The sequence below is a fragment of the Gracilinanus agilis genome, chromosome 3, assembly GCF_016433145.1.
Source record: "Gracilinanus agilis isolate LMUSP501 chromosome 3, AgileGrace, whole genome shotgun sequence".
Classification (NCBI taxonomy): domain Eukaryota; kingdom Metazoa; phylum Chordata; class Mammalia; order Didelphimorphia; family Didelphidae; genus Gracilinanus; species Gracilinanus agilis.
The window spans coordinates 226,364,309-226,436,397 of record NC_058132.1 but is presented as its reverse complement, the minus strand read 5'-3'; the positions used below and the strand labels follow the sequence as shown (position 1 = coordinate 226,436,397).

The following is a 72,089-nucleotide window of genomic DNA, read 5'->3' as shown; positions in this document are numbered from 1 at the left end:
TTTTTCTAACTTTCAACCTTTGACAGTAGTATAGTTATATATATAAAAGCAGAAGTATGTTTAATATGTATTTGATTCAAAAGAAAAAATTAGAGCTGTGACTAAACCTATAAGCTCGATCAGCCAAGAGATATTAGGTTTGTACAGTCTGACCAACAGAGGACAATTGCTTTGCACTTATACCGTAAATCCATTTTTGAGGGATAGCAAAAGCTGCTGCTCATTTTTTCTTAAAATTGTATCAATATCTTTTTATTTTTAAGTCACGTATATTTCCCATATATGGCTCCTCCTTGCAGAGGGCCATCAATATTTGGAAAAGTGCTAGAAGTTTTAGGTTGCCAGTGATACATAGGCAGGTATACATATAATTGGTTGGACTTGAAAAGGAGTGAAACAGTTTCTTCATACGGAGTAATCAAGCAAGCTTCTTAGTTTATTGAAGACTTTAAAATTCTCAACATATGAAGATGCTGAGTCAGAATGGTTTCATTTTTACTTTGCTATCTCTAGTTCCTACTTCAATGCCTTGCACATTGTATACTATTTATATATATAGAGAGACATTTAATTCTATTGATTGGATACCCAGGAGTCCTAGTCTGACAACACTTCATTTTCTTTTCTTACTCCAGGTGTGACCCATGCAGCTATTTGGGCTGCTTGCATTTCCTATCTAAGTGCAGCTGTACCTCCAGAATTAAGAACTTCAGCCCAGGGGATCCTCCAGGGACTTCATCTGGGTTTGGGAAGAGGTTGTGGAGCTATGATTGGTGGAGTTTTAGTCAATTACTTTGGTAAGTAGTGACCTTCTCTCCTTGGTTTTTTCCACTAGCTTACTTCTTTTTAGAGACATTTCAAGAGGACTTCATGAATTATTAGAGGGTTTTTTTCCCATTTATATTCCAGGCAATAAACTTTGTCTTCATACCCTTTTGATATGTTTTGTGCTGGCATAATTTTAAAATTATATTTTTCCCAGTCACATGTAAAAAAATTTTTTAACATTCATTTTCTAAAATTTTGAGTTCCAAATTCTCTCCCACTTTTTTTTCTCCCCTCCCTGAGATAGTAATTAATTTGATCAAGATTGTACATGAACTGTTGTACAAAACATATTTCCATACTTGTCATGTAGTGGAAGAAGATTCATATAAAAAACAAAGAAAATAAAATGAAAAATTATTTGTTTTGATCTGCATTCAGACTCAATTGTTTTTCTAGGGATAGATAACATTTTTCATCACAAGTCCTTAGGAATTTTCTTGGATCATTGAATTGCTGAGAATAGCTAAGTCCTTTACAGTTGATCATTGCACAATGTTTTCCTGGTTCTGTTCACTTCACTTCGCATCAGTTTGTGTAAATCATCCCAGGTTTTTCTGAAACCCTCTTGGTCATCATTTCTTATAGCACAATTATATTCCATTACAGTCATATATCATAACTTGTTCACATGCTAGCATAATTTCAAAGAATTTTGCTAATGTTGTATATGTGGAAAGTGTTTATCTTTTACTAGTGTGATGAATGAAATTCTCTGAAGGCTTTATGTATTAAAATTTTAAATTAGATTATTAAAAAAGCCACTTGAGATTTCTAACTAGCTAGTGGGCTTCTTCCACAGCCTGAACAGATGCCACAGAATTCAAGTGGGGTAGAAGGTGGAGGCATGCCCAAGAAAGAGGCATAAGCACAAGCAACCAAGCAGCTAGTCTGGGTGAGAAAAGAGAGCCACTTCCTTTCTTGCAAGCAAATATATATTCCTTCTGACATCATCATCCAGTCCCTCCCCTGGACATCTATGATGGGAAAATAGGCATGCAGGAAGTGGAATCAGAAATCTGAACTCCCTCATAGAAGTATCCTAAAGATGCCAAGAAACCTACTACTCTCCTGTCCAAAATGGTGGCTCTGAGCTAGCTGATTTCATCACCCTGGAGAGTTCGTGTTTATGGTTGAACAGGGAGCTGGTATCCCTACTGCTTACTACAAAAGCCAGCCCAGTGATTTGCCCTTCACCCTGTTATCCTTAACAAAGACAAAAGACATAGACATAAGAAGAGAGGACCCAACCCAGTTTCATAGCCTGGGGAGAGAGATTGTTTTGCAGCTTTAAAATAAAGCTTCTTGAATGAGAAATCATTTCTCAAAAAAAAAAAATCTCAAAAAATAATTCAAAATGAATTTTCCAGCCTAGTTGCTGCCCACTCTCTAACCATGTTGAGAATGAGTCATATAATATTAAGCTGCTTGCCAAGTTGTATATCTTCCTGATAGGAGGATGTCCCTGCAGATGAGAGAACAGAGAAATATGTTTTTTTGGTTTAAGTTAAGGTGGCCTGACATTCTGCTCAGAGCATGTAAAGAAAGAAAAAAAAAGATACTACAATTCAATTAGAGTTTAAGTCAAAGAGGCCTAGATAACCCTAATTCTTGCTGGTACTATAATTTTATTGTCATGACAGTTCAGTCTGTCAGGCAGAACTTTGTGTGGCCAGGCACTGTTAGATCTACATCATTAGGCAGCTTCAGAGGGGCAGCTAGATGGGAAGATGGATAGAGAACTAGGGCTGGTGTCAGTAAGACCTGAATTCAAATCTAGCCTCAGACACTAGATGGGTCATATAATCTCTGTCTGCCTCAATTTCTTCGTATGTAAGATGAGAATAATTTAATAATTTATTCATTGAGTTGTTGTGAGAATAAAATAATTGAATATTTGTAAAGCACTTTACAAACCTTAAAGTACCATATTATTTTGTTCAGACTTATGAATGAGTATATCAATCAGGACAGGGAAAAATTGCTGTTTCAGGAATCTTGATTGTTAGTTTATTTAATGGAAGTTTCTCCTTCCATTGACCTTCCATTTCACCTCTGTTTATGGAACCGAGAGTATCTCAGAACCATCATCCGTGAGCCTATTCCTTGCCATCTCAACTAGATGATAAAGAGGGACCCCTTGAGGATCTGTCAGAGGAGCTCCCTTTATAGATAAAGAAAGTCACAGAAATCATCTAACATGACTCATTTTTTACAAATAAGGAAACTCATTCCAGTAGAGGAGAAGTGACATGCCCCAAATCATGCAGCTCTATGTTACACCCAGAATTTAGGACCCTGATTCCTTGAATCCTTTTTCCACATTCTCTGTATGATTGGTAGATACAAGATATTAGAAAATGCATCCTTGCTGGCTGATTTTTACAGGTGCTGCTGCAACTTTCAGAGGGATTGGGATGGCCTGCCTAGTGATCCTCTTGCTCTTTGCCCTCATACAGTGGCTTGCAGTCCCCGATGAGGAAGAAGGTAGGTATTCTATCCTTGTTGTCCCTCCTCAGTGCTTGGACCTTGGGAGTGACCAGCTCCTAGAAACCCAGACAGGCTAATACAGCACCTAGAAGATCTATGTCTTTGATTCCTCCCAGATCCAGTGACATGTCTTTAATGATGTGTTGACATTTTCTTGGGTTATTGGAGAGCCACTAGACCATGCTATTTGTGCCAAAGCATCTTGGAGCTAGAAAGGACTTTGGGAATCAACTAATCAACTGGTCTCGGACTCAGAGTTTTGTTTTAAGTTTAAAGTGACTGTTGAAAAGAATGTTTTTGTTTTGGATTTGGATAGGACTGGGCAGCGAAGTAGCACCATGGAGAGTGTGGGGCCTGGAGTCAGGAAGAATCATCTTCCTAGGTTCAAATCTGACCTCCGATACTTACTAGCTGGTTGACTCTGGGCAAGTCACATAACCCTGTTTGCCTCAGTTTCCTCTTCTATAAAAAGAGCTATAGAAGATAAATGGCAAACCGCTCCAGTGCCTTTGCCAAGAAAACCCCAAATGGGGTCACAAAGTGAAATATACAGCTGAAATGACTAACAACAACAATGACAAAGAATGCTACCCACCTCCTGACAGAAAGGGTTTGGACTCAGGGCACAGAATGAGACATTTACTTTTTGAGCATTGCCAGTTGGGGAATTTTAGTTTGACTATGCATATTTTGTTATTAGAGGCTTCCTCCCCCCTACTAATGAAGGTGGTGGGAGGGAGAGAAAATGGGTTTTTATTCATTGAAAAAAATAAAATATAACTTTAAGAATCATTCATTTGACACTTTGTAATTTACAAGGTATTTTTATGATGATGTCATCTTATTTTTATTGTTGCAGTAATCCTGTGAGGTTGATAGGGAAGGAATTTATCAGCATCATAGAATATTAGAACTGGTAGGGGGACTCTTGGAAATAATTTCATTTTATAGTTGAGAAAACCAAGGCATAGAAGTTAAATGACTTCATCAAGATCATCCTAAGAGTTAGTAGCAGAAATGAAACTTGAACTCTGGTCTCCTCTTATACTCATTTTACATATAGGGGGAAATGAGGGCTCAAATGGGGTCAAATGACTTTTCCAGAGTTACACAGCTAATAAATGATTGAACCAGATTTCTAAAGCCAGGTCTTCTGACTTCTAGTTGTTGTTATTCAGTTGTTTTGATCATGTCTGACTCTTTGGGACCCTATTAGGGGTTTTCTTGGCAAAGATAGTGGAATGGTTTGCCATTTCCTTATCCAGTTCATTTTACAGAGGAGAAAACTGAGGCAAACAGGATTAAGTGACCCACCCAGACTTTTCCTACTAGTGTCTGAATCATTTGAACTCAGATATTCTATCCACTGTGCCATCTAGCTGCCCCTCTGTCTAGATCTTTTCCCACTACAGTCTATACTGACTTTCAACCTTGTTTTTAAAAGTTACAGACCTTTAAAAATATATAAATAAATACGTTTTAAATAAAAAAATAAATAAAAGTTATGAACTTTTAGTTCTGAGTTGCAACTCTGTCCTGGGACCTGGTTTGCAATAAAAGTGTTAAACAGAATGGAGGTGCTATAAAGCAATATGGAGGCCTGAATAAAGTGTATCATGCTTTTTATTGATTTTATTAGCATCTTATAAAATGTGAGTCAGGCCCTGGTGTAAAACTGCTTATTTCCTAGATCCTAGGACTGAGCCCACTTCTTTTTGGCCATGTTTTCTCAGCCTTCCTTATCAGATGTACTGAAGTGTTTCTGTTCAGAGAATCCAAAGTGTTACTGAAACCCTAGGAGCCGAGTTTAACAGAGTTTAATTCAGCAAGAGAGACAAAACGCTATTTTTTTTCACTGGCCTGACTTGGGTCACCTGGTCCCCTTGGTTCAGGTTAATGAAGATTTTTCCTTGACTTACCTTCCCATGTATCAAGTTAACTAATTCAGAGCATCAGTCTAACAAAAGTAACTTGGGAGCACAATAGCACTCCCTGAAGCTGCCTTTCAGAGGTCTTCTTGAAGTTAAGTTAAATGGAGATCAGGCTTCTCTATATTCATAGTTTCTATAGGAAAAAAAGCCCCAATTTGCAACCTCAACAATGCATGCTCCATAAATGGGTTCCATTAACCTGGGAGTTGGAGGATAATGTACTTGTATAAATTACACTAATTCTTTCCTTCCTCATTCTTCCCCTTCTGGCTTCCTTCAGGTCCCAGAGAAAGTCTCACCTTCTACAAGAAACCTTTCCCAATCTCATTCAAGGGATGTGTTGCTTTTCCTCTCTTGATTATCTCAAGTTCATTTTTTTATGTCTTGTTCATATATACTTTTGGTATTGTGTCTCCTCCATTAGTTTATGAGCCCTTTGAGAACAGGGACTTTCCCCCCCTTTCTTTGTATCTGCAGTGTTTACTACAATGCCTGGCACATAGTAGGTGCTTCCTTAAGGCTTGTTGACCTGACTGGCGCTATAAAGAAAACTCTTCAGAGTTGATTTCATATCACTTTTGTTTCAGATAAGACAATGTTGGCAGAAAGGATTCCTGTCCCTTCCAGTCCTGTCCCCATAGCAACCATTGACTTGGTTCAGCAGCAGACAGAAGATATCATGCCTCGTCTTGAACCCAGACTTCCTCCCAAGAAAACCAAACACCAGGAAGAACAGGAAGATGTGAACAAGCCTGCATGGGGGGTCAGCTCTTCTCCTTGGGTTACTTTTGTGTATGCGCTTTATCAAATTAAAGAGATGATGCAACTGACCAGAAGTAGCCGGGCTTCTGAGATTCAGCCCTTACAGGTAAAGTATTTCCTACACTAGAAATGCGATCATTCTGTTTTTAACATTAACTTTGATACTTAGTTCTATGCCATCTTCTTCCATTTTGGCGAGAGTGGATAGGTAGGCATGGCACAGGATGAAATGGGATGGATCTAGGATTTCATCTCTACAGGGAATTCCTATTATGGGAATTCCATCCACCAATGCAGACTGGCAGCTCGTCTGTAACTTATGGTCTTCGGGAGTTTCCTAGAATACTGAGAAGGTTACTTGGCTTGCCCATGGTCATACAGCTAATAAATGTTAAAAGCAGGACTTGAACTCTAATCATCCTGATTCTAAGGCTGCCCTTTCATCCCCTAGACTAAATCTTCTCATTTGAAAAAATAACTTGAATAAATATCAAATAGCTCTGTGTTCTTTCCAGTGCTAGAATATGCCATTGCAAGAATGGTATAGATTTTTATGGCCCCCTCTCATTCACAATACAGTGAACCTATGTATGGGTCTTGCTCAAGGAACCTGATCTGTTTTGGTTGGTGTAAGGGTTGCTTTGCTGGCAACTTCAAAAGACAGGAAATGATGAGTTTTCCTTGACACTGGAACTGTGTTTCTTCCCAAGTAAAGATAAGTCATACTGGCAGAGCACTTTTGATAATTGTATAGCTGTCTCTGAATCTTGATTTGTAGATAAATGAAAAGAAAACGTTATAGTCCGGCAATTGCTGAAAGAGTTCCCAGTCTCTCTGTTCTATGCCAATAACTCCCCTTTAACTTTCTTCCTTGTAAGTGCCCTAATCCTCGACCAACTTCCAGAGGATATTTGAAGAAGGCAAAGGGAAGACTTTGGAGAAGAAAGGGAAAGAGAAATGAAGAGGGAAAAGGGCCATTTCATCTTGCAGGAGATTTGTTAAATCCTCTTAACACATTGTTATGATTTTTAATTTTCACTTATATCTTTCCCATTTCTTCATAATATTCTTTTCATACCCCCCCCAAAACTTTGATACTTACTGCACAAAGAAGGTAAAGCACAAGGATATTATTTCTTCCTTTAAAAAAAAGTCAATCTTTTCATTAAGTTGGAAGCATATTTTCATCTCTCTATATGAGCCTGGGAAAATTAACTGACATTGCTTCAAGCTATTAGCTCTTTAGATTAACCAGGGTTTTCAGCCACACAACCCTAATTCATTTTAATAGACCATTATACCATATTGCTAAAATCACAGCCCCACTGAATTGTGAGAGTTGGATCATTTTCCTTTCTTGATCTTGAATCTGCCCTTTGGAAATCAGAGACAGTGAATTAGAAGGCAGTTTGTCTCATGGCTCATAAGAACAAATTTAGCCTTTTGTGGGAAATTTCTGCCGATAGGTGCACCCATTTTCTCAAGTTCCAATTTGAACTTCTCTTATAAAATGTGTACTCTGGTGGGAAGCAAAGAGCAAAATGGATGGAGTGCCAGGCTTGCAGTCAGGAGGACCTAGGTTCAAATCTAACCTCAGATACTTCCTACCCTGTGAGAAACCCCATCCAAGTCACTTAAACCCATTTGTTTAGCTCTTCCTTGCTCTTCTGTTACTAAGACAGAAAGTAAGTAAAATTTTTTTAAAAATATATATGATCAAATTAAAAAATAAAATAAAATGTGTACTCTGAAATACAGAGAACAAGTTTTGAAATATCAGAGACATATTTCTGTCCCTGATCTCAGAGATGAGAAATGACTAGCTGTGTGATCTTGGGCAAGTCACTTCATTTCTTTTGACCTCAGTTCCTTATCTATAAAATGGGGGTAGCAGTTGGGGGTGGGGGTGGTTGGAGTAGATAACATCCTAGGTTCCCTCCAGCTCTAATATTCCATGTTTATATAATATATTCCAATATATCAGGCATTTCATTAATAATGAACAGCCTGGTCTGTATACAAGAATAAGTCTACTTATAGTGTTTATGTTTTTCATGCGGCTTCTCGGCAGATAGGAAAAGAATTGAAAGGTAAGACATTTTACCCTTGTTTCTTCAGTTCTTACAACCACCCACCATCTTAGGGCTGCTACCCATTTTCATGTACCCCATTAAAAAGGCTCCTACAAACATGGTTCCCGGGGAACACCTGAATATGCTTGCCATCAGTTCGCAAGATGTCGGGTAGCCACCCACTCTACGTGCACCATTTTCTTTTTCTCCAATGTGCTGTCTTCTCTCCTCCAGGGGACCAGTGAGCATCAGGAAACTTCACCACCCTGCACCTCAAGGCATTCCCCAAGTGTGACTAACTCTGAGCTGTCAGGAGATGGACCAACCCCTGAAGTGACATCTGAATCCCAGACCAATGCTGCTTTCCCTGTTCCTGACCACTCTCCCAAGGATAGTCCTACTCATCCAGCTGCTCCCTCTATTGTAGATCACCTTCCTCAGGAGAGTCACCCTCAACCCACTCCTAGCACACACTAAGACAAAGCCCACTCATTTTACACATCACATGGAAGAAACTCTGGGGTCCAGAACCCAGAACTCTATTCATCTTAAAGATTATAATACACTGCAACACATACTTTTAAATGTTTAAAATCATTAACATGAAAATGCATATTAGCTACAGTACATATTTGCAAGGAAATTTAATCTCTTTTGGAGATTATGGTGGAAAACAAAACAAATTACAGAGAGAACTCTCAGCTCCTTTGCTCAAGTATGGTTATATCACAAGATTTCTTGGCCAAGTCGAGAAGAGTTGAAACCAGCAGCGATGTTAAGAGGAGAGAAAGTGTTTCAAGGTGTCGGCTGTTATAATTTACCCACTTCTTTGATCAATTATTTCAATTTTGTTTCATCGTTTCTGAAAAAAAATTGGAATAGGACAGAATGCAATTATTTTTCTCTTGAGGAGAAACATCATGATGGGAAATGATGTTAAAAACTAAACAAGGAACCAGATAAAAATTAGAAACGTATATACTCTTTTGTAAAAAAGAAAATAAAAAAGTCTCACCAGACACTGAATATCTTGAGCTAATATATTTTTCTAGGTGGATGGTGGATAAAGTAATAATTGAATTTTTGAGAAGTAAAGCTGCCTTTGGCTGCTACAAGCTAAACTAAGCTTTAAAAAGCATTCTTTTTTTTTTTTTTTTGAAATGGCCTTTAAGAAAGACCAAAAATGAGGGATTATTTAAAATAAACCAATTCAGTATACTGTAGCTTATTAGTCAAGGATAGGTTTTTAACTTAAACTAGCCTTTCTCACTGTTTACAAAGGCCCTAACTAATTGATGCGATTTCAAAAAAATTCATCCAATTTTCTGAGGGTTTCTTTAATTAAGCAGACTTGTGGAGGCTATTTATAAAAGACAGTAGAAAATTAAGTGCCTGGGATGAGGTAGAATTAATAAGAAAATATTATATGATGGTTTTGGGGGTGCTTATGGGTTCCTTCCCTGCTCCTTTTGGTGGGGGGGAGAGAATAGGGAATGAGGAGCAAAAAAGGAAGGAAATGAAAATGACATATTCCCCAAACTAGGGAAACAAAGTCACAGTACATTTTTACAACCTAGACCTAGTCAGATACTGGAAGTTTCAGGTATGGGGATTTGCATCTTCAGATGTTACCACTTCTGCTGCCAGAACTCTAGCTGGATGAATATGTGAATCCCCCCCCACCAAGACTGCTGCAGAGGGGCGACCAAAAGGGCAGGGGGCTGGGAAAGAGGAGGTGGAAGACCAAGACACTGCTGTAACTAAAAGTCAGCGACATTTATGTTGGGGCTTTCTCACAGACAAATCAGCTCTGTGTTCAGCAAAGGAGTGTAGACAGAGAGGATGAATAGACTTAAAAATTCCACCCTCTGGTCGTCTGGTGTAACTGTTGAGTCTGGGGTCCCCCATAACCTCCTGCCCAGGCCTGCATGGGAGGAGGAGGAGTCTGCCCTTGAATGTCTGGCTTCACAGTGAAACACAGCATTAAAAATAAAATAACTGCGAGAAATAGAACTAGCCACTAGTTATTTTTGCACTTGAAAAACGTACTGTACTGTAAATGATCATGACTCATTTTAAGTGACCTTTAAAATCAGATCTATTTATTATGTTTATATAATTATGGAAATGAAGAAATAGGTGATGGGCTGAACCTCACCTCTGAATGTACAGTATGTGGATTGTCACACTGTAGGAAGTCTATAGCTTATACTGTATTCTGTGTTTACACTTCTGATTTATTCCTTTGAAACGCCTGCTGTTCTCGGAAATGCACCATTGACATGTTGGAAAAATAAAAATAAATGCACATTTTTAAAATACTTGTTAAGTGGTTAAGATGTGGCCAAATACACAGAAAGCTCTCCATTGACTAGACAAACAGATTCACTCCAAATGCATTTTGTAATGAGGTTGTGGATGCCAGCGATTGCTCAGCACTGAGTTAATACCTAAGCTTTTTATTTCATTTTCTGACACTGTTTTTCTCATCCCCTCATCCCTTGGCGTCATACTTTTATATTCAAGTGAATGTAAATGAAAAATTTTTTTTAATTTTAATTTTGAATATTTTCTCCTACTTACATATTTCGTGTTCTTTCCCTCCCCCCAAACTCCTCTAACCCCCCTTAGCCGACACACAATTCCACTGGGTTTTACGTGTAAAATGAAAAAAATTTAAACTCTTGTTTTCTGTCTTTGAATTGATCAGTTCTAAGTCAGAATCACAGTAACAGGGACTAAAGCAATTGGGGTAAAGTGACTTGTACTAGGAAGTAGTACTTCTAGGAAGAGTCTGAAGTCACCTTTGAACCTAAGTCCTCTTGACTCCAGACCCAGCGCTCTCTCTACAGTGCTACCTAGTTGCCCCATTTTCAAATGAATTTTGTGACTTGGTACTTTAAATCACTGAGGACATTCATAAATATATCACAAAATCAAGGTTTCAAAATGACTGTGTTAGTGATTTATTTCATACTAATTCACATAATATTAGAGAATTACTTCAAGTTAATGGCCTTTTGTGGATAGATCTAATCAATAATAAATAATGATAAATAATAAATAAAGCTGATCAGTAAACAGAATAGCTAACTTCTTCATTTAAAAGAAATGTATTTTTTTAACTTATCTTCCATCTTAGAATCAATACTCTGTATTAGTTCCAAGACAGGGGAGCAGTAAGGGCTAGGTAATGGGGGGTAAGTGACTTGTTCAGGGTCACACAGGAAGTATTTGAGGCCAGATTTAAATCCAAGTCTTCCTAATTGCAGGTCTGGCTCTCAATCCACCAAGCCACTTGGCCATCCCTAACAGCTGTCTTCTTGAATCGATCTATAGTAAGCTAGTACTAGATGACTAATAAACCTGATAAACGATGAAGAATTCCCAGGAGAAGCAGTTTGCCCCTAAAGCAGACAGAGGGTAGCACGGATTGCATTGGCATGCTTTTGTCTCTGGGTTGGTTGCCATCTCTGGGAACCTTCCCTGGTCTGGAGATGCCCGCCTCTGGTTTCGGGAGAAAATCGACAGAATCACCTTGGAGTGCATCATCGTTGGGAAGCTAGAGACCTTGGTAAATCCTAGACATTCTGCTTTTTCCTTCAAGAGTCTCTGACATTTGTGAAAAATGCCTCTTAGCTCTTCTCTAAGAGGCAAGTGGAGATGATTTTCAAATGCCTAAAAGCTATTAGCCTTCAGGATTTCTTGATCACCTTTGGGATGGGGGAAGGACCAGGTTAACAACTGTTGTCAAGGATCATTGTTCTAGGCTCCCCAGGTCTGCCTCTTCAGAGATGATGATGCCCTGGAATAAAACCAAATCCCCCACTATCAGCTCAGAGTTATGGGAGGTGGGATTGCCTAGGCAGGAAGAGAGAGAGGAAGATAGACTGATTGGGGGTGGAAGGGGAATTTGCTTCCTTAATTTAATTCTATTCGCTTTCCTTTTCTTTTTTCTTTTTCTTTTTTCAATGGCCATGAGGTGGCACAATGGATAGAATCAGGAAGGGCTCCTCTTCATGTGTTCAAATCCAGCCTCAGATACTTATTACTCTGTGAGCCTGAGCCAGTCACTTAATCCTGTTTGCCTCCATTTCTTCGTCTTGTAAAAAGAGCTGGAGAAGAAAATGGCCAACCTCTCCAGTATCTCTGCCAAGAAAACCCCAAAATGGAGACACAAAGAATTGAACATGATTAAACAGCATCAAAATGTTTGCTTTGGCAAGGACAAATTGTACTCCATTTTTACAAAGCCTTTGCTATTTGCAATCCTTAATTATTCTAAAGCAGACAGGGAATCATTTTTATGAAAATAAATATGTTGGGGCTCCTAGTAGCTCAGTGGATCAAGTGCCAGGCCTGGAGCAGGAAAGACCTGGGTTTAAATCTGGCCTCAGACACTTTCTAGCTGTGTGGCCCTGGGCAAGTCACTTAACCCTATTTGCCTAGCCCTTGCCCTTGCCCTTCTGTATTAAATGTGTTACTAAGACAGAAAATAGTTTTAAATAACAAACAAACAAACAAACAAATAAGTGTGGGGAGGGGGGAGGAGATAAGACAGGAATAAGTCAACAGTGTATCTACAATTGGTAGTTAAGTGACAGACTGGCATGTAATATGCCACATAGTATTAGATGGCTCTGCCATGGCATCTCAGGACCTGGCGATTGATCCATGAACATATTCTTTGATTTTTCTCCTATCCTGAGAGGAAATCATTGTAATAACTAGCAGTTAGATAGAGCTTTAAGGACTGCAAATCACTCTGTGTGTTATTTCATTCTTCATCTTCACAACCCTGAGAGGTAGGTGCAATTATTATCCTCATTTTACAGATGAAGAAATTGAGGCTGAGAAGTGAGGGGACTCACCCAGGGTGGGTATTCAAGGTAGTATTTGAATATGAGATCTGGTCTTCCTGTCTCTAAGTCCAGTGCTCTGACCTACTATGCCACCTATATTAAACTTCAAGACATTCTAACTCTAGGGGCAGCTAGGAAGCCCAGAAGGTAGAGCACCCTGCAGTCAGGAGTGCCTGGGTTCAAATCTGGCTTCAGACACTTCCTACCTGTGAGTGACCCTAGGAAAGTCACTTAACCCCCATTTCCCAAGCCCTTGTCTCTCTTCTGTCTTAGAATGGACACTAAGAAGATAAGGGAGAAGGAAGGAAGAGAAAAGAAAACAAAGGATATTAGTAAATCCCAATGTGTTCTATAGTCACTAAATGGTGAAAGCAAAGAAATGAATCAGGTAGAAAATAAGCACCCAGGAGAGGAAAGGTCTTGAGGAAGGATAATGGGTATTTACAAAGCAAATTTGTCAAGAGAAAAAAAAATAAAAGATCTGATTGCAGAGTGTCCATGGTTGGTTTGGGATAGAGAAAAGTTTCAATTTTGCAACTTTGATTTACTTTTACCTCCAAGTTAAACACTTGGAATCAATTTTACAATTATTTGATTTTTTTAAATGCATTTTATTTTGTTAGAGGGAACGGGGTGGTACAGTGACTAGAGTACTAGCCCTGGAGTCGGGAAAACCTGAAATTCAACTTCAATTTTAGACACTTACAAGTTGCGTGACCCTGCCTACTCCAGTTCCCTTACTGTAAAATGGAGACAAAAACAGCACCTGCCTTACAGGGTTGTTGTGGGGATCAAATGAGATTTTTTTTAATTTTAATTTTTTTCCATGGTTATGTGATTCATATTCTCTTCCTCCCCTCTTCCCTTCCCCCTCCTGGAGCTGACAAGCAATTTCACTGGGTTATACATAAATATATTATCACTCAAACCCATTTCTATATTATTCATTTTTGTAATACAGTAATCTCTTCAAATCAAAACCCCAAATCCTATAGCCTTGTAAACAAGTGATAAATCATATGTTTTCTTCTGGGTTTCTACTCATACAGTTCTTTCTCTGAATGAGGATAACATTTCTCATAAGTCTCTCGGAGCTGTCCTGGATCATTGCATTGCTATCAGTAGCAAATTCAATTACATTTGGTCATCCCACAATATTTTCATTACTGTGTATAATGTTCTCCTGGTTCTGCTTAGTTCACTCTGCATCCGTTCATGGAGGTCTGTCCAGCTCTTATGGAAATCAAGAGGTCAATTGAGATATTCGTAAAGTGCTTAGCACCAGGCTTGGCACATAAGCAGTGCTATATAAACACTTATTCCCTTTCCCCAAAAATTGATGTTTGTTTTATACATGTTTGTTTATTTATATCATCTTATTTCCCAAAGTATTCCTCCCCCATCTTCCCTCCCAGAGAGCCATCTAATATTTTTTTTAACCCTTACCTTCCATCTTAGAATCACTACTGTGTATTGGTTCCAAGGCAGAAGAGTGATAAGGGCTAGGCAATGGGGGTTAAATGACTTGTCCAGGGTCACATAGCTAGGATGTGTCTGAGGCCAAATTTCTTAGGACCTCCCATCTCTAGGCCTGGCTCTCAATCCACTGAGCCACCCAGTTGCCCCTGACCCATCTCATTTTAATAAGTATGAGGAAAAAGTCACTAAATTCATATTTATTAAGCATCTACTATATGTCAGGCACTGTGCTAAATACTGAAGATACAATAGCAAAAACAGAGAATTTCTAATCTTCAAAGAGCTCAGTCTAATGTAGAAGACAACATGCTAACAATGATTCTCTTGCAACCCTCTAAAATGAGATGAAAGTAAGGGATTTTTATGAAAACATCTGCACACTATGATGGAAAGACCTCTCGTTTGGGTATCTATAGACCTGAATCGTTATTTTCTTTTTTTTTTTCCTAAACCCTTACCTTCCATCTTAGAATCGATACTGTGTATTGGTTCCAAGGCAGAAGAGTGGTAAGGACTAGGCAATGGGAGCTAAGTGACTTGTCCAGGGTCACATAGCTAGGAAGTGTCTGAGGCTAGAGTCAAAAAACCTGGATTCTCTCTCTGGTTTTGTTAATGGGCAAGACCTCATCGACCTGTTTCAGCAGGTGAGCTCCCTGAGCACAGGAACTGTTTTTTGCCTCTTTTTGTATCTCTGGCACATGGTAGGCACTAAATAAATGTTTAATTGATGATTTGTAAAATGATGGAGTTGGACTAAATGATCTTTAAGAGGCCTTCCTCTTACAAATCCTACGGTCCTCAACATACTGCCTGCATACACGGTCACCTGCTCTGGGCCATTTCTACCCATGCACGTTAATCAGTCCTTTCAATCATCATCTGTTAGCTTCTGAGCAGTGAAGAGAGTGCAGGGCCTGGAGTCGGGAAAATTCATTTTCCCAAGTTCAAATCTGACCTCAGATACTTCCTAGCTGTGTGACCCTGGGCAAGTCACTCAGCCTTGTTTGTCTCCATTTCCTCATTATAAAATGAGCTGGAGAAAAAAAAAATGAAAAATTACTCCAGTATCTTTGCCAAGAAAAACCTCAAATGGGGTCAAGAAGACGAGTGCTAGGCCCGGCACCATATCCACTGCATCATCTAGCTGCCCCAAATATTTAAGGGTAGGAAGGACCCTTAAGGTCATAGAGTTCAACTTTTTCATTTATAGATGGGGAAAACTGAGGCTCAGAAAGGTTAAAGGACTTGCCCAGGGTCACCCAAGTGTCTGAGGTGGGATTCAAACCTGCAAAGACTTCAGTCTCATTTTCTCGTCCAGAGGCAACACAAAAGTCAGGATTACTAGTGATGGCTAAGGATGCAGCAGATGACCTTGGCATGACCTTGGAAGGCCTGATAGAGCTCTGAGAGTTGCCCAGTGCCTGCTCTTCTGCTGCTTCCATGGCCATTGGAACCCATTGTTTTCATCAGCCCATTCCTTTAAGTCTTCATACACCTGTGGTACACATCCCCTCACTCATTGTGAGTTTGAGACCTGTGGGTTCCCCTCAACCTGGTTTAGCCTTTCTACCAAGAGAGCTGCCCGTGCTACAGCTTCTTGGAGAAACAAGGGAGAGCTGAATGCTAGGTAGGCAGCAAATATGGAGGAGCAGTCCTGAAAGGCCTCACACAGAGGTGTCCCCCTTCTGAATACTCCCTCCATATACCTTAATGTGGTTTAGAAAGGTTTTCAAGTAAGTACCAAGGAAAGGGAGGTTTTTGGCTACCATTGCCTGGTTCCTCCAAAACTTGGTCATGGCCTAGAGCAGTGGTTCCCAAACTGTTTTTGGCCTACTGCCCCCTTTCCAGAAAAAATATTACTTAGCCCCCTGGAAATTAATTTTTTAAAATTTTAATAGCAATTAATAGGAAAGATAAATGCACCTGTGGCCATCACCGCTTTCCTGGATTGAAGCAGCACCCACCAGGGGGCGGTGGCGCCCACTTTGGGAATCACTGGCCTAGAGTAAAAGACCAATGACAGGACAGCCAGGTGACTCAGGGGACTGAAAGCCAGGCCTAAAGACAGGAGGTCCTGGGTTCAAATTTGATCTCAGACACTTCCCAGTTGTGTGACCCTGGGCAAGTCACTTAGCCCTCATTGCCTAGCCCTTACCACTCTTCTGCCTTGGAACCAATACACAGTATTGATTCTAAGGCAGAAGGTAAGGGTTTAACAAAATAATAAATTTCTCTGGAATCTTAACCCTCAGCATTCTTCACCCAGTTGTTTGCTCATTGTCTCCTGTAGTTTTGGATCTCAATGAGGGCAGGGGCTGTCTTTTGCCTCTTTTTGCATCCCACAGTGCTTAGCACAGTGCCTGGCACATAATAGGTACTTTTTGTTGCTCATTTGTGTCCATCTCTCCATGAATTCAAGCCCAATAGTGTCACCTACTGGACCAAAGCTGGTAATCTCCTGCTGCTCACATCCACCACGAATGTGGAAGCCACTTAGCTACGGAGAGGTTGCATGGTTGTTAACCAAGTTGGCTGTAGGGATTTCTTGGCAAAAATACTAGAGTGGTGTGCCCTTTCCTTCTACAGTGGGTTAAGGTAGAGGGCAAATGACTTGCTCATAGTCACAAAGCTAATTAATGTCTGAGTCTGGGTTTGAACTCAGGTCTTTCTGATTCTAAGTCCAGCACTCTGTCCATTGAGTCATTAGCTATCTCCAGTAGGTGATTAATAAATGTTTATTGACCGATTGTGTCAAGGGTTATAGTACTATAGATTCAGAGATCTAGATCAAAGTAGTTTGCTGGAACCATCTCATACTAGCTTCCATGGGCACACTGTTAAATTTTTAGTGTGAGCATTTACACCCTCAGAAACTGGTGAATGTTAGAAAAATCAGAGTTGGATTTGTTTTGTGGATTGTTAAGAAAGAGATGGAGTCCATGTTAAAAACACAAACTCAACTTGGTCATGCATACTTTTGCATGGTTTTTTGTTTTGTTTCGTTTTGTGCCAGACAGCAAATTGTTAACCTTTACCAATGGGGCAGCTTAGGTGGTTCAGTGGATGGAGAGCCAGGCCTTGAGACAGGAGCTCCTGGGTTCGAATCTGGCCTCAGACACTTCCCAGCTATGTGACCCTGGGCAAGTCACTTACCCCAAACCCTCCCCATCACCTAGCGCTTACCACTCCTTTGCATTGGAACTGAAACACAGTATTAATTCAAAGACAGAAGATAAGGGTTTAAAAAACAAACAAAAAACCTTTATCAGCACAACTTAATAGCCTAGCTGGTCCAATACTTTACAGATGATGAAAACTGAGGACAAGAGATGTTAATTAAATTGCTGCGTAGGTCACCAAAGGAGTGTCTAAGGTAGGATTTGAACCCATCTCCTGATTCCAGAGCTAATGCTCTTTCTTCCGTTTTGCACTGCCTGTTTTATACCTTTCTCTTATTTTCCTTCTCAGTGATAAATTCTCCACAGCCTCAGGTATATTTCGTTTTTGTTGTTGTTGTTGTTGTTTTTTGTATGATGTATGATTTTTAGAACATGATCCACGTTGTCCCCCTCCCCTTTTCCTTCTCCCTCCTGAGGCTGACAAACACTTCCTCTAGGTCATACATATATGCATTATCACTTAAAAACCTTTTCCCATGTTATTCATTTTTGTAAGAGAGTAATCTTATAAGGCCAAAACCCCAAATCCTATATCTATATAAGCAAGTGATCAATCATATGTTTTTCTTCTGTGTTTCTGCTCCCACAGTTTTTTCTCTGGATGTGGATAGTGTTCTTTTTCATAAGTCCCTCAGAATTGTTCTGGATCAATGCATTGTTACTAGTAGCAAAGTCAGTTACATTTGATCTTCCCACAATATTTCAGTTACTATGTACAGTGTTCTTCTAGTTCTGCTTATTTCACTCCATATCAGTGCATGGAGGTCTTTTCCCAGTTCTTAAAGAAATCATCCAGTTCATAATTCCTTATAGCATGCATTTTCATCATTTGTGTCCCAGTCTCTAAAAATTATAAAGGTATCAAATATCTAGAACATTCTAAATCTAAGGCCTGTGAATTTAAAAAAAAAGTTTTTTATAACTATTTCAATTTGACTGCCTTTCTATGTAATTTTATGTCATTTACTTTATTTCTTGAAAAACATTATTATGGGGCAGCTAGGTAACATAACGGATAGTGCACCATGCCTGGAGTTGGGAAGACCTGAGTTTAAATTTGGCCTCAGACACTTCTTAGCTGGATAAATCACTTAACCCTAATGACCTAGCCCTTAACACACTTCTGTCTTAGAATTCCTACTAACAGAGAAGTTGAGGGTCTAAAAAACACATTATTACGAGACAGGGGTCCATGACACAAAAGGCTCTAGCCAAATAAAGACTCTGCTTGCATGTCAAAGGAATGGACCTTTGGAGAGCTAGTCCTAAGTCCCGCTGGCAAACCTAGGCAATTCTTTCACAAAACATTTTTAGTGACATGTAAAACAAGATTTTAAGAATTTTAAAAATAATGTTTGAATGACACAATTGTTTAAGCCCTGCCACCTCCGCAAAAGCCTACCTACACATTTTGTGTTCAACAGTCCAACTCATTAAGCACAGTAAGCCTTTGTGAGGAACCTCGTGTAAGCAAAGCCACATGGGAAAGGCTCAATTCTCCTGAATAATTGCACACCTCGGTGGTGGGGTGAGAAATGGGATCAAGCGCTTCAACTCCCCAGGAAGGGTGGAGGTGGAGCTCTTTATTTCGGGAGGCCATTTAAGCCCTCAAATAATATCAGAAAGGTCCCTTACTTAGTGAGATTATTACCCAGGGCTTTTTTCTGGGGTGTGAGGGTTGACCCGTTTGAGTCACATTGGGAGAATGAAAATAATGCCCCCCCCCAACTTCCACCCCAAGGAAACACAATACATAAACACATGTACAAAAATCACACAAATTTTAATTATGCAACTTTTCACAGTAATCAAAATAAATTTGTTTAAGGTAACAATAAAAAAAGTTCTTTGAAAAAATGTTTATTTTTTTTTTTGTTAAATCAAAGGCTCAAAAGTGTAAACCCTGGCATAATAGATACCCATGGAACTAGCCCCCCAGAAACCAAAGGGATCTCTCTCTATCCTCATGCCCATTTCTCTAGCCTCCTCCCCTTTCCCAAGGTCTCAAGTGATATTATGATGCTGGTTTGGACTGAAGGAAGGTGAGATGAGGAGGGTCCCTATGTGGTCTACTCCAAATATTACCAATCACCAAAATATAGTTCAATTAAACTAGTCATATTACCCCAAATATTCTGAATCGCACCATGGACTTCCACTGAGGTATTTGCCCATGATTGTTTCAGGCATAGGAGATATTTAAAATATAATATCAGGGGAGGAAAAAATATATACATAAAAATATATATGTAATATATAGTCTATATACATGTGATATAGATATATATATATAATTTATGTATGTACATGTTACATATGTTTTATAATTCTATATTATGTAATATAGAATTATATACTGTAAATCATATGTGCATATATTATAAAAGTCTTATATAATATATGCATACATTATATAAAATATAGTTAGTTATATGTATACATATATTTTGTGTTTATATATAAAATTTATAAACTATATGTATATAAGTTGTATTGTGTTTATATATAAATTTTATGTAATATATGTATATATAATATAAAATGTATGCATAAATTTTATATTATATGTACTATAGATTATATATACATATGTAATGCATTTATATACATTTTATATATACACACATACAGATATATATGTACACACACACACACACACACACACACACCCTTACTTTCTGTTTTGGAATGAATACTAAGTAGTGCTTCTAAGGCTGAAGAGGTAAGGGTAGGGAATGGGGGTTAGGAAGTGTCTGACACCAGATTTCCAGGCCCAGCTCTCTATCCACTGAGCCACTTAGTGGCTCCCAGAAAATATTTTTGTAAAAAAAAAAATCATTTGGTTTCATCTTAGGTCTAAAACTAAAATGATGACTTGAACAATTCTATGCCCAGGCACACTGACAGAGGTCACTGAAATAGATGGTACAGGAGCAGCTGGGTGGCTCAATGGATTGAGAGCCAGGCCTAGAGAAGAGGTCCTGGGTTCAAATCTGGCCTCAGATACTTCCTAGCTGTGTGACCCTGGGCCAGTCACTTGACCACCATTGCCTACCTCCATTATGGCTCTTCTGCCTTGGACACAATACACAGTATTTGTTTCAAAGATGAAAGATAAGAGTTTAAAAAAAAAAAGGCTTAAGAAAGTGTTTGTGAATTCTTGAACAGAAAAAGTGTAGGACAAATTCTATAATGCTACTAAATGCGAGTGCTAGAAGACCATTGGGCTATGGGCAATGATCTTAGTTCCAGGTTTCTACCCCTTTACTATAAAAATATTGTCATCTATTTCCCTTCCTCTCTGGTTCAATGTCATAAAATCAAAACTCCCCCTGGATCCATGAAGAATGGCTACAGAAATAGGGCAGGATAAGGCCTGGACAGACACCATTTCCCTGGTCTAGGGAACTCCCAGATGAAGAAGTTTCTCTACCAGGGAAGCCCAACACCTTCTTGTCTCAGAAAGTTGCCGGGACCCCTGAGAGATGGATTCCCTTGTCCAGGGTCAAACGCTGGTCACATGGGTCAAAAAGTGGGGCTTGACCCTGGATCTCCCTGGTTTGGGGGCTGTCACTCTCGATCCACTCCACCACACTTGCTCAAAACAAAAACAAAAAACAAACCCCAACAATAACAAATGATCTGAATATCATAAGGGAAACACGCTCCTTAACCATTCAAGTAAAATATGAAAAATAACCCTGAGGTCATGATAATACATTTCATTAAAATAGTATCAAAGCCTTAAAAAAAAAAATTGGTTCCCCCTTTTCAAAGTATCTATCTTTACCCTACACAGCTAAAACAAAACAAAAAAAAACAAACAAAAAAGATCTGGCATCTATGGCTTGTCTGTCACATTGTCGAGGGTCTCTTCCTCTAGTCAAGGACCAGGAGGAAGATTTAATGCAACAGGGATAAGGCACCTCTTTGCACCAGCTCGCCTCCTGAGGGACAGAAAGAAAGCCTCTCATTGTTCTTGGGGAGAGTCTCCATTCCATTCTAGGAAACTCAGAAGGAATCCTTCAAAGAATCCTGGTTGCCACCGACAGTACAAGGAGCAGCAGAACTTTGCCAGCAAGGATGACTTGAAGGCACAAAAGATATTTATTGTTTAATTTCCCTTTCTCCTGGGATCCATCTACATTCCAGGAAAATGGTCGTAGCCTTGGTTTCCCTACAACAGTTCCTGCTCCCTTGGATACCCACCCTGCATTTCAACTACTTCCACTTCCTGAGAGGAATCATCTTGTGGATCGTCCACTTGGGAGCCTCCAGGGTTGAAGAGCTGCTCTTCCAAAAACCAGCCTCCGAGGCCATATTGCTCTTCGTGGGCTCTGACTTCTTCTGGTGACAGGTGACTCGCTCCCAAAACAAAATCTGCAAACCTATCAAAAAAATTGTTTATAGACAAGGTGATCATTAGGACAAAGTTTTACTTAGCAGACAATGAGTTTTTCTAGTTATTCTGACAACTCTCTATAAAACTTGTCTTTACATCAGTCTAGAATGGCATTTAAAGAGCATTCATAGTGGGAGTAAAAAACTGGAGATGTTTATATGATTGCTGGAAAAATGGATTCTGGGAAGCATAAGAAAACACTGATCTGCAAGGTGGACCATTCTATTTCTTTTTCTTATTTTTTACAAAGTAAAATTTAAACTAACAAAACAGTGGATAGAGAGATGGTTTTACAGTCAGGACGACAAAGGTTCAAGCTTGTCCTCTGATGCAACATACTGGCTATGTGAACTGGGCAAGTGACATCTTCAGTGACCTCAGGAAAATCTCCAAGAAGGCCATTTTCTATTAGGAAGGCTCCTAATACCAATGAAGTCTCAGCCCTTCCCATATTTTTCTTTAATTTGTGTTTTGACATTCAGTAGGAGGCAAAAAAGTAAGGGAAAGCTCTGTAGAGAAGGAAGGAGGGGATGACTCCTTGGCAATTCAGAGATAATTTACAATATATCAGGAAGGTAGCAGTCTCCATATGCCACCAACTTTAGCTCTCCCCACCTAAAAGTTATTTTTATAATCTTATTATAATAATTTCAGAATATCATAACTTATTTTATAATATTGATAAATATTATAATATAATTGTAAGTATACAATTATATATTGTATATATTATATATACAATATTACACATATATACACAAATATATATAAAATATATACAATTATATATACAATAACAATATAATTGTAATAATACAATATAAATGTTTATACTAATAAACATTAATGTATTTTTTACATTTTATATTATTATAATACAATGTTCTATTCTATCAATAAATATTACAAATAATATTTTATAATATCAATAAATATAATACAATGTTTATAATATTAATATTGGGACACAATATTTTATGATGTTAATAAATATTATATCCCAATATTTTATAATATTAATAAATATATTTTATTGTATTAAAAACATCACAATACAATATTCTATAATGCTAATAAACATAATGTAATGTTTTATAATGCTGCTAAATATTATAGTACATTATAATACTAATAAATATATCATTATATCTTATGGTATTAATAAATATAATATCTATAATATTAATGAATAATATAACATAATGGTAATAAATATAATGCAATGTTTTATGATATTATTAAATATTATGTTTTATAATATCAATAACTATTATGATACAGTATATTATAATGCTAATAAATAGTATAATATTTTGTGGTATTAATAAATATTAGGATACATTTTATATTAATAAATACTATAACTATTATAATTCAATGTTTTCCAATATTAACAAATATAATACAATTTTTTCCAATATTGATAAACATAATATAATGTTTTACAATATTGATAAATATTATAAGGTTTTACAATATAATGTTTTATAGTACTGATAATATAATACAATATATTATAACACCAATATATATTATAATATAATATTTTGTGGTATTAATAAATATTACAATATAACACTAATGATTATAATACAATGTTATAATATTAATAAATATTATAACATTGTATAATATTGATAAACATTATAATACCAATAAATATTATATTATAATATCTGGAGGCTGGTGGAGGACCTTCCTCATCCTGGACTTGGGACCCTAGCATTTGGTAAGACTGTTCCTGGATTCTTCCCTTTGGACTAAAACATAGGTGAATGAAAAAGCTAACTGCTTTCCTGGCTTCTGGAGAGATTAGTTTTCTAAGGAGGTTATTCACCACCAGAGCCAGGCATTGGAGAAACATTTAGGGTGATTAGCTAGACTGCTTACTCTACCCTCTTTCACATTTCTCTACTTTACTCTTTCCCTCTATTTTGTAAATAAAGCTGTTAAATAAAAAGTCATTTTGACTTGAGTTATAATATTGGCGACCACATTCTCTTATATTTAGTCAACCCATATTAATTTTATCCCCTACATAATGAATATAGTCATTTATAAAATTATAACACAATATTTTATGATACTAATAAATATTACAATATTTAACCTGCTGGGGGTAATTTTGAGTAAGTCAAGGAATTTGAGTTAAGATTCATCTGCTCATGCAGATCAAAGCATACTCATTATCTTTCACATTAGTTTATTTAGTTTTATTTTGGATTTTAGTTTTATATGAGATTTCTCTTATAACAATGACCAATATGGAAATATTTTTTTGTGTGATGATACATGGATAACCCAAATAAAATTGCTTACCATCTCTGGGAGCGGGGAGGGAAAAAAGGGAGGTAGACAATTTGGATCTTATCTTTTCAGAAACTGTGTATTGAGAATTGTTATCATTTGTGATTGGGACAATAACATATCTTTGAATAAAGAAAGAATTCATCTGTTCTCTTTTCTTTTGAAGGGAAAGCAAAATACTAGGTGTGCTAATCTCATCTAGATTTTCTATCTGAAATGGAACTATAATGTTCACAAAAGTCTAACCAATCCAATGAGAGTCATCAGCACAAGAGCTAGAAGGGAACTGAGAGAGACTGTCTGAGCCGGGTTGAATGCCTACACAACAAAGAAAGCTTTCAAAGAGGAAGGAGTTTTCTTTTACTTTTTAGGGGCCTGGAGTCTGGATACAGTTAACCACGATGGGAAGTCTGTTCTGTGGCAAAATTCACGCAACCTTTCCAACGCTTTGGCCGTTTCGATTTCAGCTTGTTCCCTGTATTCTTCTTCAGTAAGGTGCTTAATCACCATTCTTTTCTTTTTATAATATTCCTTGATTTTTCTAAAATGACAAAAATAAGCCATATATTTAAAATAGAAAATGTAAATTTTATGTAACTTCTAGTATTTTAATGATCCATATGGTGTTTCTGGCATAATGAATGCTAGAATTGGAGTCAGAAAAGACCTAGTCCTGAATCTTGATCCTAGTGTCAAATTAATTAATGAGTTAATAATCTCTCTGAGTTTCCTCACTTATAAAACGAGAATACAGGCAGCTAAGGGATGCCACAGATAGAGCACTGCACCTATAGTCAGGATGGCTCATCTTCCTGAGTTCAAATCTGGCCTCAGACACTTACTAGCTGTATGACCCCAGGCAAGTCACTTAACTCTGTTTGCCTTATTTTCTTCATCTGGAAAATAAGCTGGAGAAGGAAATGGCAAAGCACTCCAGGATCTTTGCCAAGAAAACCCCAAATGGGGAAAAGAGTCAGATATGACTGAGAAAGAATGAAAAGATGAGAATAATATCTATAGGACCTATCTCACAAAGGCTCAAATGCCATTAAAGATTTTATTCAAAATGCTATAGAAATAAAGGTCAGCTCTTCTCCCAAATACCTGCATGAACATTTGGATTCATTTTCTGAAATTCAAGAAAACATACTTATCAGTTTTACCAACTCTGCATTTTATTTCCTTTATGATCTTTTTTTTTTTTTATCACTGGCTCCTTTGGCTAGTGACCCCCTATGGACCTTTTCTCATAATTTTAAATGCAGAGGGCATGCCAAAAGCCTTCATGATTGAATCTTCAATGAGACTTTTGGGACACTCTATCAAATAAAAATACATAGTGAATTACAAAGGAAATCAACTATATTGAAACACAGTTGTCAAGGGAGCTAGGTGTTGCAGTGAATAAAGCACTGGGTTTGGAATTAAGAAGACTCTTCTTCCTGAGTTCAAATCTGGCCTCAGACACTTACTAGCCGTGTGACCCTGGACAAGTCACTTCACCCTGTTTGCTTCAGTTTCCTCATCTATAAAATGAGTTGGAGAAGGAAATGGCGACCCATTCCAGTCTTTGCCAAGAAAATCCCAAATGGGGTTACAAAGAGTTGGTCATGACTGAAATGACAACAACTGGAACATAGAAATACAATTGTCAAAATAATTTTTTTTTTAAGTTCACAGACTCATGTCATGGGAAGAATTTTTGCTTCCCATGAACTATAGTTTTCTTTTTTATTGTTATTTTGTTAACATTTTCAGGGTCTCAGACCAGGTACAGAGTTTGGGTCCTGAGTAAACTTTTGTCCCTTTTTCCCCCCTATATAGACAACCCTGTAAACAAATGAGATCCTAAGGATTTTTGTCCTTTAAGCACAGATGCTGAAAATAGATAATTTCCTTTCTCTGGGATTTTTTGTCATCATAGATTTAAAGTAATGGCCTTTCTACATCTGATTTGATTCATCTCTGGAATATGAAAGAAACAGGCCTCTAGGGAAATAGAATCCTCAGAAAGTCTTTATTTGGAAAACAAATAGGTAGTAGGAAAAAATATTTCACCGAAAGTTTTTTAATTCACATATATTTTAAAAAAGAAAAAAAAAAGGGCAGAGGATGTTGTGGGGTGTAGCCTCCACCTAGTGGTAGTTAGACTGTGTAATACCAGCAGAGGGGAGAAGGAGGCCCTCTATATCCAGATGCCAAGAGACCATAATCTAGTTTGCCCAAAGGAGACCCTCTTTGAAGACTACAAAGAAAAAGGTTTTAGGAAGTTACCACTTAGTAATTATCTTAGTCAATGAGCTTTGTTTTTTTAATGTTCCCATTGTTTCCTTGACTTGACAAAGACTAATTAATTTTTTCTCTTCTTCCTTTTGGAAGTACATGATTATCATCTGTTTTAAAATAGCAGCTAAGTGGCTCAATGGATAGAAAAGGAGGTCTAGAGAGAGAGAGGTCTTAGATTCAGAACTGGCACGTTTTAGCTATGTGACTCTGGGCAAGTCACTTAACCCCCCCCAAAATTGTCTAGCCTTCTATCTTGGAACTGATACTGAAACAGAAGGTAAATATTAAAAAAAAAAGAAAGAAAAAAAGGAGTTAATGTCAACTCTGGGAGGGGGGAAAGAAATAATATGTATCATGTAACTTTGTTTTTTATTTTTTATTTTATTTGTTTATTATTTATTTATGAATCATGTAACTGTTTTTTTTTTAAATTTGTTTAAGAATCATGTAACTGTCTTTAAAATTCTATTTATTTATTTAGGAATCATGTAACTTTGGAATACTTACATGCAAATTTTTAAAATAAAATAAAAATAAAAATAAATAAAAAGTTAGAATTTAAAAGAAGTTAAGACATCTTAGGATTATTATGAAAATAGTTTTGACCTCACAGACAACCCCACACTGAAATGATCTTAGGGACCCCCAACCCCCAGGAATCCTGAACCATACTTTGAGAAGTGCTTCCCTAGACTAAGGATAGTGCCATTGATAATGGTTTGTTTTGGTGGGGACATGGAAGCTATAGCAGGAGATGCACCAGCTCCCCTCTTCTTTCTTTCTTTGCTTGACTCTTTGAATATTAGAATCAGAATTTAGAAAATGTGAATATTGAATCCTATTTCCCTTTATATATGAGGAAAGTGATACCCAGAGAAATTAGCCGTTTTATCCAAGGTTGCAAGACAGAGTGCCAGAGTTGGCACTAGAACCTTAACCTTTATCTTCTAATCACAGCCAAATGATTAAAGGTCAGATCTAAAATTCAAAGGGAAGGAAACTACTAAATGTTCCCCCTCGGCTAGTTTCTCCTTCAGAAAGAGACATGTTGATCTTAAAATAGTCAATCGTTTTAAGCATTAAGAAATGGCTGAAGGAAAGAAGATTTCAAATAAATCTTGTCATTGAATTAAGTCAATTCTGGATGAGATACAATTCTTAGTAAATGAGAGTGATACATTGAATAAAAAGGCGAGAGATGGACGGAACCAAATGCCTGAGCTTCCTCCTCCCTTCCTTCTGTTTTAGAGTAAAAATATCAAGGAACGGAGGAAAATTATGCTGGCAAATATATTCTTCACTACACACACACATAAAAATATATATGCTATATAGCAGCTAGGTGGCACAGTGGACAGAGTCTGGATCTGGAGTCAAGACTTCTTCCTGAGTTCAAATCTGGCCTCAGACACTTACTAGCTGTGTGACTATAGACAAGTCACCTAACCCTGTTTGCCTCAGTTTCCTCATCTGTAAAATGAGCTGGAGAAGGAAATGGCAAATTTACTGTGTGACTATAGCCAAGTCACCTAACCTTGTTTGCCTCAGTTTCCTCATCTGTAAAATGAGCTGGAGAAGGAAATGGCAAATTTACTGTGTGACTATAGCCAAGTCACCTAACCTTGCTTGCTTCAGTTTTTTTCATCTGTAAAATGAGCTGTAGAAGGAAATGGCAAACCACTCTAATATTCCTGCCAAGAAAACCCCAAATGGGGGTCACAAAGACTCAGATGCAACTGAAAACGACCAAACAACAACAACCTATATCCTCTATGTGTATATTTTAAAATCACTCTTGTTTTACAATTTCAAATTCACCAGAGAGATACTAACCTGCCCACACAGCGGAAAGCTCTGACTGGGTAATGGAGACCCTGAGAAGAAATCAGGAGAACTATCACAGCATAAGCAACCTGGGCTGTGGTAACCCCAAAGTAAATTATGACCAAGGACAAAAGCTGTAACATCCACTTGAAGAGATTGATGCTCCTTTCTTGGACCAGCGGTCCGTGTTTATAACAGGCAGCAAAGCTGAAGGATCCCACAATCAGAATGTAGCCTGGGAAAGCACGAGAAGGCAGAAAATTAGTCCCTGGACGGGAGCCTGGAAAATGGTGGGGAAAACCTGATCCCAGTACCAGGTACAAGGAACCCAGGTTTGAGACAACGCTGTCTAAGCCCATGAAAATCTGTGTTTTCACTGTCCTTTGTCAGGGTCAGAAGAAACCAATCACTAAAGCAAAAAGTACATTTCTGGCTAGCAAGCCCTTCTAAGATGCACAGCTGAATTTTTATAAGCTTCTGAGAAGTTTTCCAAGCCAGCTGACATCTGTGTTGATTTCTCAGGCCAAACAACTTGTGACCCTGGAGGTTCTGGAAGGCAACCCTCTGAGATCCCCAAGATTTTCTTTTATTTACTATAAAGTTGAAACTACTCTTCAGAGTTGTGGGTTAGTAATCAGAGAACCAGCTATGTCAATTAACCCAAAATTTTACTTAGAAAAAAAAATTTTCATCTACTTCTTATTTTCTGTTTTTTATGGATTAAAAAAAAAAATTACTGCATCCGTTGATGAAGCTTGGTCCTTCCAAGGTATTCTGAAATACAGGTCTTTCCAGTGCCCATGTAAGAAGAGAAGTGCTTAAGGAATGTAAAAAAGTTTGAAAACTGAATCCAACAACCCAACTAATAACTTTGAGAGCTTGGGACCACCAATACGACATGATGAGGTATTTAGTAAATTCCTTTAGTGAAGACTTTGAACAAGGTATATATATCACTGATCACATTTCTCAGGAAGCCAGATATCTTGGCATCTTTTCATTTTTTTAAGAGAGGAATTTTATTTTAATTTTTATTATGAGACCAGGATGTCAACAGATGATCGTATAAGTCATGAACTATGATTTCATGCTATGTCCATGAAAAAAGGGCATATATATATATATATATATATGAACTCTTAAAGATTTTCCCACTAGAATGAAAGTAACTTGAGATTCTCCATGTTTATGCCAGTGGAGATCTGGCAAGTCCTACCCAATTGTAAAGGTACGGGCTTGTTAATGGACTACGTATGTGATATCTGAAGGCCAGATAAAGTTCTAGGAGAGGTTCAGTCCCAGCCTGCCTGCAGGGCCAGAGCAAAGCTTGGAGACAAATTCCTAAGTTTCAGAAAGATTGGGATCTGGGCTAATGGAGTGAGTACCTACCCCACCCCTCCAAGAGAACTTAGAAACTTGAAATATCAAAGGCTCTCAAAAACTTGCCTCCTTCTAATGTTTAAAACTGTCACCAGGACAATCCCTCTGCATACCTTTAAGCCTCATAAATATAATGGTCTATATTTTCTTTCAATTTACCTACCTAATATATACCTTTTGTTTTCATACCAGAGCCACTTAAATTCTTCCATTAACTGGAATACGAGGTAAAACGAAGCAAACCAACAACCAACCATGAGGGCCCCAAAGGTGCTATACTGTGTGTGGAAGGAAAGAAATAAAGAATATTCCAATTTATTATTTCTTAAATGAAAAATCACTATTCCATTATACTTTATTATCCACTGACAGAAAGGTTTAGAAGATATAAAGATTACATTCTACCCACTGTTTAATGATTAAAAAAAAATTTATTTTATTTGGTAGAGCAAAACCTTGAAGAACTCTCTTCCCAAAAGATCTCCTCTAGGTAAGGCTATGTCAAAATAATATAATATTCTTTAAAGAATGTAATGACAGAGAGAACTCTGGTTGATACTCCTCTAAAAATTAATATTAAATAGGGCATTAAAAAAAGGCACATTTGCAAAAGCTGTTAGTCATGAAGGACATCCAATATGGAGCCTAAATGAAAGAAGGGTTCCCTAATCAATGTGCTGATGGCATCAAGCTCCAGATACCTGCAAAGCCTCCTCTATGATATCTATAAATACTCAAGAGTTTAGCCTTACTATCCACAGTTTTCTACACATGAGAAATATCTATTTTTATACTGTGACACAATCGAATGTAATGGACTTCTGTACTAGCAGCAATGCAATGATCCAAGACATTTCTGAGGGACTTTAAGAAAGAACGCTTTCCAACTCAAAGAAAGAACTGTGGGAGCAGAAACACAGAAGAAAAACAACTGCTTGATCACATGGGTGGATGGGGACGTGATTGGGGATGTAGACTCTAAGCGATCCCCCTAGTGCAAATATTAATAATATGGAAATAGATCTTGATCAATGACACATGTAAAATCCAGTGGAATTGCTCATTGGCTATGGGAGTGGGAGAGGGGAGGTAAAGAACATGAATCATGTAACCATGGAAAAATATTCTAAATTAATTTAATTGTTTTTCAATAAAAAAAAGAAATATCTATTTTCCAGGCTCTGATATAAGAAACTGGCTAGGGGTTAGTGAACCATCAACCTATATAATGCCGATCCCACAACCAGCTCCATTTCCATGACTTTGCACCTCATCTCTGTCTTTTAGCTTACCTTGTTTCCAATCCATCCTCAGGAAGAAACCTTTCTGGGTTGCTCCAGTGGCTAATTTTCTTTTTCCTCTTTCAGATTACTTTCAAATAATCTCCATCTATCTGGCATGAATCTAGATGTTTATGTGTTGTCTCTAGCCTTAGAATGTGAGCTCCATGAAGACAGGGACTGGATTTTTTTTTTTTTTTACTTTCCTTATATCCCCTGTACCTAGCAGTTTAATAGGTGTTTATTGACTGAGCCATTGACTGGTCCAACAGTGATATCTTGGGGAGACACTGCAGATGGACAATGGAATGGGCCCAGATTGCAGAAGAGAAAGAACATATTTTGCCTTGCTCCTGCTCAATTACACAGGGATTTTAATGACTTCAAGCTTTCTTTTTGAAACAAAAGCTTAACTTTTTAAAAAAATATTCTTCAGGTAACACTATGTGGTTGTGAGTCATGGAATGTCATCATCTCCAAAACCAAAGGACAAGAGATGGTACGTGCTGGGCACCAGCAAACTACACTATATAAGCCATGAGGAACTAAATGGGAGAAATGGCATAAAAGAGGTAGGACTGGGATCATCCCAGAGGGACAATGAGGGGTAACAGAGAGATATTCCACACACTCCTTGGTATCTACCAGCACATTGGGAAGACGTCCTGTGTTGCAGGGTGTATAGTTAAAGAAATTTGTACCTTGGACTTCATCTCCCAGCATCCCTTTCCCTGCATCCCCACGTTTGCATCTTCACATGTTGTTTATAAGTTTGCTGTAAGCTGTGCCTTCTCTCTCTTTGCCCACGTGAACGACTGGGAAAGCTGGCTTTTTACTCTAGCTTTTTATTTTCTTTTTCTTCAAGTTATTAGTAATAAATCTTAATAATATAATTTATTTTATCAATAATATTTACATTTATTTATATATTTATGTATTACATATAAATATATTTATATTAATAATATAATTTATAATTAAATATAATACTTGGAGTATTTGAATATTAATTATAATTCTCACATTGGTTTATGAATAAGAATAGCCCCGGAGGAAAAAGCAAAGATGGTATGTGGTTTGCATTGCTGGAGGAGTGCTCACAGGAATGACATTATAGATTCCCTGATGTCTCCATCTAAATGAAGACAGAGGAATAGTTTTATCAGCTTTGATAAGCCAGCTGTTATGTCTTAGGGTTTTGTCTGAACTAAATGCAACATGGTACCAGAAGCTTAAGACTTAAAGCAAGAGACCTTAAAAATTGCCCAGTCTGTGGATATTTCATCTGGGTAGAGGCGAACTTGTTTATTTTTTTCCTTTAAATATTTGGATAAAGATATTTTAATGTAATTAAGTTTCCTTTGTAATCTTAAATAGTTTATTTTATACAATTAAATATTATCCTGAGGAGTCCATAGATTTCATTGGACCGACAAAAGGAACTGTGACAAAGGAAAGGTCAACAATCCCTGATCTTGTCCAACCTCTCATTTTACAGATGAGGATGATGAGGCTGAGACAAGCGGGCTGACCCATCCAATGCCAAACAGGTAGTAAGCGAAAGAACATGGATTTGAACTCGGGTTCTTTCACATCAAATCCTTTTTTCCCCTTACAATAACGAATACATGTTGATTGCTGAACAGATACAAGCCAAGACGGTATGAAAATGTGATTTGGTTCCAAGGAAAACATGCTGTGGTGTGGAAAAATTTTAATTTAAAGCCTTAAAGTAATGATAGATGCTATTTTCCACACCTTTTCAATATGGGAGAGAATTTTAGCATGTAATTTAATTTTTACTTGAATGGGGGGGAAAAGTATTGCTTAAAAGATAGAGGATTAAAAGGAACACCAAAACTACAAACTTATTTCAGTGGCTTAAAAACAATGAGATTTTCTACCATATCTGTTGAAAATCTAAATATTTTAAAGACATCTTCTAGGGTGAAGCAACACAGTATGGAATTGGGAATGGATATGATCAAATGAATTAAATAACCTTTCCCCTCACCCCCCACTCCTCCAGGTCCTGATGCTCAGCACATCAAGGTTTCCATTTTTAGTTTTGTTTCATAAATAGGACACCTACCTTGGGGATGTATCTTCTCATAAACAGCAGGAAAAAGACCAAGGTCATAAGAATGCCCAGCATGGTTCCAGCAGAATAATAGAAAACAGTGCTCCTGTTGGAGACAAATAGTCAGATACTATTTACCTGAAAACTATTATTTTCAAATGTAAAACAGAGACATTTGAGGCATTTTTGGGTAGCCAAAAAGAAAAATTATACACTTGAACAGTGGATCACACTAAATATGCCTGATTTTATTGAATAAGAATGATATGACCAGGGACTGACATTTACTATTATTTGCTTGGTTTGGGCACATAAACCCTGTGATTTTATGTGTTAAACAGAAATACATTTCTGATGGGTAATATGGCACATATTTAAAATTAAATATGAGATAGATAAAGTTCATAATTGATGATTATGTTAAATAAGATCGGCATCTAAGAACTAACATGTTAGCAGAGAAAATTCCCTCACTAGAAGTGGCTGAGGATTGGGGTCTTAATGTAATTATACTTAATTATTCAAAGTTCAGACTTCTGGAAAATTCAGTCATTTATCACATGCCCCCAAATCCCAAGCGAAAAAAATTTTTCATTAGTGAGCAGAAAATAATGATAGTTATTACACAGCTTCTATTCCTCTTGGAGAGGAGGGATAGGCATGGAGTCTACCTCAACTCTAGTGATCCAAAGGAATTTATCAAAGGAATACTGACTTCCCTAATAAGTGTGGGATGCATTGTGTTGTGGATTCAGAAAGAATTTGATTCAAGTCACCATTGGGACATTTAGTATCTCTAGGATCATGGGAAAATAATTTTAACTCTCTATAAGTGAATGAATTAGTAGACTTGCAAATGAGCGAAAATAGAAAACATAGCTCTCTAAAGTTCAGATTCTACCCCAAAGTCAATATGAGGTTCTGGATATGGCATCACCTATCAATGTCTGGTACCTGGCACAGTGACTTGTATATGGTTGGCACTTAATAAATGTCTACTGAATTTAAATGAATTCTGGAAAATACCAAACTGTTAAAATAAAGTCAATTGACATTTTTAAAAGCTCAAGTTATGCCCATTTACAAAATTAGTAAAGAAACTTGACTTGCCTACTCAAGGTCTTTGCATTAAAGAACAGGAATATCCCTGTCACGAACACAAGGAAGAGTTTTGTATCCACAACTAAAAAACAAGAAAATATAAAAGATTTAGAGCAAACTGTGTTTAAATGTTAACTTACGAGTATTTAATCTGGATAGTTAATTATAACAAAGTGACGGATTAAATATTATCATCAATATTAAGATAATTTTTAAAACTCAACTTACTACGTCGATTCACCCTCACTGTATAGAAAAAATATTTTTTGGCAGACTTCATATAGAAACACACAGACTTCTCGTATGGATTAATATCAATGGTTATATCGTTAGACTCCTTTGGTTTCCAAAAGGAATGACTCAAACATCTGATTAAAGAAAGGATAGTTTCTGGATACCGACAATTATGTTCTTCCATGACAAAGACAATGCTGAGCATGTCTGAGCTGGTAATTTTCACCTATCAAAAAAGGAAGAGAGAGACAGAGAGAGAGAGAGAGAGAGAGAGAGGAGGGAGGGAGAGAGAGAGAGAGAGAAAGAACAGTCAGTTTCTTTAACATATAATGATAATCAATATAGCACATAAGAGATACCAAGTAACAAAAGATGGGAGACATTGTTAGGGCTATAAGAGAGAAGGATTCATGCTTTTTTAGTGTAAAAAGCAGAGATTGGCTCATTTTTTTAAATAAAGAAAAAAATATCAGTTCTTCCTTCCTCTACATCAGTTGAAAGCATATATTAGTTCAGGTTCTTCTTCCCATGTCTACTAGAAAAGGCCCAGTACCAGATCTCATTTCCTTCCTGACTCATTAGCTATAGAGCCAAACAGATGGCAATGGACAGCTCCTTATGAATTAACTCATGATAATTCTGCTGCTGCCAGTATATGCTGTGCTCTCTGCTTGCTGTTCTTTAGCACCAGGAGTGAGACAGAGCCAACGATGAGAAGAGTGTCAACAGCAAAATACTCATCTGTTGTTAATTTGGCAATATATCTTCAATACCGAAAATTGGTCCTTTCACAAAACCTGTTTTCTGTTTTGCATTTCATCTCTCCGAGTTTATGATTTAAGGGTCTCCTTACCTGGATGGTGGACCAAATCCATTTCCATTCCATCTGGGCAAGTTGGTTGTAGCAGTAACAGACTGATTCGGAACCCTTAAATATATCCATTTCCTTCAGAACTTTACATGGTGCTGGGAGAGAGAAAAAGAGATGAAATAGGAATTGAAACAAAATCAAATTCAAACATTTAGGAAACATTTTTCATTCTCACGGCTTTGAGCACTGCAATGTTTCATAGAACTTTTGACCCATATGCTTTATTTATCTCCCTCTCTTTACTTTCTCCCCTCTGGGTTTTCAGGACACTGTTCTCCCCTGGTTCTCCTCTCACCTTGAATAATTGCTACTCCTCCTCAGCCTCCTTCACTGCTTCAAGAGTCAGGTCAGATCCCTAAATTGTGAAATGCTATCCAAGGCTCTTTCCTGGGTCCCCAGTTCTTTCCTCTCTGCACTCTTCTTTGGTGACCTCATTAGCTCCCATGGGTTAAAATATCATTTCCATGCTGATGAGTCCCGGTTTTTTTATATATACAGCCCTAGTTTCTCCCTTGAGTTTCAATTCTCCATCCTGTTTCTTACACAAGACACTCCATCACCTGGCTCAATCTCTTTGCATTGGCTGTCTTCTTGGAATGTTCCCTCTTCTCATCATGACCTCAGAGAAATCTCCCTTTTCCTTCAAAATACAAATTAAGCATCATTTTCTATATAAAACTTTTCCTAAATCCCTGAACTACTAATACCCTCCCTCTCAAATTACCTTATATTTATTTAACTATTTTATATTAATTTACTAATATACTAATTTATGCTTATTCTGTTTACATTTAGATATTTCTTTATTGTCTTTCTTCATTTGAATGTAAGGCCCTTGCCAGTAGAGGTGGTTTCATTTTATTGTGTCAGAATACTCAGCAACTAGCCAGGCCTTAAAAAAAACCAACTTCTTGATTGATTGACCACAAATTCTTGTACTCATTAAGTTACATCAATCTTTCCTAAACATACTATGCTTTCCTCATTTCGTGCTGAAAGATAGTGGTTATGATTAATGACAGGAAAAAATCTTTTTGGTTCCTAGGGGTTGTCCAGATTCATTTGTCTATGATTACTATTTATTCATGCTAATATAGCATCAATTATTATTCATATTAGTCAGTTCACTGTCATAACAACAGCATTTTTCTAATAGGAAAATCTATATAATATCATAAGTACAGCTAATCACTAAGAAATTGCTACTATTAATTAATGATTAAGAGTCAAATAGATCCACTTGCCATTTCTTCTTTTCTAGGAGTCTATGGTAACACAATATATTTTTAAATCAATATATCTTGTCTTTGAAAATGTATCAGAATTGATGTTTCCTTTCCAAATCAAGGAATTTCCTTAACCAGGCAGTATTATTCAGAAGTATATGAATATTAATTCTATTCCATTATCTTCATAGTTGAACTATGGTAGGTAGATCCTCTATAGAGGCTAATAAAGATATCAAGAATTGCACAGGAGAAAAGGTGTGGAGATGTTGCAGGCTATATTCACAAAGAGAGTGTCATAATTAAGAGGGATTAGAGAGACAAGGTGGTAGGGAGGAAAGGGGAGACAATCTGGGGAGGCAAGGTGGAGTCCATGGAGTGAAATGAATGGGTTGAGGAATAACAAAGAGATCAGACCAAGATAGTGAAGTAAGAAATGCTCAAAGCCTGCCAACCACCCTCAAAATGACCACAGAAGAACAAAAATGCCTCAAAACAAACACTGGAATGGCAGAACCAACAGAAGAAGGGATGATGCAGTGTTCTAGCCCAGAGCCAAGGAGGATTCATCTCACTAAGGTAGGAGGAGAGAGTTTCTCTGCAACTCAGCCTTGATACAATGCAAGTAACTGGGGAAAGAGCACAGCTGGTGTGGTCCAGCTTCAGGAGGCTAAGAGCTATCCAGGCTGCCTTTGCAGAGTGTTCTCTCAGATTAAGACAGCTGAGCTAACCCTAGGCATAGTACAAGTGAAGGACAAGGGACAGTCTCCCTTCACTCCAGGAACAGAGCTAAGCTTCTGCAGATAAACAAAATCAAGAAAGAAAAAAAAAAACCAAAAGAGCAAAAGACAGAGAAAAAGCCTGATGATAGGAAAATACTTCAACAAGAGAGATGACTAAAATACAAGCTCAGAAGAAGATAGCAATACAAAATTGAAAATGTGTGAAATCTCAAAAGAAAATGTGAAAGGATGCAAAGCCCAAAATGAACCCCTAGAAATACTCTTAAAAAAGATAGAAAAACAAATAATAAAAAAAGATAGAAGAAAAATTTGAAAAGAAAATGATAGGAAAAAAAAAACTTGGAACAAAAACTTGCTGAAGAAAACAGTTTCCTAAAACAGGAATTACAAGACCTGAAACAGGAAAATAGCTCTCTTAGAAAGGAAATACAAAGCCTCAAAGAAGAAAATAGCTTCCTAAAAATGAGAAGCAAACAAATGAAAGCCAATGACTTGAGAACTCTTTCTTACCGAATAGGGAAGAAAGAAGGGGAGGTGTGTGAGGAAAGATCCTGAGGACCAGGGTCCTAATTTTTATTCTTACAGAGGGAATAAAAAAGAGGGGAACTAAGGGAAAAGGGGTAAACAGAAGCAAAAACATCTATGAATAGAGAAAGCTTAAAAGGAGAGAATAAGAATAAATAAGAAAAAAATAAGATGGAGGAAAACATACAGTTAGCCTAACTTTGAATGTGAATAGGATGAACTCACCCATAAAATGGAAGAGGACAGCAAAGTGGATTAAAAGCCAGAATTTCACCATATGCTGTCTACAAAAAAATAATTTAAAGCAGGGAGACACACAGAGTAAAGACAAAAGGCTGGAGCAAAATCTACTATGCTTCAGCTAAAGTTTAAAAAAGCAGGGATAGCAATTATGATCTCAGAAAAAGCAAAATTGAAAACTGAGCTAATTGAAGGAGATAGGGAAGGAAATTGCATATTGATAAAAGGAACTATAGGTGATAAAATAATATCAATATTAAACATATATTCACCAACTGGCATAGCATCCAAATTCGTAAAGGGGAATCTTCCTGATTTACAAGAGGAAATAGATAATAAAACCCTATTAGAAGGGGACATTAACCTTCCCCTCTCAGAATTAGATAAATCAAACAAAAAAAATAATTAAAGAGGTGAACAGAATTTTAGAGAAGTTGGACTTGATAAGACTTCTAGAGGAAATTGAATGGAAATAGAAAAGAATATATCTTTTTTTTCTCAGCAGTAAATGGCATCTTCACAAAAATCAATCATATAACAAGATTTAAAAACCTCACAACCAAATGCTCTTTTGAGACCAAAAGGATGCAAAAAAAGGACTAAAAACTAAATAAACTAAATAAACTTTATATTAAAGAATGAGTGGGTCAAAGAACAAATCACAGAAGCAATCAGCAATTTCATTAAAGAAAATGACAAGGAGACAACATATCAAAATTTGTGGATGCAGCCAAATCAGTAATTAGGGGACACTTTATATTTCTAAGTGCTTACATCAAAACATTATTGATTAGGGAAAATATAAATTAAAACAACTCTGAGACCATCTTACCCCTATCAGATTGGTAAATATGACAGAAAAGGAAAATTATAAATGTTGAATGGGGATTTGGGATAATTGAGACACTAATGCACTATTGGTGAAGTTGTATACCAATCTAGCCATTCTGAAGAACAATTTGCAACTATTCCCAAAGGGCCATAAAATTGTTCATATTCTTGACTCAAAAATACCATTATTAGGTCTGTATTCCAAAGAAATTTTTTTAAAGGAAAAGGACCTATTCAGGCAAAAAATATTTATAGCGGCTTTTTTTTTTTTTTTTTTGTAGTGGAAGAGAATTGGAAATTAAGGGGATGCCCATCAATTGGGGAATGTCTGAACAAATTTGGGAAATGGTTAAAATGGAATTCTATTGTGCTATGAGAAATGATGAACAGGAAGAGTTCAGAGTCAGGAAAAACTTATACAAACTGATACAGAGGGAAGTGAACAGGCTCAGAACAATGTACACAGTCACAATATCATCTGATGAACAACTGTGAAAAACACAAGTATTCTCAATAATACAATGATCCAAGACAATTCTGAAGGATTTAAGATGAAAAATGCTATCCACCTCAAGAGAAAGAACTGACAGAATCTGAATGCAAATCAAACCCATACCATTGTTCGTTTAATGTTTTTCATGGGTTGTTTTTTTTAATGTCTCCTTCCAATACATGATAAATATGGAAATAAGTTTTATGATATAGTACACATATAAACCATAGGAAATTGCTTATCATCTGAGGAAGTGGGGGAGAAGATAGAGGAAAGAGAAAAAATGGAAGTCAAAATGTTAGAAAATAAATGCCAAAAATTGTTTTTACATGTAATTGGGGAGGTGGGGGCCATTACTGAAGTTGTTTTTTTAAGTAGTATCAATTAAGTTTCAAAGTAAAGGAAAAAGAATAGATTGCAATTTACACTTAAAAAGATGTAGCCATTAGGAACTACTTGCCTTTATTAACTCTTTCCTGGTTCTCCACCCCACAAAAAGTCAAAAGTTTGTGTGATTCAAGTAACAACAAAAAAGTAAATTAAGTTTTATTAGAACATCTAATTAGTTTTACAAATTAAAGTTAAGTACAAATCAGTTTAAAAAGAAATTTTCAAATAGGTGTGTGTTTTGCAATTGGAAATATTACTGTAAATTATATTAGACTCCCTGATTCAGGGACGGATACTAATTGGAATAGATTTCAAACAACTTGTCAAGAAGAAAATGAGACTCCTACTCATTTTTAATAGATTATGCAGAAGTGCTAGGCAGGATTTGGGGCTAGATCCACTTAAACCATATAATGCAGAAATTGTTAATTCTGTTTTTGTTAATCAATTGCTGATAGGAATTAAATGCCATCTCTATATTTTCCTCTCTAAGTGGCATAAGAAAAGTATAGATGAACTTAGGGGCATTGCCATAGAGATATATTAGAACTACTCAATATCACAAAGCTGTAGGTCAAAGAAGGGGAAATTAGTTTGGTTTAAAATTCCAAAGCAAGTTTACAATTTGATTTTTGGAAATGCCTAGCTTCTTGCCCAGAAAAAGAAAAGTTTATTTAAGGAAGCAACTTGGATGAAAGTGAAATTTAATTTAGAAAAATGCTTTGTGCTATTTCTGTGGGGAAAAAAAAAAACTTAATTGTTCTTTGGATAAAAAACAGGGTTTGGTAAACTATTAAAAGAGTTTTATAACTGTTTGTTGCTGAGTCATTTTCAGTTGTTTCTGACTCTTCATGACTCCATTTGAGGTTTCCTTGATAAAGATACTGGAGTGGTTTGTTGTTTCCTTCTCCAGCTTATTTTATAGATTGGGAAACTAAGACAAAGAGGGTTAAGTGACTTACCTGGGGTCACATTGCTAGTAAGTTTCTGAGGCCAGATTTGATTTCAAGAAGATGAGTCTTCCTGACCCCAGAACCAGCACTCTGTCCACCCTATAGTCGCCCCTTTTTTAATTACTAAGAATATCTTAATGGGATTTGGGGAAGTTTACAGCCAGTCAGGATTAGGTTCTACAGGATAAGCCCCCCTCTCTCTTTTTGAGAGAAAGATGAAATGCTAAGTACTTTCATCCCCTAGAGAACAAAATTACAACTAATTAGTAATAATTCAACAGAGTTTAGTTGTTAGGGGTAAATGAAAAACTAGTAAGTTAAAATAAACTGCAATTTAGGGAGTAAAGGTTTTAGTAAGTCATTGGTTTGTTTAACAATATGTGCTAAAATTATAAAGGAGAAATTCAGTAGAGTGAAGATTAGTGTGGAATATAATTGAAACAGAATTTAGGAATGGAGCAAGTTAAAACACTTTAAAAGAATATGAAGGAAATAAGGGAAATAAGAAAGGTGTAGTTTTTGAGATCATTAAAAAGGTTTATAATGAGAAGAAGGAAGAAAGTATTAAGCATATTATGCATTAGAAAGGTTTGAGGAAGGTTTGGTGTTTCTTTGAAACAAGGCTACAAAAACTTTTATGCGTTTATTCTTCATGAACTTCTAGTTATATATCTGCAACATGGAATCATTTGGAGTTAGAATACTAAAATCTTGTCCTTGAAAGACCATTAAAAGTGTGTATTTTAATTGTTAGGTGAAGAATATAAAAACCTCCTGGACCCTAACATAGGGGAAGGTTATCACAAGATTGCCACTTTTAAATCTTTGGCAAGAGCTGATCTGAGAGTAGCAGGTACTATAATGTGAAGTACTTGAGAATATGTGGCACTAGAAGAAATTTGAGATTTTAACTTTGTAATTGTAAATCTAATTTCGATGTAGTAAAAAGTGTGTCCTGAAACTAAACTGTAATGCAATTAAAGCAAATTACTGAAAGATTACAGCTCTGAAACATATAAATCAAAAATCCAATCTCTGCAAATTTGTTAGCTTTGTGATTTTAAGTAATCTCATCTCTTCCAAAAAAAGGAAAAGCATCTACTTGCACAAAAATATTTATAGCTGCTCTTTTTGTGGTGGCAAAGAATTGGAAACTGAAGGGATGTCCATCAACTGGGGAATGGTTAAACAAGTTTTTCAGGTATGTTTGTGTCACAAGGTCAAATGTCTCACCGCTTCAAGAAAAATGCTAGAGGTTCAAAGGGAGTAACATCTATGAACTGCCACCAGTGGATATCTGTACCTGAGGAATAGCTCAGGGGCCCTGGAGGCAGGAGGGAGCCTTGGAAAGACTAAGGGAGGACCCTCTTAGCTCAATTTCCCATACAAGAAATTTTCCTACCTAGTGAATTCTGAGCCTGGCTATGATATCCTATCATACAATTGGCTGCCTATATGACTCTTAGCTGAAATCAAACAGAAATAAGCCTGCTTTATCTTCTTATACATGTGTTGACTCACTCTGTGCCTTTAGCCTAGGCATGGAGGACCAGGAGTGATGCTGTCCCTGCTTCTTCCTTTCATAGCTAATCACTAGGGCATTATATTTTCAAAAATATAATGAATTTCATTATTGCAACACTTCTGCACCACTAGAAGATGAAAGATTTTAGTGTTTTTCAATTTGGAATTATAGTCATTTCCATAACCTAAACAACTAAACAGATGAGTATTTGAGCTTGTGATCGGTTTATTAACACTATAAGATAAGATCCTTGAGATAGCTCAAAATGATATGGGAATAATTAGATAATGATGCAGAAGTTTGTGGGACCAGGATATAAACCTATTAAGGAGAAAAGTTAAAGTTGGAAACATCTGTTTTGTTTTAAGGAAAAGAATTTAAGTGCAATCAGTTATCTAAGATAGAAATAATTTATGAACTATCTTGTGTAAGTTAACTCAAAGGCAAATCCAATTTGCCTCAGGCTTATTTACTTTAGGATTAACACCTGAGTGAAGGACAAGCATATTTTACTATGGACAATTTATTTGATATACACTGTTCTCTGAATACAATTTGGAATGATTTAGTGTTATTTACACATCCTCTTCCAGATCTTTGTTACAGAGTAAATTCAGCATCTTTTAAGAAACTATATTTATGGAGCCATTGAACCTAGGAATAACGTTTATTCACAAGGAGAGTTACTACTTATGTTTTCATGTGTAAGATTAGCTCCTTATCGGTATCTGGTCCTCCTAAGGAAGGCACTGGAATTACATAGGATCTTTTTTTTTCTTTTCTCTCTTTTTAAAAATTTTCAAATTAAAAAAATTTTTAATTAATTTTTTCAAATTTTAAATTAACATTTTTTCAAATTAAAAAAATTCTAAATTAAATTTTTTCCATGGTTACATGATTCTTGTTGTCTCCCTCCCATCTTCCTTCCCCCTTAAGAGAGTTGACAAGTAATTTCACTGGGTTATACATATATTCTCACTCAGAACCCATTTCCATATTATTCATTTTTGTAATAGCATCTTTTCAAACCAAAACCCCAAATCATATACCCGTATAAACAAGTGATAAATCATGTTTCCCTCTGGATTTCTATTCCCACAGTTCTTCCTCTGGATGTGGATAGTGTTCTTTCTCCTAAGTCCCTCAGAATTGTCCTAGATCATTGCATTGCTGCTAGTAGCAAAGTCAACCACATTTGATTATCCAACAATGTTTCAGTTACTGTGTACAATGTTAATGTTCTCCTGGTTCTGCTCATTTCACTCTGCATCAGTTCATGGAGGTCTTTCCAGTTCTTATAGAAAGCAAACAGTTCATCATTCCTTATATCACACCAGTATTCCATCACCATCAGAGCGCCTCGTTTTTTACTAGAACTGGACACACAGGATTTCAGTTATACTCAATTGGCAATCAAAAAAAAAAAAATAAAGACAGAAAAATAAAAAAATTTAATTATGTTTCCTAAATCCGCTCCATTTTTACAAGTGGCATAAAGTCTCAAAGTTCGCTCAATCATGCTCATTCTTACTCTAACAAGCTTCAGTGTGATTCATTTCATTGTTATGCAGCAAATATTAGCTCCCACATCAGTCTTTGTCCTCAGTTCCCTCTTGTAATAAGTTGTGTCTACATGAGAGTAGTGCTTTTCTTTGTTTCATTAATGCAATTTAATTTCCCAAAGTACAAAAGTAGTGATGCTGGTAGCTCTGATAAGCCTAAGAAAAGTCCTAAAGTGCCTAGATATTGCTGTATAAGAAATACTTATTAAATAATGAAGTTTGCGATCATGCAATAATTTTCAATTTGTGTGAAGGGTCTTAGAATGTATAGATTATATAAAACTGTAACCAGAGTGCAATTTTTTTTGAGAAAGCAACAAGTCCAGATTATCATATTTGTCAAAAGTAAATCATTCTAATGGGATATATAAGCCTTAGGCAAGTAGGTGGCACAGTCCTGGAGTCAGGAAGACTCTTCTGCCCAAGTTCAAATCTGGCTTTAGACACTCACTAGCTATGTGACCGTGGGGAAGTCACTTTCTGTTTGCCTCAGTTTCCTCACCTGTAAAATGATCTGGAGAAAGAAAATGGCAAACACTCCAGTATCTTTGCCAAGAAAAACCCCAAATGGGATCACAAAGAGTCCAGCATGACTGAAACAAATGAACAACAATAAATAGTGTCCTTGAGCATGATCTAATAAGAAGTTCTAAAAACTGGGTTTAAGACTTTCTATATATAAAGTGATTTTTCTTCACCTTGGCACAAACCAGGCCTTTTCTGGGTTGTTTTTTAATGCTTAACTTAAAAGGCTTTCAGAGTTATGTCTTCTGCCACTTTAAAATGTTTAGTTTTTGACTTCTCAGCTATTATGTGACTTTCTTAAACATGTCAACATAACAATTTGCTCATTTACATCACAGGGCAGTTATAAGTCATGAAAGTGAAGTTTTTCCCTGTATGCAGCTTAAATCCAAAATAAAGAATGAATTAAAGCAATAGTATTCTTAAATTAAATGAAAATGGACTCAATACCAATTTAGAAAAGCATTCTTAATTTTCTATGTACATGTCAGCTTTAATATCTTCCCATTTCAGATACTCAGAAAAGGATTCTTTTGGTACTCCTAAACATGGGTCTCCTTCAGCCCAGACCAACTTTGCGTCTCCCTCCACCCCTTCCCCAGCATATCTGCTCTTCTCATTTTTGTTTTTCAGAGTGCTATTTCTACTTCCTCATGCATCTCTTGGGGGAGGCTTAGAATTTCAGACTCCAAACATGGTGTCCTACTGTCATTGATGAGAAAAAAATGTTTCTTATAAAATCTTTTAAAATCATTTCCATTTTTTATGTTTACCCTCTTTCTAGTTTAATGCTTAAAGGGGCTCAAAATTGTTTTGCTTAGCTGGAACTCTAGACAAGCTTTCTATAAATTTGTTTCCCCCTCCATTCTTTTGAATATGCTAAGAGTCAATGCTGATCATAATCTTCTACAACCCATAAGGGTTTATAAACAAATTTATATCATTTATTTAGCTTGCATTTACAAAGCACTTTAACGTTTATAAAGTGCTTTACAAATATCACCTAATAGAAATATCAATAATATTACAAATATTTTTTTAATTAGAGTTAGTCAATAAATTCCGTTTCAGTATCTCCCCACTTAGTTCCTAACTGGAATAATTCATGTCATCAGAATTTCATTTTAAATGGCTTTCCATTCCTTTAAGATAACTTAATAGTAATTTTAAGCCGTATTCTTTTTTTAATTCTTTTCAATCTATTCTCTCAAAATAAATGAAAAATTTTAGACAATGCCCAGATTTTCTTTGCCTCTCCAGCACAAACTCTTAGCTGCAACAATTATTTCCTCCCAAGATTCCCACCATTTTGATATTATCATTTCTCCACTAATCCTTACCTACAAGATTGATAAGATTTATTCCTCTAGTCCTTTTGTTGCTTCAAAAGCATATCTTATACCCAGTGGAATTGCTTGGGAAGGGGGTGGGAGGAGAAGAGGGAAAGAACATGAATCATGTAACCATGGAAAAATATTATAAATCAATTAATTAAATGAAAAATTTTAAAAAAAGCATATCTTATGGGGCAGCCAGGTGGCATAGCGAATAGTCAGTCAGGGTCGGAGATGGGAAGTCCTCAGATACTTCCTAGTTGTGTGACCCTGGGCAAGTCACTTACTCTCAATTGTCTAGCCCTTACCGCTCTTCTGCCTTGGAACCAATATAGTATTGATTCAAAGACAGAAGGCAAGGGTGTTTTTTTTAAGCATATCTTACTATATAATGCTTTTATTAATTCTGTTCCTTTTGAATAATCTTTTCTGTAGCGATATTTCAGTCATGAAACTCATGCATGTGATAACACTCTAGAGTAAATAGCACTAGACTTGGAGTCAGGAAGACTTGGATTCGGATCCTTCCTCCAGCACTTACTATGTCTCTGGAATGTTATTTAATCTAAGTCTGTTTCCTTAGCTGTAAAGTGAGGGGGCTGGACTAAGTGATTTATGGTTCCTTCCAGTTCTAAATCTATGATCCTATCAATTCTCTGCCTTATGATGTCAAATTTGCCTTCTTTCATTAAGATCTCTGATTCACTCCTCTTGTGAATTATTTATCCTCTCTACAATATTCTTTTTATTCTATGTATTATCTAGGCAGTAGATACATATTGTGATAATTGGATTAATTCTACACTGCCCATCTTTAGATTTAATCACCAAAGGTGAGAGCACCTTCCAATTCTGGGAGGTTCTAACCCATGTGTGCTAGAGTGAGTAACCAATCAGAATTGAGGCACTGCCCCCTACGCAGGCTAGGGGAAGGCACTGGAAGTGACCCATATGTTTAAAAGAGGGAGTTGAGTGAGTGAAGCTTCTTCTGGTTTGGCGAAGGGACCTGAAAGAGCTTTGCTGGTTCATGACCGAGACTGTTCCACGCGGTGAGTTTAAAGACTGAATCTTCCTGAACTTCTATTAAGAAACTTCTTTTTATAGACTCTGTGAATGAATTTTGCTCCATTCACCTCCGGGCCTCAAGACCTTTAGCCCTCGGCTGAGGGTTAAGATCTACCTGGACTAATTAGTGGGGTAGATTCTTATTTCCTTACTTCCTTTCTCTCTTCTCATGTAAATAAATTTCCATAAAAGTCAATGTTGATTTGAGATTATTCTTAATTGAGGATTGATAATAGTTCAATCCTCTGGTGACCATCTTTAATATACTGAACCCATAAAACCCATTTTTCAACCTTACAATACACACATACATTGTACAGGTAATTTTTTCCCTCTTCCTCCTATTTACACTTAAATTAAAATTACAAATTAATTTTTAAATTTTAAATTTTTAAATTTACAATTTAAATTCATCTTGACTTATTTGCCATACACTTCCATTTGACCATATTTTTACTGGTCCTTAGATACACTTCATCTTTACATAAGTGCCCATCAACTAAAAGCTGTAGTGCAGAAATTCCATTTTCTGGTGCCATTTTCTTAATGTCCTTTTTATAGTTCAAATGTACCTTCATTTCTGAAGCCTGTTCTTTTAATGAGATATAATGACAATAATACCAATTATACTCTTTAATACCAATTATACTCTTAAGGTCTTCAATTCTTGCCTAGGCCTTCACAATTTTTAGCAATGATTTTTAGATATTTAGTAATATTTGTTTCTACAGGAATCATTAGAAATGGGTACTAAGGAAACCCAGAAGAAAAACATGATATATTCCTTGTTTATAGGGGAATAGGATTTGGTGTTTTGGTTTTAAAAGATTACTCTATTACAAAAAATGAATGATGGGGGCAGGGGGGAGTGAACACTAACCATAATACCTGCCAAGACTTGAAAAGATTTCCCTCAAAAACATTTGAGATTTCAGTTTCTTCACCTGTACAAATGAGAGGTTAAGACTAGGTGGCTTTGAAGATCTTTTACCTCTAAATCTCTGGTTCTACATTGCAAATAAATGTCTTGGAAGACTGCATCCCTGCCTGTTGTTTAGGTCAGATCAATAAACGGCTTTTAATAGTCCTTTCTTAATAGATTTAATAGTCCTTGGCAGAAAGTTGCCAATTGCCACTCCTTGTCTCTTTTTCTTCAGACTGCTATTGGATGACTTCTCTCCTCTCTTTCAAGCATCTTTATCTGTGTCATTAGAGAAGATGCTACCTCCTAAGATGGTCCATTTCCAAACTAGGGAATAAGAATCTCAAACCTAGACAGCATCAAAGGCCTTTCTGTCATCTTCTCCTCTCTGCTCTGCCCCAAATAGCAGGAAGGATTCCCCTTTCATCTTCATATAGTCTCTTCACATGTTTTACCTTTGAAACGATTATGCCATTATTTTAAGAAATAATGCATTTAATTTAAAATTCCTCACACTTGCTTAATAATGGCTTTTATACCACTTCTCCCAAGAAGTCATTGTTAGTAGCATGCTATAGCCTCCTCACTCCCACTAGGTATATTTCCATTGACCTTTGGGTTCACTATAATTTGTTTTTCTGAGAACTTGGTGTTCCATGATTCAAAGCTATAGGCTATTGCTAATGGAAGACTGTTGTTCAAAAGATGGGCTTTTGCAGCAGCAAGCAGTTAGAGATCACCGACAGTACTGTAATAATTAAAATTAGCCAGGCAAATTAAGAAACTATGATTGGTTCCTGAGATGTGATGTGTGAGAGTTGGTGGGTGGAGAAAAGAGCTTATAAAGTCAGGCCAGGAGCCAGTCTAGGTCTTCTGGCTGGAGCCTGGAGGGCTGAAGGAATCCTTGTCAGAGTTTAGCCACAGGCCCATCATGGCGGCCAATAGATTAGAAAGCTAAGTATCTCTTTACCTCTTTCCTACCTTTCCCTCTCTTTACTACTACTACTTTGATTTAACAAATTAAATTAAATTTAAATTTAAAAAATTAAATTCATTTTAATTAATTAATGATGGGGCAGTATTTAGTTATTTAATGTTTGGTTTTATTTATTTTTGATTAATTTTTATTATTGAAACAAAATTAATAACATTAATTTAATTATTTAATGTTTTGTTGTTTGTCGACTAACTAATAATAAACATATTAAATATATTATATAATACCATATATGAATATATAAAAATACAATTATAATTTTTAAAACTTAATAGTTATTAAGCTACTATCAGCCTCATAATTTTAACTATAGTAACATACAAATTCCCAAATATTTGTTTGTTTTCTTTTTAAATCCTTATAAGAATGGATACAAGTAAAAAAAATTTTTTTTTAATTTTAAAAAATAAGAATTGATACAAGTATCAAGTTTAGATAGAATCAATTTTAGGCAGAAGATCGGTTAAGGGATAGGCTACTGAGGTTAAGCGACTTGTTCAGGATCATACAGCTAGGAAGTGCCAGATATTCAAATGAGTTTTATTTTTTTTTAACTTTTACAATCATTTTTAAAAATTAAAATAATTTTTAACCAATTACATGCAATAAATTTCCACACAAGTTTTCCTAAGTTATATGATTGAATTTATCTCCCTCCCCCCCTTCCCTTCTCCTTCCAGTGTTGGCAGGCAATTCAATCCAAGTTATACATGTATTATCATGCAAAACATATTTTTCCATATTATTCATTTTTACAAATGAATAATATAAAACAAAATCCTAAAACGTAGACCCAAATAAACAACTGAAAAATCCTATGCTTTCATCTGCACTTTGACTCCTACAGTTCTTTCTCTGAAGGAGGATGGCATTCTTTGTCATCAGTCCCTGTCAGAATCCTCAGATCTTGTATCCAAATGAATTTTAAACTGATCTCTTTTTCCCTACTTGCTTCCAGGCCCAGTTTTCTTACTGCTTATTTCAAAAGTCTATCCAAGATATACATCTTTTGCTCATTAGTAACTTTCATTTATCTCTCATTTTAGAAAATATCATAATTATTTACTAATATTCTCCCCATTACTGAATCCTCCAAAACCCAATCAACAAAGCAATCATACCTGGAAATATCTGCATCATTCTCTACCCAAAATCCATGCACGCCATAGGATTGATAAGATCAAAGAATTAGACTGTCTGTATGAGACAGACTTTAGAAATCAGTTAGAGATGGGGAAAACTAAGTGAATTGTCCAAGGTCAAACAATAAATGGCTGAGGCAATATTTGAGGTTGGAGTTTCCTGACTCCAAGTTCACATTTTATCAACTAAGCCTCATTTCCTCCTCTTTTCTCTAGGACCAAGATACGTCATTGCAATTAATCGACAACATTTTAGTGTCATTCTCACTTACATTATTGTAGAAATTGCGCCGACTCCCTTGGTTCTGTTCTTTTCACTCTACTCCAATACATATACATTTCTCCAATTTCCTCATGTCATTCTTTACAGCACAATAATATTTCATTTCATTTAATACCACAATTTGTTTAATCATTCCCTAGTTAATAGGCATCTTCTGCCTATAATTAATTTAGTGCTTGTTAATTATCTGACTGGTTTCTAGTTTTTGATGATCACAAAGATGATAATGCTATGATGCATATCTGTTAAATTGTGGAATTATTGTTGACCTCCTTGCCCAGGAGCTGGATGGCTGAGTCAAAGGAAATGGACAGATTAGTGACTTTGAAAACATACACGTTGACTGATGAATTCAAAGAGTGTTTTGCTCATCTGGCTAATAAATATCAGAGTCTGGACAATCGGAGTTCTTTATTCCACTTGCTTTTTTATTCCCTAGGGTGCATCCACACAGATCAATGTTGCACTGCTGGGAATTTCACTGAGAAAGTGTGTAGCTTTCCAGAGTTCAAGATACAATAATATGTGTAAAAAGGAGTATTTGGAGAACCTTGTCATTGATAGATAAGGAATCCTGGTGACATGACCAGTAAATTTGAAGATTAATAAATTGAAATGAATAAATTTTGAAGATTAATAAATTAATAAATCTTTCCCTGGAGGTGTTAGGAGCTGGGTTCAAATCTGGCCTCAGATACTTCTTAGTTGTGTGACCCTGGGCAAGTCACTTAACCCCCATTGCCTAGCTCTTACTGGTCTTCTGCCCTGGAATCAATATACAGTATTGATTCTAAGACAAAAGGTAAGGGTTTGTTTTTTTTTAATCTTATTTGATCCTCCTGTTGGGGTTATTGTGCTAGCAAGGTGCTATTAAGATCCCAGTTTTATTCATGAGGAAACGGAGGCTGAGAGAAAATTAAGTGAATTGCCCAGGGTCCCACATCTACTAAGTATCTGTGACCAAATTTGAAGTGGAGTTAGGAAGCCCTGCACACTATCCACTGTACCATCTAGCTGCCTTTGGAGGTTTAGAATATTGCAAACATAAGCAGTTAACTGTTTTTCTTGGCTAGATGGAAAAGCGCATTTGGTATGTTTAAGGAGCAAATCATCAATAAAATACATTTTAAAAATAAAATAAGGGGAAGGAAACAACAAGAATCTTGTAACCATGGGAAAAATTAAAATTAATTAATTGATTAATTAATTAATTAGAAAAAATTAAAAAGGAAAATGACCATCCAGTTAGGACAGTGATTCCCAAAGTGGGCGCTACTGCCCCCTGGTGGGTGCTGCAGCGATCCAGGGTGGCGGGAATGGCCACAGGCCACTTTCCTATTGATTGCTATTAAAATTTAAAAAAAATTAATTTCCCAGGGGCTAAGTAATATTTTTTCTGGAAAGGGGGCGGTAGGCCAAAAAAGTTTGGGAACCACTGAGTTAGGAGAATCTCATGTCTGATAAAAACCAGCAATTTCCCTTTGGCATTGAGACTAATAATGCTGACCCTTTATTTCTTATCCAACTAAAACCCTTACCTGTCTAACTCTTACCATCTGATCTGGATTCTTTTGAAAGATCTGAGGAAATCTCAACTCTGTCTTATCTTGCAGGCACTTTTGAATAATAAGGGACCCAAAATTGGTATTTTTCACATGAAAGGGTTACATTATTCCTGTGTGGAACAACAACCCTAGCTACCTGCTGTCCTTGGGATTTTTTGTGCTGGCAAGTTCCCATCATAGATCAGATGATTTAGACATGGAAGAGACCTATTACTACTTTGATTTAATAAAGTTAGAAAGCTATTAGCAGCCTCATAATATAATTTTAATTATTATAGACCTAAGGAAACTATTGGGGTTTTTTTGCCAGTGACTCAAAAACTGCATTTCTTTCAGCTTCACTCTACACCTCTCCTTTGCCTAAGGCAAAAACAGCTAAGAGGAAATTGGTTGGTCAGTTTTTAAAAAATGTTCAGTGTTTCCTTACCATGGAAAGCAAAGTCTTTTCTCAAATATGTCTTGTCCTCTTATAACATCACAATGACCAGTCAGGTCTATAGTTTACCAACCTAAAATGAACTTTCTTTACTTCAGAACACACACACATATTAATCAGTAAAACCTTGCAAATAACAGCTTGACAAAAATGTGAAATTACAACACTCAAATAAAAAAGTTAATACCTAGAATAAAATGCATCTCATTACCATCACCATTAAAAACTACCTGCTGTTGATATGTAATATTTTACACATTAACCATACCAAAACTGAGAAGAAAAGATTAGAATTTTAAGGTTATAAATTTCTGGACCTCCTTTAGCCTCCTGCTGGATATTCACATGTCCAGATCGACAGCTCCTGTCTCACCTCTTCAGCTTTTGGGAGGAATTAACTGTTAATACAACTTTATAGACATACAATATAAACAAAACTCCACAGAAAATTGAGAAGAAATCCAGAGCTTAAGTCCTTAAGCTTCTATAAGAAACTCTTCCACAAAAATTTATAACCATTTAAACCTTAAACCATGGCATTTCAATTCATGAAGAAACTTTCTCTATTTTAATTGACTTAAAGCAAATACCCAGAACTTCAAATGAACACTCCAGCTTAGCTTCCCATTCAAAGTTTTCAGCCAGCCATTCACACATCTGAACTACACTCTCTTTACCCTTATTTCTAGCATAGACACTGCTTTACTCCCGCACACATGCACCAACACACACATACAACACACAAACCTAGCCATGCGCAGAGTTTGCAGCCAGGTTGAACTAGACTCCATTTTGGCCAATTTACCTTAGGATCGGATTTGGCTACCATCTGCCATCTTAACCAAACTTTTGCCTGCACTAGATTCATATCTTGAAAATATATAATTTGGGGCCATATTGTTAGGTGGTTCCTCCAGCTGCCCCCACCTCCTCCTGGGGACATGGCCTTGCTATTCCCCATTCCAGCAGCCCCCAGGTAGGCTCTGGTTTATGTGGTTCCTCTGTGCAACAACAAACCACAGCTTAAGCCCCCTTAATTAAAGAGTGGATCACTTCCAAGTCCTTTTTTCCGAGAGCCACTTACCTGGCCCTTCTGCTAACTGGACTCCTATCTCAACCCCAAATGGGTTGTGTGGGTACCTCACATCTTGGGGTCCTTGTTAGCAGGGTGACTCAAGCAGCTGGGACTTTGGAATCTCACTGGGGCCTCCATTTGTTGACTAGGAAAAAAACAGAACTAATAAATAGTCAGAAAAACCACTCTTTAATTAAGGAAAGGAGTTCAGTGCTAAATTAGGCCTCCACATAGAGCTGAGCACCACATGCCCATGCAGAGTGCCAGAGTCCTGAGGCTTGAACTCTGGTTGCTCTGGCTAGATTGGATAATTCCAAGGAGCCATTAAGGGTGGGAAGCTTAAATACCTTTCTAGGGAAAGATGGGGAGGAAGACTAAGGATGAGAGGGATAGTTGATTGACTTTATAATGGTAACAAAGGAAAATGAGGTAAAGGACTTTGGGCTAAGGGGAGAAACCATTGGGACAAAAGAGATAATTTAATACCAGATGGGATTAGCCATCCCTACATAAACTACTTTAAGGTCTATTGTTAGTCTGAGACTTGGAAGTTGGATTTTCCCCTTAGGGAGAAACTCTCATGTGACAAGGTCAAACCTGGGGCTTTCACCTTTAAGCTAACTAATCTGGGGGTCATCCAATCTTACTAAGCTATAAATTTAGTGTCTTCTAGATTCCATGTTGACACAAGAAAGGATAAATAGTTTACCCATGGTTACACAGATAATTATAAAAGTAGCAGAGATAGAATTCAAACCCAAGTTCTATATTTCCTAAGGCAATGTTCTTTTCACTATACCATGCTTGGATGTCTGATCAGCCATGGAATAATTCATACCTCTTCCTCTGACTTAGTTGCTTGGCTATCCTGTCATTAAATCTTACTTTTGGAAAGCTATTTCTGTGTTTGCATAAAAGTATCTCAGTTTAAGAACATCTCACATAAATCTAACTTCCAAAATGGATGTAATTAATTTCATTCTTATTTATTTTAAGGCTTCTTTAAACGGTTCCCCCTAAATCCTTTATGTATGATTCATGTGATTTTCAGAAATAGATTTCATCAAGCAATTATTAAGTGGTTATTCTTCTGCCTGAAGGGCTTTTTTCATAGAGCATTTCATAAGGCAGTTTTACAGTGTTTAGAGCATTGGAATTGGAACTCAGAAAGACCTAGGTCCAAGCTATGTGACCCATAGAAATCACTTTAACCTCCTAATTATCCAGGCTTGAAATTTTAGCTCCTCTCTCTTTTCTCCTCCCTTCTTTTCTCTCCCCCTTTCACCCTCATAATTCATATCCTCCCATCTCTCATCTACACCCCATTCTTTACATTGACACTGCCATGTTGGGGCAGGCCCCCATGAGCTCAAAGTCCAGACTGTAGATTGATCATTCTGAGCCAATTCTCTCCCATTCTAGTCCATTCTCCACTCAGCCTCCAAATTGATCATCATTAAGCACAAAAAAATTATAGCAACTCCCTATTACCTCTAGGATCGAGTATAAAATCCTCTCTTTGGTTTTTGAAGCCCATTATAACTTGTCCTTTTGCCACACTGTCCAGTCTTACCTTACTCTTCTCCACACACTCTGAGATCCAGTGACACTGGCCTTCTGGCTTCTTATTCCTCCCAAGCTACCCTCCATCTCTGGACTTGCCTTTCAAATGGCTGTCCTCCAAGTCTGGAATATTCTACCTCCCCCCCCCCCCTTCTCTCAAGTCTCAGGTAAAATCTCACTTTCTATAAGAAGTCTTTCTTGATCTACCTTAATAATAGATTCCAACTGAGATTATCTCCAATAGTAATCTCTATTTATTTATTTATTTGTTTGTTTGTTTGCTTGCTTATTTATTTATTTGTTTATTCATTCATTCATTCATTCATTCATTCATTTATTTATTTGCTTATTTGTTTATTTATTTATGTTGCAGGTAACTACTTGTATATTATCTTCTCTATTTTGCATTTTTTGTATCTCCTAGAACTTAGCACCTTGCCTGGTTTCTAGTAGGAGCTCATAGCAGGAGCAGCAGGTCATCAAACATAAATGATTGCTGACATCTTGACTTAACATCCTTGTGCCTCAGTTTCCTCAGGAATAAAATGAGGGGTGTTTGTTTAAATGGCCTCTAAGGTTCTTTTCAGGTCTAAACATAATAGTTTTATTTATTACTGTATATATTAAAAATCGATTTTTAAAGTTAATTCAGTCTCAATAAAATTCAATTCAATCAAAAGTCCAAAAGAAGTAATACTTAGTTTTGACTAGGAAATACTCTTTAAATATACATTTTATATTTAAATTTATTTTTATATTTTGTATAATATTTATATTTTGTAAATGTTTTATTCTTATCTTTAAATTTTATATATTCAATTTATATATATGTAAAAACAATAACTCACATAAGTCATCAACACTTCTATACGTTACCAACAAAATCCAACATGAAATAGAAAGAAAAATTCCATTTAAAATAACTAGAGACAACATAAAATACTTGGGAGTCTACCTGCCAAGACAAACCCAATAACTCTATGAACACAATTACAAAACACTTTTCATACAAATAAAGTTAGATCTATACAACTGTTAAAACATAAATTGCTTATAGGTAGGCTCATAAATAAAAATAAGAATTCCACCTAAAATAATTTACTTACTGACATATCAAACTACCAAAAAATCCTTTTATAGAGCTAGAAAAAATAATAACAAAATTCATCTTGAAAACAAAAGATCAAAAATATTACAATGAAAAAAATTGCGAAGGAAGGTGGCTTATCTATACAGAATCAATCTCAAGCTACATTAAAAATTAGTAATTATCAAAACAATCTGATTCTGGCTAAGAGATAGAGTGGTGGATAGTGGAACAGATTAGGTATATAATATGCAACTGATAATGATCATATATAATCTAATGTTTGATAAAGCAAAGATTCAAACTTTTGTGACAAGAATTCACTATTTGACAAAAACTGCTGGGAAAACTGGAAAGCTAAGGATGGATCAACATCTCACACCATATACCAAAACAAAGTCAAAATGGGTATATGTTATGTTAGATATAAAAAGGTGATACCATAAGTAAATTAGAGGAGCATGGAATAGTCAACGTGTCAGATCTATGAATAAGGGAAGAATTTATTTCCAAACAATAGATAGAAAAAACATTACAGAATGCAAAATGGATAATTTTGATGACATTAAATTAAAAAGGTTTTTTTTAAACAAACAAAACTAATGTAGCCAAGATTAGAAGGAAAGTTGGAAACTAGGGGGCAGGGGGATTTTATAGCAAGTTTCTCCAATAAAGGCTTCATTTCACAAATATATAAAGAACTGAGGCAAATCAGAATGAGTCATTCCCCAAATGATAAATGATCAAAAGAAACAAGCAATTTCAGATCAAGAAATCAAAGCTATCTATAGTCATGTGAAAAAAAATGCTCCTAAGTAGAATTGATTAGAGAAGTGTAAATTAAAACAACCTCACATCTATCAGATTGGCTAATATGACAGAAAAGGAAAATGACAAATGTTGATGGGGATGTGAAAAAATTGGGACCCTAATGCACTTTTAGTGGAATTGTGAACTGATCCAACCATTCTAGAAAGCAATCTGGAACTATGCCCAAAGGGCTATTAAACTGTGCATACCCTTTGACCCAGCACTACTAGTTCTATCTCCCAAACAAATTTGTTAAAAAAGAGAGAAAGAAAAAGGACTTATATGTAGAAAATACTTATAACAGCTCTTTTTGGGGTAGCAAAAAACTGGAAATTGAGGGGATGCTCATCAATTAGGGAATGGTTGAACAATGTGGCATATAATTGTGGTAGAATACTATTATGCTATAAGAGATGCTTTCAGAAAAATCTGGAAAGAATTACCTTAACTGATACAAAACGAAATGAGCAGCAACAGCAATACCATATGAAGATCAACTATGAATGACTTAGCTATTCTCAGCAAAACAAAGATGCAGGACAATTTTGAAGGGCTTATGATGAAAAATGTTATCCATTTCCAGAGAAAAATCTGATGGGAGTCTGAATGCAAACTGAAGCATATTATTTTTTTTTCTCCTTTGGTTGGTGTTTTCTTTCAAAACACAACTAACTTGGTAATGTTTTACATGTCTGCACATGAATAACTTATCAAAGTCCTTGTTTCCTCAGTGAGGGAAGAGAGGAAGGAAGAAGGGAATCTGGAATTCAAAATTTTTAAAAACAAATGTTAAAAATTGTTTTTACATGTAATGGGGGGGGGGGGTAAATAAATGAAGGTAAGACTTCCCAAATCTCAGACGACCTTAAAACTACAACCAAAAAAATTTTAGTCAGGGTTTTTTTGGTTTTTGCTATTGGTGGTTTTTTGGTCCAAAAATTGTGGTTTTATGGGTGGGGAATACCAGTGTGGAAACTCATTCCACTGAAACATATCAGCAACCCAGCATCTCATATGTAATTCATTGTCTTAACCAAGAGCTTAAGTGGTTTGCCCATGCCCTTTAGCTAGCATGTATCATATACAGGACTTGAACTCAGGTCTTTGTGACTCCAAGACCATTCCGGTAGCCTGCTTCTTGAAAAATTCAGTAAAGTATTTCCATAAAATTTGTTTCTTTTATGTTTAAAATATATTTAAAAATATAAACAAGTCAAAAACACGAGTCTAATGATTATCAAAACGTACTTTAACTATTTTATTTTCTTTCCTGGTAGGAGAGGAGACTGAAGCAGAGAAAATCCTACTTTCAGAAGAGTTTGCTTGTCTTTTTTTGTAGCTATTAAGGAGAAATGGAATGGGTTCAAGTATCAAGATGGCAAATGGGATTGATTCACATTAAATAATATTGCACAATCTCTATGACTTCTCTCTGACCTGTTTAAACAGATGTCTTTCAATATTTTTATTCCTCCAGAGGACCTATTATAGGAAGTATGAAATTGGGGTTGTGATTATCATATGTACTGATGTGCCTGGAGATCTGCTTTTAATTTCAAGGACAGACATCTTTAGTTCACAGATGTCAATGAAAAAGTCTGCAGAATTTAAGAAGTGGAAATTGACTCTATAGTGTGAATTTCACAGACTGAGAAATTCAGGAATCCAAGACAACCAAATATACTTTAAAATTTCTAGGGGCTCCACCTATTGGCTGCAAATCATGGGTGGTTCTCCACTTTGGTTTCTATTCTCTTCTCAGCCAACCACAAGCTCCTCCCTTGTTAAACAAGCCTCTGGCTTTTCACCCAAGGAGGTAAGGTAATTTCAAGGAAACCTGATAGTCCCCATTTTTTGGTATGGCTTGTGAGGAAACAAGTGTCCAATAAACTATTTTTAAAAGTGTTTAAAAGCTGGAAATAGTAGTAATAATCATTTAGTTTAACCCCCTTATTTTAGAGATGAAGAAAGAAGCAGCTTAAGTGACTTGCTGAAGTTCAGAAGGTTAATTCAGTGGCAAAGCCAGGGCGGTGAACCCGGGTGAGCAAACGCACTGGTGCTTAAGTTCACCAAGAAAAATCTGATTCTCGGGGATGAAAACAAAAGGAATCTGGTGAACACTGCCCCCAATCGAAAGCTAAGAGGGAAAAAAAAAATGAGGTTGCTGAGAGCAGGGCAGGAAACAAAAACTAAATGGGCTAGAAGCCGGTTGGCCCAAATATGGATTTATGAGACGTGTATTCATTCAGGTCTACCATTTCCTGGCCACCGACCAAAGAAAGCTTTTCTTTGCAAAGCAGGCGATTAAGGGAACCAGTAGTCTTTATTCCATGCTTCACGGAGACAAGGTTTTTGGAACGCAGGTCTCCAAGTGGTGAGACTGTTAATAAAGGATGCACCACGTTTGGAGAGATGAGGACAGGTTTTTGAGACAGAAAGGAAATGAACCAAAAACTGGCTTGAGAGAAATACTCCATTCAGGAAAGATTGGGAGGCGGTGGAAAAAAAGAGAGTTGGGAAGCACAGGGGTGGTGCGTGTGCCTGCTGGCGGGAAGTGGGAGGGAGAGGAGAAAAGGGAAGAGAACTGCAGCCCGCCTTCTGCCCGGGTCAGGTGTTCTAACACATCTGGATAGGGGTCACTTACATAAGGGTAATTGACGAGGTGGGAGGGGGGGGAGGAGGGAATGAACTAGACCAGATCAGCCCGCCTCCAGAAGTTTAGGTGCCAGGGGCAGGGCTCCCACTGGGAGAGCAAATTCCCCTCCCACGGATGAGGCAGGCGCACAGTTGCTAGGACCTCCTTGCGCGCGCAAAAAAACAAAAACAAACCCTAAAAAACGGGAAACAAGTACAGAAAAGAGCGGGCGAGCGAGTTTGCAAGGTTACCTGATAACGCCGCCACCTCCTCCCCTTGCACCGGGCCCACAGGGAGGAAGGTCAGCAGCTGCAACCAGAGCAGCCACAGACACTGGCCTAGGGGCGGCTGCAGCAGCGGCAGCGGCTTGGAGCCCCTCCGCATCCTGCGCCCGAGCACAGGGCAGCGGAGCCGCTTGCTCCTTCTCCTCCTACTCCTTCCGGGGCCTCTATTCAGCCTCTCGCTGCATTAGACAGCCGCCGGTGGCGTGCAACTACCCCGGGCTGTGGTAACGGAAGTGGAGAGAGAGGAGAAGGGGCTGGCTGGGGTGGGGGCTATCCAGCGAGACCCGCTGGGATACGGCAGGCCCAACCCAGGCCGCGCCCACGGCTGTTCTAGACATCCGCCGCCGGCGCTGCTGCAGCTGCAGCTGCTGCTTCTGGGCGGTTTCCACCTCCTCCCCCTGATCTCTGCACCGCCTCCCTCTGGCCCCTGGCTCTTCTGGTGACTGGCTCTGTTGCAGTCGGGGACTGTGTTGGCCCCAGGCTCAGGCTCGGCGGGAACCGGTGGTGTCCCAGCCAGCCGAACTATGCACTCTGAGCTCCTGGACCTGCCGATTATTTGCATTCCCGGGCTTGTCTTGGCCGGAACTTTGCCAGAAACGTTCCAGGAGGTGGCCCGGGGAGTTTAGCCTAGTACCCTGGGCATCTCTACGTGAGGGACCCTAGTGCCTGGTTCCCAGTGGCTCCACCAGACCTTCACCCTTAAAGCTAAACAGGCTGGTGGGACTGTGAACCGCCTAACACCTTGTGGAACCCCATTTCCACCCTTTGGGCAATGTGGCTTTTAGGTTCTGCTCTTTATCGTTCCGCAAGGGCACATTAAACCCCCATAAAATAGGAACTTAAAGCTCATCGATCAATCTCCAGTTTAATAAGTGTTGATTGATTATTACTTGCCAGACGCCATACTAAGCCCTGGTGATACAAAGAAAGGCAAAAGATAGTCCCTGCCTTCAAGAAGTTTACAGTCTAATGGGGGAGACAACAGGCAAACTATATACAGGATAGGAAGTAATTTAGAAAGGAATGGCACTGGAATTATGAGGGATTGGGGAAGGTGGGATTTTAGCTGGGACTTGAAAGAAACCAGGTAGGTCAGTAGTCAAGAGTAGAGGATGGAGAGCATTCTAGGCAAGGGGGACCACCAGAGCAAATGACAGGAACTGAGAAATGGAGGGTCCTGTTCCTGGAACAACCAGGAGGCCACTGAGGACAGATAGAAGAATAGCCGGAGGACAATAAGCTGTAAGAAATCTGCTACAATTCCCTCATTGAAGATTAGCAATGAAATGACTAGGGCCACACAAAGTGGCAGTGCCAGGGTTTGAACTCAGGTCCTCTGCATATTCTGAGCTCTTTTCTGTTATAACATAACACAAGACTATCTTCAGAGCAGTACAGTTTTCTGGTGAAATTGCTATTTTGCTGGGTTTATAACATCTGGGGGAGGGTACCTTTTTAAAGTCTAGCCATATTATATAATTTTTAAAACTGGGATATCACAGTAGAGAAAGGCAAAAAGAAACAGGTGATATCTTGAAAAACAAAGTAATTTTCATGGAGGTGTGCCTAGAATGGCAGTAGAGTGGGAGGCAGCAAGGCAATGTACCAAAAAATAAGGAAAGGATATTTAAAGTGCTTGATAGAGTGCCATTCACATAGTGGATGCTTGCCTAGTAAATATTTGTCGAATATTATGAATAGAGGGGAATGAATAGAATCATCCCACTACTCCATACATTATTAATAAATATACATATATATATATATATTTCAGAGACTATTTAGATAAACAATATTTATTATTCCATCATCTTGGATAAAGCTAAGTGCCAAAAGTTTAAAAATTAAGTTTTGAGCAATGAACCCAAAGTTTCTCCACCACAGATAAACTTTTAGAAGTGGTTATGTGGTGTAGGCTTTTTTTCTTCTTCTTAGAACAGATTTTGAACAAATATTTACTGAATATATTAAACATTGTGTTTAGTACAAAGAGAAGTAAGATCTGGTTCCCCTTCCTCAAAGGACTCAGAACCTAATGCAGTGCTTAGCTTCTACACTGGAAATCTTTGGTATATTTTTACTGATTACCAAACTTCCAATGTCAAAGGTCCTTTTTTTTTTTAAACCAGTTACTCTTTTTCTTTTTTTAAACCCTTGCCTTCCATTTTAGCATCAATATTAAGTATCTGTTCCAAGGCAGAAGAGGAGTAAGGACTAGATGATTGGGATTAAGTGATTTGTCCAAGATCACTCAGCTAGGAAGTTTCTGAGTCCATATTTGAATCCATGACCTGTCTCCAGGCTTGCCTCCCTATCCATTGAACCATCTAGCTGTCTCTAAAACCCAATTATTTTTTTAAGTGACTTTCTTTTCCTCTGCTGCTTATTTATTGATAATATATAAATTTTCCCAGTTTCCTTATACATCATTCCTCTTTCTGCACTCTAAAATCCTAACCAACTGTCCTTTTCTCTCTTCCTCCCACATAGGTCTCCATTCCTCTATTTCCTGTCTTTATGCTTTTAGAAATGCCCTCCTTACCTTACCACTGAGGCAAACAGGATTAAGTGACTTGCCCAGGGTCACGCAATAAGTATCTAAAGCCAGATTTGAACTCAGGAAGATAGATGAGTCTCCCTGACTTTAAGCCTGGCACTCTATCCACAATGCTGCCTAATTACCCATATTAATAGCACATATTAGGTGTTTAATAAATGTCGATTGATATTGGAGAAGTTAACTTCACTTCTATTTGCTTCAGTTTCCTCAACTGTAAAATGGGGATAATAATGATAATAATGATAATGATGATGATGATGATGATAATAATAATAATGCCTACTTCCCAGGGATATTGTGAAGATAAAATATTGTGCCTGTAAAGTTCCTAGCACAATGCCTGGCACCTAAGCAACTATATAAATGCTCTAGCTATTATTATTAATAAATTCCCTGCTCCAAAAGTTTACAGAATCTACACATTTTACTTGTCCAAAGTAGGGTGTTTGGTTGGGAAACACTATTCTAATAGGTCATTTCTTTCATGACATTCAAAACACTCTGCAGCCTTGCCTGACCCTTCCCAACCTTTTGTCCAGTCTTGCCTCATATCCTTCCCTTTCCCTTGTTCTAGGGGCAGCCTAAGCCACACGAGACTCCCTCTAGCATATACCCTGTGCTCTCACCCCTCTGCCTTTGTTCACCACCTTCTCATAAACTCTTTGTGGAATTCTTTCCAACCCATTAAAGGTCAATTAAAATGTACCATCTTCCAGGAGACCTTCCCTAATCTCCACTTGCAGCTGGGAATGACCTTTTCCTCGAAGCCCACTTAGAATTTTGCTTGGTAACTCTCTAATGTGTTTATTTTATAATGTACACTCTAACCTTTATGTTGGTGCTTTATCCTTAGCTACTCTCAGCAATGTAATGATCCATGACAATTCTGAGGGACTTATGATAAAAAATGCTAGCCATTTCCAGAGAAAGAACTGTTGGAGTCAGAATGCAGATGAAAGCATATGATTTTTCACTTGTTTATTTGGGTTTTCATTTGGGGATTTGGGTTTTATATGAGTATTCACTTAAAAAATGAACAATATGGAAATCTATTTTACATGATAACACATGTATAACCCAGATTGAATTGCTTGCCAGCTCCAAGAAGAGGAGAGAAAGGAGGAGGGAGACAGTTTGGATCATATTACTTCAAAAAACGTATGTGGAAATTTGTTACTACATGTAATTGGTAAAAAAAATTTTTTTAATGATAATCATTTTAAAAATAAATCAATAAAACCTGAACTTAAAAGCCTTTTTTCTCTCCTGCTTCTTCTTAAGGTCTCTCAATCTAAAAACCTTATTGGAATTATGGTGCAAAATTTCCTGTAACTCCTAGCATAGTCCTTTATTGCCACCCTACCGCCTCTTTAAAACACCCCAGGGACTCCACTTAGCAAAACAGTTCAGGAACTATGGTGGGGAGTTTCATTTCAGTGCTCCCATCCCAAAATAAATTGCCCTATTTGCCAAGCAAATCAATTTAGGGGCCAGCCTGAAAAAGGATTGAGTACTGATCAAAACTGATAACTTTTTCCTTATTTCCCACAGATAACTAAAATCAAAATATTCCCTATCACATCAGCTTCTGTCATTAATCTTTGTAGTTACTACTCTGTCAATTCTCTCCACAAAGACAAACTCAAGTAGTCACATTAACAAACGTTTATAAAGAGCCTAATAATATGTGCTTATACACATTAAATATATATCTAATAGAGAGAGAGAAATATATATGTAATATATAGAAATATAAATACAGGCAAAAAGCCCTCCAAGAGATTACATCCTAATAGAGAAAAATAAAAGGAAGCCGTAAATGGGCTTGGGTGTGGGGTCATGATAAAGGAAGTCTGTGGAGATGAGTCGGCAGAGCAGCCTGGAGAGGAATGAAGACTTGGTTGAACTGGCTTCCTCCTTGAATTGGAGGTTCTGGGAGGAAACAACCAATCAGTGGGAGAGACCACATGGTCAGGGGAAGCTGGGCTTCCAGTCTAAGTAGTCCAGGGGTGAGTAACCAAAGTGAAGAGGTTTTTCTGTGGCATGGAAGAGAAAGTCCTAACATGAGTCAGCAGGAGGCTTGGAAAAGAAGGACATATTTATCAGGACAAGTAAGCAGCCCATAGCCAAAAGTAAAATCCTTTACCAGGCACATTTGTGTGTGTGCGTGTGTGTGGTTTTCTTTAAAGACCAGGCCATATTTTCAGAATAAATTTACCTCTGCTATGAATAGAAAATCAGGTTTTAGAATCCACAGAGACAAACACCGTGCCTTGCCTAAATTTTGGATCTCCCTGAGTGTTTCACACAGTGCTTTGCACACAGTAGGTTCCTTAAAAAAATGTTGAATTGTGTGGATCATTTTGTGTTTTCTTTAGTCCCAGTTACCTTATACAAGCCTGGATTTTCAGCATTTAGAGACAAGCTGAAAATCTATAACAGAGCTGAGCTGGACCAAAACAAGGTTGAAGTCAAGATGTCAAGATAATCCCAGGAGATAAGGTATAATGTATCTGCTAAATCTCAGAAGCCACAGGGGGAACAATTTGGCTTTAGCATTTATTGTAGGGAGGTGGTAGACACCCATGAAGAAGAAGCCTGGATGAACTATGGTGAGGGGCAGTTGAATGAATGAAACATGAAAAAGCATACATTAAGAGCTTACCTGTGCCAGGCACTGTGGATACAAAAACAATGAGTCAGTTCCTATTTTAATAGGGGAAGACTACATATACCAGTGATTCCCAAAGTGGGTGCCACCACCCCCTGGTGGGTGCTGCAGCGATCCAAGAAAGCGGTGATGGCCACAGGTGCATTTATCTTTCCTATTAATTGCTATTAAATTAAAAAAAAATTAATTTCCAGGGGCTAAGTAATATTTTTTCTGGAAAGGGGGCAGTAGGCCAAAAAAGTTTGGGAACCACTGACATATACTGTGTATAGGAAAGTGGTTATCAGGAAAGGAAGATTTGGTCTAGGGAGACACAGGGGGGTTAGTTAATTCAGAGAACAGTCAGTTGACATCATTCCAGCAGAAATTAAAGTATTGATTAGATTACCGTTCCTGACATAAGAAGTGGAAAATTTGGGGTAAGTCTGAATGCAGTAGCATACTGTAAAATGGTTAGATTGAATGGTCAGATGGGATTTGAATTATGGTCTGGTCTGGGGCCACCTAAATAGAGTGCTCAACATTATCTGCACTCACTTAGCAAATGAGATAATTCAACTCCATGGTGGGAGTTCCAAAACTGAAACAATATGATGGCAGGCTCCTGATGCATGGTGATGGCAATCTGTATGGTAATTGGGCAGAAGGCAGAGAGATTGTCTTCTCAGAACGTATTCATGGGAAGTAGCCACAGCAAAAAGAAGATTATGGAAGGTGGCGTGGGAAGGAGGAGTGGGGATGCAGACTAGGGTTCTGGGTGCTCCTACACCATGCCTCTGAACCCTATCATGATCTTCAAGAGGGCTAGGATAGTTCTCAAGGATAATTATTACCAGTCATTGTCATGACATTGAAGCAGAGGATTCTAAGTCTTCTCTATCAGTCAAATGTGAGAGTGCCTTGAGAGGATTCCTCCAACAAAATACAGCCTCCATGGTCTCTAGTGGCACTGTACTTCCCCCATTTTCCAGTTCCTATTTCTGTCCTTCAGAGACCATTTGGGAAGCCCTGGCACCCTTCAATGCCAGAGTAGAGGCCCAGGGATGTCTACAAATCACTAGACTACAGATTGGCAACCAACCAAAAGTAGTATTTCATGCCAAATGGTCCCTTCTGTATAGTCTCTCTCACGGATACCACTCCGGCATCTTCTTGTGTCATACTTGTTAGGAAAAGTAGAATGGGTGATCCAGAGTCCTGCATAAATATATATAATATATTGTGATGATGTAATATATATAATACATGTATAAATATATAAAAAATGCCTAAACATTGTTGTTTAGTCATTTCATTCAGGTCCAACTCTTCATGATCCCATTTGGGCTTTTCTTAGCAGAGGTGCAAAAGTGGTTGCCATTACCTGCTCCTATTTCTTTTATACATGAGGAAACTGAGGCAGACAGAGTTAAGTGACTTACCCAGGGTCACACAACCAGTAAGTGTATGAGGCTAGATTTGTACTTCCCAACAAAGACTTACCTCATCCCAAGAATCAGAGCTTTGCATATGCCATCTTTTAAAAGCATTCTTCTTTAGTGTTTGCCAGTGGTTATTACTCCTCTTCAATTTTCCAAATTCACAAAAAGGGTTTCCTCTTTCATTCACATGAGCAGTGGTTAGAATATATGATTTAGAATCAAGTCACTGAGTTTTTGAATCTTGGTTCTAATATTTACTGTGTGACTTTGGTTAAATCACTTAATCGCTGGAGCTTTAGTTTCCTCATCTGTATAATATGGATAGGGAATACTGTACTTAACATTGCCTACTTCAGCTTTGTATGCAAATTATTTTGTACTACAAAAGTTTTAATTAACATTATCTTTATGATATTCAATATTTTACTTTCTTATTTTACCTTAACACATTAATTTTAAGAAGTCACCTTCAAGTATGAATTTTTTTTTCCTTAGAGCTTATTTATGGAGCAGCTAGGTGGTACAGTAGATAAAGCATTGGGCCTGGAATCAGAAAGACTCGTGTCTTCAAGTTCAAATCCAGATGTTTACTAGCTGTGTGACCTGGACAAGTCACTTAATTTTGTTTATCTAAAAAAGTTGGGAAAATAGAAATTTGGTAATTTCTAATGGCCAGCTAGGTGGCACAGTGGATAGAGTGCCAGGCATATTAACCCCATTGGCCTAGCCCTTGCCCTTCTGTCTTAACATCATTGTTACTAAGACAGAAAGTAAGGATTTTTTTTTAATGACACACTATTAAAAGAGGTAGTTTGGGCTGGCAGAAAAAGAAGAAAAAAAACCAAAACACAACTTAACAGGGAACCAGGAGACCTGAGTTCTATTCCTGGCTCAGTTACTAACTAGCTATGAGCTTGGGAAACTTGTATAACATTTCAGGGCCTCATTTTCCTGAGACACAAAATGAAAGGGTAGGACTAGATGATTTCTGTAGTCTCTTGCAGTGCTATGTCTGGAATAACAATGACTATTTCTTTGGAAATCTATTTTGCTTTCTCCCTTTTTTTTTTAAACCCTTACCTTCTGTCTTAGAATTAATACTGTGTATTCGTTTCAAAGCAGAAGAGCAGTAAGTGCTAGGCAAGGGGGAGCTAAGTGACTTGCCCAGGGTCACACAGCTAGAAAGTGTTTGAGGTCACATTTGAACCCAGTACCTCCCATCTCTAGACCTGGCTCTCAATCTACTGAGTTGCCCTTTCCTCCCTTTCTTAGGGGTATTTTAACTTCCAGCTCTTTGTAATTTCACACTTTTATAATGGGTGTCAGTTTTGACAGATCTCTAATCAAAGTGAAAATATTGTATTGTTTATGAATTTTTAACTAATTTATATTGATACCCTACAATGGCGGCACAGTAGATAAAGTGCCAAACTTGGGGTTAGGAAGACCTCAGTTCAAATCTGGTCTCAGACACTTACTAGCTATATGACCTGGAACAAGTCATTTAACCCTGTTTGCCTCAGTTTCTTGATCTGTAAAATGAGCCAGAGAAAGAAATGGCAAACTTCTCCAGGATCTTTGCCAAGAAAACCCCAAATGGGGCCAGGAGGAGTCAGACACGACTGAAAGGCAACTGAACAACAATTGATATTTTATGGCACTATGCTTGTTTAACAGAAATATGTGTGTGTGAAGTAACCTTCTCAGAATTATTTTGACTGAATATTTTATTTCTTCTTTGGCTTTTAGTGAAAGAGATCACAATTTGACTTCCAGCCTCTGCATTCTTATTCCTGGAACTCTTTGCACTTCATAGCTAATTAATACTCAATCACTGTCACAAGGTAACAGTCAGACATGATGAATTAGATGTAAAGTAACTCCCAGGTGCTAGAGTAGGTATTAGACATCCTTCTACTAATATATGCTCTTTGATAAAAATTGAGCCTGTTATTTTGGTACTACCTGCAAGTGCCATTAAGCTTACAGAAATTATATGTCATCCTTTTCCCCCCTTTAGGTATCTATGTTCAGGATTTATGCATCAATTAAAAAAAAAAAGTCAAGGACTAAACTTAAAAACACTCTCTCATCTCTACTCCTGGCTTCCTTCAAGTTCCAGCTAAAATCCCATTTTCTACAGGTACCTTTCATTATCCCCCTGTAATTTCAAAACCTTTCCTCTATTGATTATTTCCAGTTTATCCTGTGTGTAATTTATTTGTACATAGTTGTTTTCATGTTGTATTCTCCATTAGACCGTGAGCTCCTCTTAGGGAAAGACTGCCTTTTTTCTTTTTTTTTTTTTTGTATCCCCAGAGCTTAATCTGACTTGTGGTAGGTGTTTAATAAATGTTTATTGACTGACTAGAAATTTCTATAAGGGGAGAGAACATAAAAACGCAAGTGGATTGGGGAGAAGATAAAGAAAAAATATTTTTAGCAATATACTCAGCACTTTAAAATATTATCTCATTTGACTTCACAGCAACCCTGGGAAAGCAGATGCTATTTTCCATTTGAGAAAACTAAGACAGACCAAAGCTTAGGTAACTTGCTTAGTCACACAGGCAAATTTGAACTCAGGTCTTTCTGACTCCACAGCAACTATGGGGCTACCTCACTGCAAAAAGGATTTAGGCTAGACATAAATAACTTTTGCGATGCATATTGGGGCTCTGGTGGTTTCATCTTAACTATTACACTCTAAGAGTTCAATCATTCATTTTCCTTTGATCATTTTCTGGGTAGCTATCAAAGTTATCTTTACTACTACCATTCTCTTGGGGAACTTTGAAATCTGTCACTTTCTATGTTGAAATTTTCTAATAGAAAAAAATCTAAGAAAATTTTTTTCTAAAAAAAATTCTAAGAAACATTTCTAATAATAGCAGAAAATGGAGTTTCTGCTACTCTGGTCTTTGTTGTTACTGTGTAAAACTAGTCTAAGACTTTTTTCTTTCAGAGAAAAACCAAGTTCCTCTGCTGTCCTGCTTTTTCCTCCCTTTATCACAGGAATGAGATCCAAAAAGGACATTAGAGACTATTCAATCCACTCCCTCCCCTCCTAGATGAAGTGATTTATCCAAGGTGACATAAAATAAGTATTTAAACTGAAATCTGAACCCAAATTCCCATCTTACTTTTAACTATTGCCACTGCTCTTTAATTGGTAATAACAAAAATGTTTCAAAATGAAGAGGGCCTTCGAGGTCATCAAGTCCAACCTCCAACCCCAGACAAAGAAGCTAAGGTTCTGAAAGAATGGTTAATTGACTTTCTCAAGGACACACAAATAGTAGCAGAACTGGGATCTAGATCCCTCTTAATTCCAATGCTTTGGGTTTTTTTTAATCACTTCCTAGTCATCCTGTTCATAGTTTGCTTTGCATATTATTTGTTTCCCTCTTTAGATTATAAGCTCCCTAACAGCAGGGGCTGTCTTTTGCCTCTTTTTTGTGTGTCATTCAATTTTATAAAAGAAAAATGACAAATCAAAAGTTCTACAGTTTTGTTTTTTGTCAGGCTGCAAAATCACATTGATTTGTTGTTATTGTTGAAGTCGTGCATTGTACCTGGCACATAGTAGGTGCTTAATAAATGCTGATTGAATTTAAAATTGATTTGATTCCAAGTTAGGTTCTTTTCCCAATTGCCTCGCTCAGGAGAACTTTAATTCATTTTAAACATATAGGATTTGTCCTTTAGCTTCCATTCACAGTCCCTTGAATGGAGTGCTTAAACTCTCATCATTATAATACATTTTGGGTTTTAGAACCATATAATTTTAGAGGTTCTTTAGCTTATTCTCATTTTGCTAAAGATAAATCATAATCGAATAAAACGCTAGTATAAGGATTATCTAGGAAAAGGAGAGCTCAAGGAAGAGGAGCTCTTTTTATAGTCTCAAAGAGTGTTCCTCTGTTCTAGGTTGTCCATGTGGCCTCTCTTTATGTTGTCAAATAGTCAGTAGACTATTTGCTGTGTTTCCCTCTGTTTTTTCTTTGTCTAGATTTGTGCATATAGGTTTGTTACATAATTAGATATTATATATATGCACACATATACATATATATTTTTTAAACCCTTACCTTCCGTCTTAGAATCAATGCTGTGTATTGGATATAAGACAGAAGAATGATAAGGGTAGCCAATGGGGATTAAATGACTTGCCCAGGGTCGCACAGCTAGGAAGTATCTGAGGTCACATTTGAACCCAGGACCTCCTGTCTCAGGAACTGGCTCTCAATCCATTGAGCCACCTAGCTGCCTAGTCTAATGTTATATTTTTTAAATGGGCATCATGAACATTAAATTTGAGAGTCATGTGTGGGAAGGGAATATCAAAGAAAGTAGGAACAGACACTTGAACCAAGTATCTTTAATTTTATGAAAGAAAAATGACAAAAGTTCTACCTGCTTTATTTTTTGTCATGCTACTTTAGTAGCAAAAGCAAATTAATTTTTTTGTGTATTGTTTCATTGTTTCATTTGTGTCCAACACTTCCTGATCCCTTTTGGCAAAGAGGCTGGAGTAGTTGGTTTGCCATTTCCTTTTCCAGCTCATTTTACAAATAAGGAAACTGAGGCAAACCGAGTTAAATGACTTGCCCAGAATCATGCAGCTAGGAAGACTGTCTAGTTTTAATCTCAGGAAAAATGAGCCTTCCTGACTTCAGTCCTGGCATTCTATCCACTGTGCCACCTAGTTGCCAGATTAATTTTATGGATGAGTTCATCTATTTGGTTTAGAACCTAGTGGTTTTTTCTTTATTTTTTTTTTAATTGGCTAGTGAGTGAACAGTAAAGTAGCCGCAGAACAAACTTCATTTATATCTATCCACCCTGGTCATTTCAGCATTTCTCTCTTTGTGCTTTGTATACCCCAAATGGGTTAAATCAGGTTGAGGGTAACTGACAGGCATCAAAACCTTAGGTGAGTAGGGGCATGTTTACCCCTGGGAAGTGAAGACTTTCTTAGGTAGAGGGGATGAATGAGAACAATTTGTTCCATGAAGATGGTGGAAGCAGATTCTGTGGAGTGCATAGAGCTTGGTCAGATGTGGAATAGCCCAAGATCATCCACTGCATCCCAGGGCATCGTCAGTCATCCTGACTTTTTTCTTGCTGCTGGACTTTGATGACTCTGGAAGAGAAAATGAGGCCAACAATTCTGCTTCACTTAAATCCAATTCACAAAAGAACTGGAGGAATTCCATGTGAACTGGAATGACCTCCAAGAATTGATGCAGAGTGAAAGGAGCAGAGCCAGAAGAACATTGTACACAGAAATGAATACACTGTGGTACAATCGGATGTAATGGACTAGCTGCAATGCAATGATCCAGGACAATTCTGAGGGACTTATGAGAAAGAGTGCTATCCACATCCAGAGGAAGAACTGTGGGAGGAGAAACACAGAAGAAAAACAACTGCTTGAACACATGGGCTGATGGGGATGTTATTGAGGATGAAGACACTAAATGATAACTCTAGCCCAACTATCAATAATATGGAATTAGGGCTTAATCAATGATACATGTAAAACCCAGTGGAATTGTGCATTGGCTAAGGCGGCTTAAGGGGACTTGGGGAGAGGGAAAGAACATGAAACATGTAAATATGGGAAAATATTCAAAATAAAAGTAAAAATGAACATAAATAAATAAATAAATAAACCCAATTCACACACAAACCAAGCAATCACCCTGTGATATCATTGGTCCTCTTCAAAAGGAAGGATGACTAACTTTTATACCTTTCATCCTAGGAACAGTAATCAGGTCAGTATTGCCATGGCTTCTGGCAGGGGCATGACAATGAGCTGCGTCCTTGCTTCATTGGCAGGGCTTGTGTCTCAG

At 37.1% G+C, this 72,089-nt stretch overlaps 2 protein-coding genes across 2 annotated transcripts in view; one reads left to right on the top strand and one right to left on the bottom strand.

Annotated features, from left to right (window-relative positions):
- The window catches only part of MFSD6 (major facilitator superfamily domain containing 6), a 95,219-nt gene extending 86,576 nt beyond the window's left edge, over positions 1-8,643 (top strand). Inside the window, exons 4-7 of the mRNA XM_044669694.1 lie at positions 636-797; positions 3,214-3,312; positions 5,834-6,114; positions 8,315-8,643. Of these exons, the coding sequence (XP_044525629.1) occupies positions 636-797; positions 3,214-3,312; positions 5,834-6,114; positions 8,315-8,557 (785 nt within the window). The 3' untranslated portion in view covers positions 8,558-8,643. The remainder of the gene's footprint in view (positions 1-635; positions 798-3,213; positions 3,313-5,833; positions 6,115-8,314) is intronic.
- Positions 8,644-21,611: 12,968 nt separating this feature from the next.
- NEMP2 (nuclear envelope integral membrane protein 2) lies at positions 21,612-59,676 on the bottom strand. The gene is given in 11 exon segments (XM_044669693.1): positions 21,612-21,650; positions 21,652-21,758; positions 21,761-21,988; positions 24,741-24,850; positions 28,429-28,654; positions 29,963-30,077; positions 33,172-33,265; positions 34,270-34,342; positions 34,489-34,720; positions 35,348-35,460; positions 59,544-59,676. Coding segments are annotated over 11 exon segments (1,470 nt in total).
- Between the last annotated feature and the right edge of the window lie 12,413 nt (positions 59,677-72,089).